General features: G+C 40.6%; 1 protein-coding gene and 1 pseudogene across 2 annotated transcripts; one reads left to right on the forward strand and one right to left on the reverse strand.

The window, feature by feature from the left end:
* Positions 1-8,018: 8,018 nt before the first annotated feature.
* TMEM192 (transmembrane protein 192) lies at positions 8,019-38,818 on the forward strand. 2 transcript variants are annotated; one of them, XM_060012193.1, is made up of 7 exons: positions 8,291-9,920; positions 11,111-11,180; positions 14,870-15,016; positions 19,790-20,054; positions 23,135-23,269; positions 35,956-36,058; positions 36,379-38,818. In XM_060012193.1, exons 1-7 carry the CDS (start codon positions 9,682-9,684, stop codon positions 36,515-36,517), a joined length of 1,098 nt encoding a protein of 365 aa, XP_059868176.1. In that variant the 5' UTR covers positions 8,291-9,681; the 3' UTR covers positions 36,518-38,818. The 2 variants fall into 2 exon arrangements, with proteins under 2 accessions (XP_059868175.1, XP_059868176.1); XM_060012192.1 differs by lacking the exons at positions 8,291-9,920; positions 11,111-11,180 and adding an exon at positions 8,019-8,146.
* An 11,111-nt stretch (positions 38,819-49,929) lies between these two features.
* Positions 49,930-50,796, reverse strand: LOC132426240 (serine/threonine-protein kinase pim-1 pseudogene; annotated as a pseudogene).
* Positions 50,797-72,089: the final 21,293 nt, after the last annotated feature.

The raw sequence follows: 72,089 nt of genomic DNA on the forward strand, positions 1-72,089 counted from the left end.
ATGATGTTTATATTTCCTATCTGTAATTCTAAAATAAACATGGAGAACTGCAAAACAACAACAACAAAACAGAAAAAATAGAAAAAGGAGTGTTCCACCTTTTGACTATTGTTAATAATGCTGCAGTGGACACTGTCAGACAAGTACCTGTCTGAGTGCCTGCTTTCAATCCTCTTGGGTATACACCTAGGAGTGGAATTGCTGGGTCTTATGGTAATTCTGTTTAGCTTTTTTGAGGAACTGTCAAACTGTTTTCAGCTACATCATTTTACATTTCTACCAGCAATGTTTGGGGATTTCAGTTTCCCCACATTGTTGCCAACATTTGCTGTTTTCCATTTTTCTGAGTATAGTAGGTATGATGTGCTATTTCATTGGGGTTTTGATTTGCATTTCTCTGATGACTAATGATGTTGAATACTTTTTCATGTGCATATTGGTTATTTGTATGTCTTCTCTGGAGAAGTGTCTGTTGAAGTCCTTTGCCCAATTTTTAATTGGGATGTTGTTGAGTTGTAGGAGTTCTTTATATATTTTGGATATTAAACCTGTATCAGATATATGAGTGTCAAATATTTCTCATTCTGTGGGTTGTTTTCTCACTTTCTTGATAGCATCTTTGGATGCACAAAAGTTTTTCATTTTAATGAAGTCCAATTTATCTTTTTATTCTTCTGTTGCCTGTGATTTTCATATCATATTTTTTAAAAATTGCCAAATTCAAGGTCATGCAGATTTGACTCTATATTTTCTTCTAATAGTTTTACAGTTTTAGCTCTTAAATTTAGTTTTTAATCCATTTTGAGTAGTTTTTGAATATGGTGTGGATATCCAGTTTTCCCAGCACAACATGTTGAAGAGATCATTCTTTCTTTCATTGAATGATCTTGGCACCTTTGTTGAAAATCAATTGATTATAGATGTGTGGGTTTATTTCTGGGGTATCAGTTCTATTCTACTTGTGTAAATGTCTAACCTTATGTTAGTATCACACTGCTTTGATTACTACAGATTTGTAACAAGTTTTGAAATCAGGAAAAGGATGAGTCTTCCAAATTTGTTCTTCCTTTTCAAGATTATTTTGGCTATTCTGGGTCACCTGAAATTCTGTATGATTTTTAGCATGAGTTTTTCCATTTCTGAAAAAATACTGTTAGGATTTTCCCAGTGATTTCATTGAAACTGTTTATCACTTTGGATAGTATTGTCATCTTGACAATGTTAAGTCTTGCAATCAAGGAATGTGGATGTCTTTCCATTTATTTAGGTCTTTAATTTTTTTCAGCAATGTTCTTCAGTTTTCAGTGTACAAATCTTGCACCTCCTTGGTTAAATTTATTCCTAAGTATTTTATTCTTTTTGATGCTATTTTAAGTGGAGTTCTTTTATTCTGGAATGTTTGCTGCTAATGTTTAGAAATGCAAATCATTTCATGAGTTGATTGTTCATCCTGAAACTTTGCTGAATTTGCTTCTTAGCTCTAATGGTGTTTTTGCGGATTCCCTAAGGTTTTCCAGATGTAATATCATGTCTTCTGTGAATAGAGATAGTTTTACTTCTTTCTTTTTTATTTGAATGCTTTTTATTTTCTTTCTCTTGCCTAATTTCTTCAGCTCTGTATGCTTTTATAGCATATATTTGAATATCAAAATATTTGATTTTTGCATTATGCGTGTACTCTCTTTTTCATGAAAAAATTTTGCAACCTGCTTTTATGACACACGAAATTATACAGCTGAATTTTCTTTGGCAACATATATAGATCTATCTCATTTAAAAATTGTTGGATAGTATTCTAATTATACCATACCACAGTTTATTTAACCATTCCACAAATAATGGATATTTAGGTTATTTTCAATTATTTGGAATTTATATTTTAACTTTATGCTGTCTTTTTTTCTTATGCAAAAGTTTCAAATCTTTTACGTAGTCAAATCCACTACACTTTTTTCCTTTGGTGCCTCTGGGTTTGGGGTTATGCATGGAAAGTCTTTCTTTACTATAAGACTATGTTAAAAATGTTCTTTTTTCTAGCACACTTGTTGATTTATCTTTTATGTTTAAATCTTTATACTTTTAGGAACTTATTTTGGCTTAAGGAATGTGGGAGGGATCCAGTTTCATTTTCTTCTAAATGGCTGTCTGGTTTTCCCAACATCATTCATCAAATAATCCATCAACTACGAGGTACTTATAAAAGAAATATAAAGTTCAAGTTGAAAAAGGACTAGGACATTTTTATTCCTAGGAGGGTTATGCAGACAAAGACTCATGCTCTGGAGCATGAGTCTCCTGAAAGAAGATGAAACCTACTTATCATTCAGAACTGAATTGGAGCCAGATTAAGAACAATTTCTCAGCCCAGTGTGTGAGACTATGGCTTCTAATTTGGGTTCTTTGCTCATTCCCTTTAATCCAAATATCCCTCCCTTTCTACTTTTCTCTGTGAAATCCAACTCAGTTACCACCTCAACCACAATGAAATATTTATTTGCTCTCCAAAAGTTTCTGGTTTTTCTCCTGCTTTACTTCAAACACACATATCAGGACATCCAGGAATCCTTTTTAACTGTCAGCTGAGAATAGAAACCTGAAAATGGGAGAGGGTTGACAGGAGATACCAGAGAATTGGGCTAATGCTGGAGACCAGTACATCGTATGGTATGAGGGTATAATTGGGAGAATTACGGGCATTTGTGAGTATAGGGTACTCAGTCCATGTAGAAATTAAGCCTAAAGACAAGAGTCTAAGGGCAAATCTGAGAGCAGCATTTACAAAGACTAGCCAGGAGGCAAAGAATAAAAACAAGGAAACATAGGACTTACTAATTTTTTAGTTTCCCACAATGCCTATCAGTTTCCCATGTTGGAGGACTTTAGCAAATATTTATTAATGAATGAATAAATGAATGAGTGAGGCAGTGCTGAACATAAAGTCAAACTCCAGTGTCCCTGTGATTAACAGATGATCTTGGGAAAGTCATTTAAACACTCTTACCAATTTTCTGAACTATAAAATGAAAGTAATAATATTGTGCAACTCCACCTCTGAGGATTGTCATCAGGACCAAAATAGAAATGTTGTTTAAAAATGTGTAAAGGCTTTGTCAATTGTCATCCCTCCATAAATGCTGTACCTAGGATCCTTCTTAGAGAGAGGCAGGATATACACATGTCCGTGTACAAATTTACATATTATTTCTTTTTGTTTTCTGTTTTTTCTCCTTTTAACACTCTAGTAACTTAATTTTCACTTATTTTAAAGAACAAATTCATCACTAGCTTATATAACAAAGATGCTGTAAACAGCAAATCATCACACATCCTGCTTTATGTCACCTCTGCCCACACAACTTCAGAGACTGAAGCTACAATTGTTTCTAAATACTGGAAAATCAAAATAATTACTTTATAAGTTATTGGAGGACATTTCAAATGTCACAATTCAGCACACAGAATTGTGAATTGTATTTTAAAAGAAAAATTTTACTTCTTAATCTTACTTGATTAAATGAGACATCACTGCAGAAAGCTGAAAGCCTCATCTTCTGGTTCTTTCTGGTATAAGGAAATCCTCCATGAAAATGTTAAGAACTAACCTGGCTGGATTGCAGAGTCTGGGACTTAGCATTAGAGTAGAATAAGGCAAGAGCAGAGATCAGATGAGACCAGCTCTAGAAGTACTAAGTAGTAGCCTTGATTTCCATGAAAGTTACAAAATTCATTCCTTCCTGAGTTATGATAAAAGTTTTTTTCTAAACTTTCAGGGAAATTTTGGTTCTGGTCTAAAACATCACATATTTGGTGTCTATCCAAGGACAAACTATTTTTGGAAGTTTTAGCAAATTTGTTCTCCCACTCCCGAATTAGTCAGTGAAACCAAAATAAAATTTTTCTGTCTTCAAAAACAAGTGTGTTTTTAAAAGTCAGGCACAAGAACTCCTGGAGAACATAAACCAATAACGTGGGAGGAAGTACTGGATAATGTCTGAAATTTCATTGGTTCTGAGGACCTCTAATAGACCATTTTCACCCAAATTTGAAATGTGTGGTTGCAGTTTGTTTCTATTTGTGGTACACAGTGCTCTGAAAGACATGAACACTTATGGAACAAATAAATAGAAACTGTGGAATATTTCCAATTACTCACAATATCCTTACATTTCTTTCGGTAAAATGTTTTCTAGAAAAAGTACATAAGCCAAAAATAATTTGACACACTAAAATAACTGTTGACTTACTTTTTCTGATTGTTCATTGAAAGGGAAAATTTCAGTGACACATCTCTGGGGAGCTAAGAGAAACTTAACTACAAAGCATTATCCAAAGCCAGAATTTAGAATATGTGCATTCGTGAGGTACAGGGAAACTTACGAGAATCGTGAAAATGTCACAATTGTGAAAGAGAGTAAAGAGATCTCACTTTAAAATCAATGATAAATATTAATTACGTACCTATCATTTGCATAATACATGATACTAGATATATTAAGCTGAAAAATGTATGAAATAAAATTTGTATTTTATGGCAAGACAAGAAGAATTTAAGCATAAAAAATTTTCTCTGCCTTTTGGCCTCCTATCTCCCCTCACTGTGCATTGTGTGTCTGCATTGTTCATCAAACAAACCTCTCCATTGGCAGAAATACCTGCTCAACCATAAAGAGCAACATTCTCCTAGCACCAACAAGACAACTCCTTAAAAGATAACGTTCCTTCTTAATGTTGTAAGGGGCCACAGTGACCCATGACCCACTACTTGCTTTGTATGTATACACCTGGATTGTGTAAACTGTCAGTAATATGTATGTCATTTGATGGACAACTCTCTGTCTCAAAACATTATGTAACTATGCTTTGACTTTTAATGGGTAGAATAGTTTTTGGAGCTTTCTGAGAGGCTGTTCCTGGCTTATAATCCTCACTTTGTTTCGAGTAAAATTTTCCATTTCTTTGTTAGATCAACATTAATTTTTTGTTGACAAATGGAAGTTACAGTGAATTAAGGACACATTGTGTTTTGACGTTGGAAAAAATGAGATATTATTAACACTGTAGTATCTGTGATAGGGGCTAAGCACTGTGCTTGGAACTGTATAAATGGTGACAACACTCATAGGAAAGATGGCACTTCAGACCTGAATCTTTACCAGGTGAACTGTTTAGCCGAAAGACAGGTTCTCTGCTCTCCTCTTACTCCTCATAGGTAAACAAGTACAAGAATCTTCTCCAAAAATATTTTAATCATGCAAATACGAAGTGTCAGACACTTTTATAAATATAATTTCTTCATAGGGCTATGTTTATTTAACTTGTTTTGTCTATCACTAGAGCATTATGTAGACATTAAGATTTTAATCATCTTTCCTGATGATGACTAAGTTTTAATTCCCCATACTTATCATATATGCGTTTGGTTCTATAAAAACACAATTTGGAGGCTGCCTTTTGGACAGAATTCCACAGAACCATATTCCTGTACCTAACCCATTGTTTCTGCTTATATTCCCTTACTATGGGTATTGATGACTTTTAGTGGCAATTATATATTTCTCTTTATTTCTAACTTTTGACCCAGACACAGTAAACATGACATAGCACCTACTCCTGCATGTCTAGGCCTACACAAATTGGTGAGGCAAAGATAAGCTTGTTCTACTTCTTCCTTCTAAATATTCACTCTTACCTTTCCATAGAGCACCCTTTTCCCCCACTCACTGTTATTCCTGGAAGTCAAGGTCTCCTACGGAAGCACACCTCTTAACCTGACAACCTCACTCCCCACCAACCCACTCCAATATAACCTCATGAAGTTCAGAATTCTATTTCTTAAGACCATTGCTCCCCCTGGTTTATACTGGGTAATCATAGATTATTTCTACCCTAAAGTGTAAGCAAGTCCTTTAACCTATCAAGTACACCATCATCTTTGTCCCCTTGTAATAGGCAAGAACCTTTGTATTCTAAGTTAATCACTAAAGGGATGTTGCCTATAAGTTTAAATTATACATAATGGCCCATCTCTGGGAACCCTGCCTCCCAGGTAATGAGCATTAAGCTAAAATACCTTTGTTTAGCTCACAGGAAACATCCTGACCAGGCCCACCTGTGAATGACTGCAGGGAGGAAGAAATTAACACATTCCCCTCCAGAGGCTGATGGGAACCAGGAAGTGTTTGATTTTACTGCCTCCTCTTTTAATATAAAAGAAGCCTGAATTCTAACTCAGGCAAGATGGTTCTTTGGGACACTAGTCCACCATCTTCTTGTCTGGCTGGCTTTCCGAATAAAGTTGGTGTTCCTTGCCCCAACAACTCGTCTCTCGATTTATTGGCCTGCTGTGCAGCAAGCGGTACAATCTTGGACTTGGTAACACCTCCAATTATTTTGAAAAATGTTAACCTTTGGAAAAAAGACTTGCTGAACGATTTGAATAACAGTATTTTAATGTGTTATTAAAACAGTGACTATGTATGTTAATAATACTTCAACAAACTTGAATTAGACAAAAATGTGACTAATATTTGCTGGGTGCTTTGTAGAGACCACCCTGTACAAGAGCATTACATGCATATTTCGTTTAGTCAAATAGCTCCCTGAAATTAGAAATAGTAACAGTTCCATTTTTACAAATGAGGAAACTGAGCCCTAGAGAACTTAAAGATCACTCCCTTAGTAAGATGCAGAATTCAAACCTCCATGACTAATTCCAGAACCCTGGCTTACAGTTTACTATACCTGTTAAAATACATGTCAACATAATAACTAAATGTAGTGTGTGAACCTTGATTGGATCCTAGATGATGGAAATAAAAGCGGCAAAAAAGACATTTGGGGGACAATTTGGAAATTTTTTGCAAATATGGAATTACTATTAGTTTTCTTAAGTGTAATGAAGTATTTAGGAATGAAGTTTCATTATGTCCTCAACCTACTTTCAAATGCTTCAGTTAAAAAATGTGTGACACACACACAAGCATGCACCCTCACACAGAGCAACTAACTGTTGGCATAATGTTAACCGCTGTTGAATCAATGTGAAGGGTACCTGGATGTTCACTGTACTAGTCTTTCAACATTTCCCTAGGTTTGAAATTTTTTTAAATAATATGTTGGGGGAAATGCACATTTAGACAAGCCTCTTAAGAAATAATTCATAGAATCTCAGGAAATTTTAAAGATTTAAAATTTTCATGAGATTTTAAAGATCAAGTGGAGTCTTACACCATCTTTTTCTTTGCTGCTACTTAAATGATTTTATTTCACCAACGGTATAAACAAGATTACACCATACACAATGTACAAATAAGCATTAAAAACTATGAAAGTGTATGTATTGTAGTATCAGCATAGGGACTGGTATTAACAGAAAATTTTACTTTCCTTACAGTTTTACAACGATCGTGTATTTTCAGAAAAATGTCATAAAATTTTCTTTTTCAATTCCACTTAAAAAAAAGAAAGAGAGAGAGAGAAAGCCCTAAAAATTCCTATTGCCTCCTGTCCCTCTGGTGAAAACTGTATGTCCTGGAAATCAGTCTTTATTCTGTTCGTGTCCCTCCGCAGGTGGAATTTTGAGCTATAAATAGGAACCTGGGATTCCACCGCTGGTTCTGTGCACGGAGTTGTGCTGCAAACAATAATTAAGCACGACCGAGAAAAGTTAATGTTTCACAAAGAAGCAAGTGGCGGCCGAAAACAGTTCGATTCTTGGATTTGGAATGCATCCTTTGGTGCCCGAATCTCCGGCCAACCTAGAACGCGAACGCAGGTTACGGGATCCCGAGGCACAGCAGCGTTCCCAGAGGCAGCGGCGGCCGGAGGCTGGTTTTCAGGGAGTATAACGTCCCCCTCCTCCTCGGCCATTCCGGATCTAGGTGTCGGGGCATCTGCCAATAGTAAGCGAGAGGCGAGGCCAGTCCATCCTGCCCCCTCTGCCAATCGGGAGCGAGGGGGCGGGACCGGGAAGGCCTGCCGCTGGCCGTGGAGCCCTGGAGCTAGGAAGAGGGGTCCGCCCTCTGCGCCTCGGCTAATTGAAAGCGAGGGGCGGGTCCCGGGGTGGGTCCCGGAAGGCGGTGCCAGGCGCAGGTGCGAAGGCTGGGCGGTAGGGCTGCGGCCTCCGCCGGCGGGCAGTATGGAGGACGTGAGTTCGCGGATGCTGGTGGCGAGCGACAGGCTCGGAGCCCACTCTTCCGGTGCTGGGCGCGCTGGGCGGAGACGGGGGTGGGGGCAGCCCTGGCCGGAGGGGCGCCTCCTGCGCGGGGCTGCCCGGGCGCGGGGTTATGGGAGGAGGCACCGGGGTGGCGTCGGGGTCCGGGGCAGCGTCGGGGTCCACGCCGGCCCCGGGCTTATTTTCCTGGCGGAAGGCCGGGCGGGCGCCAGCCCGGTGCGGGCGCGTGTCGAGTCCCGGAACTGGGGCGGCCCGAGGTGCGCGCGGGGCCCCGGGCGCGGGGTCGCTCGGACGCGCTGGCGCAGGGGCGAGTCCCCGTCCTCTTGGGTCCCGGCCTTGGCCCTGAGGGCTGTGACTTGGAGCGGCTGCGGCAGACCTGTTGTTATCACCACCCGAAAACCCACATTGGAGAAAAACAATGTCGTGATGTTTTGAATCGAGGCATGGTAGGAGTGAAGGGATTTTTAAATCTCTTTACTTAGATGGATCCAAACCAGATTATTTAAAAACCAGTGCACTAGTTACAGTGTATATAGTGTACAGAGTGAAGAGTAATTGCAAAAATCTTTGCTTAAATGTATTAAAACATTTTTAGGAAAAGAATGTATTTGTGCCCAGAATTAACTGGGTTACCCATTGGCACAAAATTCTTGCTCTTGAAAAATGCAAAGTTGATAGTTATATTAAAGCACTGATTTGAGTTAATAGATTAATAGGAATATTACTGTGATCCTACCACTGAATGAGGTGCATCAGGCAAGACACATGAAACAAAGTTCCAGCCCTACACAAGACCTTAGATTCTTGTGCAAATAGTGACTATAGTTCAATTATCTTGACTAAATAAAGACCGAACAATTTCTAATGATAAGACTAAAAAATTCTATTTTTTTTTTCAGTTGAGAACATGGAAAGCTAACTGTAATACCTGGAAGTAGATTTGAGACTCATATATATTTAAAGAAAAACTGATTGTTTCTAAATCTTTTAAGAGTGAGATTCATGAACTGACAATGTGTGGAGAAAATGAGTAAGAGGAAAATTAGAGACACATCAAAATGTGTGCAGTAAATGCTTCTTGGTTGGTGCTAAGCTGCCCCAGGGTTCTTGGGTCTGTAGCTTTTAGCGTTAGGATTAGTACAACCCTAGAAATTTGTTTCACCAAACAGTTGGAGAGTAATGTTTCACCAATAGCTACATAGCTTTAGATCTGAGCAAGTCGCCTGCTTTTGGTATTTTGTGGGTATGGTTTCTACCACTCAGTAGTAAGCTAAAAACTGTGTGCCATGTCTTAGGCCCAGACACCTAAATGAGTTAAAAGAGGCAAAGGCTTTTTAGTTAATGATTCTTTGTTTGCCAGTGGGTGAACCAATTGTGGCTACTTTAAGGAAGAAAGGGATTTATTTGAAAGGATATAGGGTAGATGAACACCTAGGCCTCTGAAAGGATCCAAACAAGGGCAGCTCAAAGGATCCAGAGACAGGGGTCCTTTCAGAATCTGTCCTGGGATGGATCGCCTCAACCATGGACTCCGTTTGCTTTGCTGCTCTGAGAGAGAGTTGGATTGGCCCAGCCCTTTTTGGTTCCATGACCACCCCAGGACAGAGGGTGAAGAGCATCAAAGGATGTTCCCCTTGAGACTTAATGCAGAGGTAGACATTGGGTCCCCAAAGGAAGTAGCTATTGTCACAAAAGAAGAGGGAGGAGATGGTGTGGAAAAAACAACAGCTATCTTCACTTGCAGATGGTGAGTTCCAGAGGGTGCTGTTTGTATGGTTTTCCCACATTTCTTATAGGCTCCAAAGGGCAGTGTATTTGATGTAGTCACCAAATACACTGTATTTCATGAACATTGAATAAGTGACATAGAAACCATATTGTCCCCAGCCCCTTCAGTGTAGTCAGGGAAAACAAAAGGCATACACATAAAGGAAACAATACAAGGCAGCATAAGAAAGATTCCAAATTAATATTATGGGCAGTAATTTATTAGGAGTTTTAAAGTAGAAAGAAAACACTTGGCAGGACAAGTTTTATAGAGAATGTAAGTTTTGGTTGGACTTCGAAAGATGAGTTGGATTCTGAAAAAGATAAGAAAGGGTATTTGTGGGGTATTCCAGAAAGCTCATGCAGGCTAGAGGAGAAGGTGCATGAAAGGGAACGAGTGGGAGATAAAGTAGACTATTGTCTTACAGTCAGGGTTTCAATGCTACCTTTTAAAAAGTTCCCAGATCCCAACTATTCAAGAAGTTGGGCCGTCTTTCATTCACTCAACACACATATTGAGTACCTGCTGTGTATCAGGTACTAAAGGTACAAAGAACGTAGTATAATGTAGAGTCCTGCCCTTGTGAAGCACACCTTATTCGAACCACTTTGATACCTTGTCCTTCCTTCTGCCTGAAAGAACCAAAAACCTGTATATAATATATGAAAAAACAGGCGCAGCCGCCACCGGAAGTGGACTTCGCCTGCCAAGATCGGTTTCACGGGGAAGGTTATCAGGAAGGCTATGAAGAAGGAAGTAGTTTGGGTATGATTGAAGGGAGACAGTATGGCACGTTGCATGGAGCTAGAATCGGATCTGAGATCGGGTGCTACCAGGGTTTTGCTTTTGCTTGGAGATGTCTCCTGCACGGCTACGCCACTGAGAAAGACAGCAAAAAGATGAAGGTCTTAGAATCGTTGATTGGAATGATTCAGAAATTCTCTTATGATGACCCTACTTATGATGAAGACTTAGAGGGAAATTTAAGCAGCTTTGTTCATGACTAAACGTCCAGCCTGACTTTAAAACTAGTGCAGAAGGTTCCGGACTTTCATTTTGAGGATGACAGACGCACAAAGACAAAACATCAGGGAACAGATGTTTGCTTGTCAAGTGTTTAAAAATGTGATTAAAGGCAAAACAATGATGGGGGATTCATTGTTTTGCAGGGAGGGTTCCAGCTTGGCCGGTGAAAGGGCTTCCTTCTCCCGAGGGCTTCCTTCCCCCGAGATCTGCCAGGTAGCCTCGGTGCCCCCCACGGTGCCCCTCCACACAGGCCCGCCCTTTGTTGGGCCCTGTCTGCTCTGCAGCGTGAACGCGGCCCTGGCAGAGCCCTCACCAGTCTGATTTTCTCTGGTCCAGGGTCCAGGCCCCTGGCTCATAGGTTCTTGTCACCTGGCAGGCCTGGCTGGATCTAGACTCAGGTTGGCCCTGGATAGGATAAACCTCCCCTTTACCCCCCTGGGCTTTGGTCAGCTCTCAGAGGGACAGTTTTTTTTTAAATGAGAGCCACAGGGTTGACACGAAGCAGGTTAATGGGAAGGAGTGATGCGTACTGTGACATTTATTGACCCTTGAGATGTGCCAGTGCTGTGACCTGCTTCTCATGTTTTATTTAGTCCCTTCAAAAGCCCATGAGGTAGGCGTTATTCCCATTTTATAGACAAGGAAACTGAGACCAGCCCAAGAAACTGCCTGGTCCAAGGGCAGTGGACGGCAGAGCTGGGACTCCAGCCCTGTCTCCTGCTGCCTGCTCTGGAATGCGTAGTCGCACCCACAGTCTCGGGGTCCCTGCTTGCAAGTCCCCGCTATGCCCCGTGGAGCCCTGGGGCATCTCATGTGGCCATGGACGTGGGCGTCTGGCTGAGAGGAGGAGAGGCCAGCCCTGTCCCCGGGGAGCCAGGACTTGCTCTTCCTCTGTCCCCGGGTGGGTGGGGCTCTGCAGCATCAGAAATGGTCAAGGGGTGGAGACTTTAAGGTCACTGTTGTATGTGCAGAAACTTTGGAGCCTTACTGCAGCCTTCCTTTTAGTGTGAGTTGTTCTGTCTTCTGCCCGGACTTAAAAGGCATCATCTAGATGTACATGGTTCGTGGCCTCAGGTGCGCCTTTGTCACAGACACCAGCAGTCTCTGGCTGGTGCGATGGAGGGGCTTTTGTTGTCGTTTTCCTGGGTGATTTTTTGTGCTTCCTAAGCTATCTGTTTGGATGATGTATTATTTTTATAATTGGAGAAAAAAATAAAGAGTATATTTTAAAGCAAAAAAAAAACCCCAAAATGAAACAAAACAAAAAAATATATGAAAAAATACTTGTTGAGATCACAGACATCAGGTGATGAAGGACAGTGATCTTGGAGAGATGGGAAGCAAATGACGTGAGCCATATGATTGCCCCAGCTCACTGCCTTGAGAGAGTTTTCGGGGTGGGCAGAGGAAGGGGGACCAAGTGGGGCTTCAGTAGACCCCGAGTTGAGGAGATGGAGCTGAATCTGGGGATACCGAAGCAGCTGGAGTTCACAAGACAGAGAACCCAGAAAGGAGAGCGCTGTGCAGAGGGAGAGCTCGGAAGAGGTGCAGAGTCCCCTCAGGTATTCAGCTGAGTCCTGTTCTTCGTGCCTCTGAGGAAACTCCCTGAGGACTGGGGAAAAAAACACTCAGAAAGACCAGAGGGAGCAGTACTGTCATGCAGGGCCAGGAGTAGTGCCTGTTCTTCCAGCCAGACTGGAAACCTCATAATCATAGGGTATTAGGTTTTCAGAAAGGTCTTGCATCACTTGTGGGGAATAATTAGCACTAGACCAAACATGGTATGGTCCCACCTAAGAAAGCACCTTAAAAGAAAGACCAAAAAGATCAAACTGTTTCAAGTGACTTAACTGAATCCCAGAACAAAGCTCAGTAATATAGGAATACAAAAATGTCCAGCACCCAAAGAGGTAAATTTTGCAATGTCTGGCATCCAGTCCAGAATTACCAGGCACTGCTAATTATGTGATTTAGCGGAGGTGTTAGGTAATGCTATGGTGGTAATCATTTTGCAATATATAAGTGTATCAAATCAACTCATGGTATGCAAACTTACACAATGTGACATGTTAATTATATTTCAATAAAGTGGAAAAAATGGTCAAGCATGCAAAGAGGCAGGGAAATATGACATAATGAGTCAATTAAAACTGATTCAAAAATGACATGCTAGAAATAGCAAACAAGGACATTTAAAAAAATTATTATAACTGTTTTCTATATGTTCCAAAGGTTAAAAAGACACATGGGAGATATAAAACAAACCCACTCAAAGTTGCAGAAATAAAAACTACAATGTCAGATGAAAAAGGAACAGCATTGAGGCATCAGAGAAGGCAGCATTTTTGCTAAGACAGACACTTGACAGGTGGGGAGGGATGAAGAGGCACAGAGACTGGAAGGATGGCCTGGAGAGGTTCATGGACATTAGTTAAGGGAAGAGCCGTAGAGGTGGGACAGCCTATAACTGAGAAAGCTAGAAACAGAGGAGTCTTGAAGAGATTAGAAATCATCAGAATTGCTCCATGAGTTATGGCAAACTAAACAGGAAGCTATCTAGGCATTGAATAAAAAAAATTGCAGCAGCATTGAATGCCTGGGAGTGGAAATTGAGAAGCCCATTCCAGATCTGATCATTTCCCAGATTGCTGTATTATCTTTTTAATCCTGGTGCACAGCAGCCTGCCCTTACACCATTGGTCCCCCTCTCTACCCCTTCCAAAGTGAAGAGCCCATATCCTCTGTCTCCAAATCCAATTCTCAGGCTTCCCCTTTTCCCACTAAATTTTCATTTCCCTCTTGTTCTAGTGCAATTATCTAACCTAAATTTTTTGCATCATTTGTGCTATTCATTTGCTAATTTATTATGTACTGCCCCATAATATGCCACACACTATATTCTATTTTGCATTCTTATATTGTTCAATCCTGCATGCCTTTATCCTAACCTCCCCGATGAAAATGTCATCTCCTTTTGAATAGGGACTGTGTCTTACATTCTTTTATCTCAGGAACAGTTTTCAGTAAGGCTCTGAGACTGAGAGATTATTTTATGCACCAGATACCTAAGATGCTGTTCCTGTCAAGACCCTAACTTTAAACATGACTAACAAGATTTTGAGGTTGCAGCTCATCCTTTGCTGGCTACTTCAGTGACATGGCAACTAGTTGTTTTCATTGAGAATCTGGTATCTACAAACTGAAATCTCGAGGGTCTATCAGGGTGATCTGTTTCTATTAACACTCTAACATATTTCTCTCATGATTGAAAGTTTGTTTAAGACCTCTTAGTAATGCCTCAACCAGCTTTCCAAAATTTTGTGGAACACCGAGATATAGTTTAAGAATTGCAATCATGTGTAATTTTTATCAATAATATAAATAATGTTGGGGACTACCCTGGTGGTCCAGTTGTTAAAACTGCGCTTCCCACTGCAGAGGTCACGGGTTTGATCCCTGGTAAGGGAACTAAGATCCCACATGCTGCACGGCACAGCCAGAAATGTAAATATATGTGTGTGTGTGTGTGTGTGTGTGTGTGTGTGTATAATGTTAAATAAATCAATATCTAAGTTTTGAGGGCTTGAAGAAAATTATTTGAAATTAATGAGATTAATAATTGATAATTAATGAGATTATTTATACATAATCTCATTTTGACTTACCTCATTTTGAGATAAAGAATTAAGATTTCTTCTACTTGTTTTAATAATTGTTTTTACCAGTTTACAGTAGTCATCAAGAAGTTTATGGTATTTTTTCAAAATTACCTTTAGGTAGGGAGTGTGTTTTCTTGCCTATAATTTGTGTAATGAATTTTAAATCTTTATAGTTTAGTAGATTTGTCTTGGAAACATAATCCAGAGAGTGGTGATTATAGCTTGCTTTTTTCTGCACCTCAGGGTTCCTTGGATCTCATCCAAAGTATTGAAGATGACCCCCTTCTGGACACCCAGCATCTCCCACATCACTCATTACACGCTCATTTTAGGCCCAGATTCCAGGCTCTTCCTACAGTCATCATTGCACATCTTCTCTTGTTGATACATGTAAGTTGACTGGGAGAAAGTGATCCATCCAAAGGCAATGTTTTTCAAAAATTTATAACCTCTTCAGAGGGCAGTTTGGCTATATCTATTAACATTTAAAGTGTGCATACATTTTTACTCATATCTCTACTTCAAATAATTTATTGTAGACATATTTGCACACATGTAAGGATATCGTTTATGATACCAATGTTGTCTGTAATATGAGGAAACTACAATCTGCCACCATCCAGAAGATGCTTTGTATGTCCTGTCCATATGAAGGAATGCTTATACAATATTAAAAGAGAAACTTAGAAGAGAAACTTGGGGTGGATGTGTACCCTTCACGGTTCATTGTTGAATGGAAAAAAATGAGGTTTACAGTGGTGTGTACAGAATGTTCCTGTTTGTACATTTTAAAAGGGTGTTGAGAGAAGTGTGTATATGGGTGATGTTGTGACTTATAAGAAATATATTTGGTCGTTCAGATGATCAAAATATAGTTCTCATATGTCTTTGGTCTTCATCCATGGTTTCTGGCTCATAGCTCCCAAAACCCTTGGAATTTCCTGAGTGATAAGAGCAATGGGAGCATCTTTTGTTATAATTTTTGGTCTTTTGTCCTCAGTCCCTAAAATCGCTTCAAAGTCATAAAGGTGAAATGGGTGTCTTGATATTCATAACAACCCCTTTCCACCACTGCTGTATTTATGTTGGTGAGGTGACTCTGGAAAGCACCTAAGGATGGGGGCTTTTGCCAGGGGAACCAAGCAGGAACAAAGGGTTGGAACTTTCAGTCCCACGCCCTGGCCTCTGGGGATGGGAAAGGGGCTGGAAGTTAAATCATCCACCAATGGCCAATGATTTAATCAACCAGGCCTATGTAATGAAGCCTCCATAAAGACCCAAAAGGAGGGGGTTCAGAGAGCTTCCAGGTTGGTGAGCTAGAACACTTGTTATGAACCGCTGCCAGGCCCCCAGACTCCACCAGGATAGAAGCTCCTTTGTTTGGGAACTGGCAGGAAGTATGTCTTCATCGGGCTATTGATTTGTATCTTTCAATATCCTTTGTAATAAATTGGTAATGTGGTGAGTAAACAGGTTTCCTGAGTTCTGTGAGCCAGTCTGGCAAACTAATTGAACCCAAGAAGGAGTTGATGGGAACCTCTGATTTATAGCCTGTCAGTCAGAAGTGCAGGTAACAACCTGGATTTGCAAGTGGTATCTAAAGTCCAAGGAGGGGGTTGTGGGAACCTCTGATTTGTAGCCAGTGGGTAAGAAGCACTGGTGACAACTTGGACTTGAAGTTAGCATCTGAAGTGAGGGCAGTCTTGTGGGACTGAGCCTTCAACCCCTGGGATCTGATGCTCTCTCCAGGTAGTGTCAGAATTGAGTTGAGCTGTCTTCTTCAAGACACCCATTTCACCAGTTGAGCTCCCAGTTGGTGTCAGAGATTTGCCGCCCCCCTCCGCCGTCCCCTCCCCCCCACAAACACATTGGAATTGGTACTGGAAACTTTTAACATTTATTCCTGTATTCTGTAATAGAATATTTCCAGAAGCATTCGGAAGACCCTTTTTTAAATTTATTTTTTATTTTTATTTTTATTTACTTATTTATTTTTTGCGGTAAGCGGGCCTCTCACTGCTGCGGCCTCTCCCGTTGCGGAGCACAGGCTCCGGACACGCAGACTCAGAGGCCATGGCTCACGGGCGCAGCCGCTCCGCGGCATGTAGGATCCCCCCGGACCGGGGCACGAACCCGTGTCCCCTGCATCGGCAGGCGGACTCCCAACCACTGCGCCACCAGGGAAGCCCTACAAGACCCTTTTAATGCTAGTTGCACTGAGCGCCTCAATGGAAGGGACACCTAATATATTTTAATGTTTACTTTTTGTACTATTTGAATTTTTTTTATCATATGCATGTATTACTTTTTAAGTTATAAAAACAAAAAAGATACAAATAAATCTACATATGTTGACGTGGAAATTTATCTATTTATTTACACCTAGGAAATAGTGTTAAGCAGAGAAATCAGTGTACTGTTGCCCCATGTTTTATATGATGAAATTACAAATGTCTGGGGATTTTTAAAAATGTGTGTTGCAACCACTAGATAAATAAATCCTGGAGATCTAATGCATAGCATAGTGATTATAGTCAACACTAATATTATAAATTTCAAAGTTGCTAGGAGACTAGATATCTTAATTGCTCTCACCACAAAAAAGAAATGGTAATTATGTGACATGATACAAGTGTTGGCTAAAGCTATGGTGGCCATCATTTTGCAATATACGAATGTTTCAAATCAACACATTGCACACCTTAAACTTATACAGTGTTATGTCAATTATATCCCTCAATAAAAATAAATAAAGTTCAACGTCATAAAAACAAAACAAGACACATGTATGAATGGTCTTGTAGGCTTACTGGGGGCTCTGCTCCAAGTCTGTTAATTATTTCCTCATTTTGGTTACTGCAGTCTCAAACACTAGGGGCTGTAGTTGTTCTTTGCGGCAATGTGAAAGATCAAAAGAAGGCAGATTCCCGCCACTCCTTGGGTGTTCATTAGGGGGTGGATGTGGTTGAGGACTGGCCCAGGTGCTGCTCCAGTGAGGTGCACTGTGGAAGACTTGCGCTCAGAACTGAGTGCATTGAGGACAGAGGTGCACCTGTTTTCCTCATGTAGATCTAGTAAGTGGCCTGATTCTGCCATGGCTTCCTGATCCCCAAATAGCAGCTGAAGCGCTTCTTTCCTTGTGCCTCTTTGTATTGATACAATTTATAAATTATATAATTATAAATTATATAAAGAGTATAACATACTCTTTATGTATGTACAGTACACACACACACCACTTAAAAAAAACTTTTTATGTTAAATTGCCTGCCTTTGATACTGTGGGATTGATTGCCCTAATTTTAGGACTAAGAAAATCTTATGTTAAAGAACAAGAAAACCTAATGTCTTTATATACTACTTTGTATAAAATGGATCAGTTGGGTTCAATGTACAGTATGTTACAGTAGAGGGAATATGTTGACTTTTCCACTTTTACTTTATGAGGATGTGCATCTTGAGCTGCTATAGCAAATATTACTGCTCTTGACAAACCACATAAATTTTAAATAGATTTATTACATGCTAAGATTGGCTGCTATTGGATGCTTGGTGATGGATGTTAATGACAGCATTTAAAATTTTCTTTGATTTTTTTTAAAAATTATAGAATAATACTGCCTTATGGTTAACAAGTAAAACATTACCAGAGTATACAAAGATATAATCTTCCCTTTTCTCTGCTTCACCCCTTCTCCCTGAGTTAATAAATGGGGTCAGTTCACTGTATCTCTTTCAGTGTCTTTTGTTAAGTTCATACAAATGTATACAAAAAGATTACCACGTTATAAAAGGATGTCCCCCATTTCCAGAAAAGAAAAGATTGGATAATATGGTATTTATTACTCAACAGCAGTGTTCCTCAAACTTGAGCATGCACCAGATACCCTGGCAGGCTTATTACACTACAGGCTGCTCGCCACATGCCCAGAGATTTTGATTTGGGGCCTGAAAATTTACATTTCTAACTGGTCTGGAGATCACACTTTGAACTACTACTTTACACCTTACTTTCTTTAATCTTAACATATCATAGGTATCCACCCAAACTAATACATAGAGCTTTAGTTAATTCTTTTTTTTTTTTTTTTTTTTTTTTTTGTCTGTGTTGGGTCTTTGTTGCTGCACTTGGGCTTTCTCTAGTTGTGACGAGAGCGGGGGCTACTCTTCATTGTGGTGCACGGGCTTCTCATTGCAGTGGCTTCTTTTGTTGTTGAGCACGGCCTCTAGGCATGTGGGTTTCAGTAGTTGTGACACCAGGGCTCAGTAGTTGCGGCTCGTGGGCTCTAGAGCACAGGCTCAGTAGTTGTGGCACACAGGCTTAGTTGCTCCATAGCATGTGGGATCTTCCCAGACCAGGGATTGAACCCATGTCCCCTGCATTGGCAGGAGGATTCTTAACCACTGTGCCACCAGGGAAGTTGCCTAGTTAATTCTTTTATAGCTGAATAACATTCTATTATGTGAGTGGGTATACCTTAATTTATTCAAATATTCTGCTATGGATGCATACATATACTTGGGCAATTTACAGTCTTTTTCAAATACAGAGAACACTGCAGTAAATATATGTGTCCATATATCCTAGGTACTGTGCTTTTACTTCTGAGTGATAGGGTCCTAAGGTAGGATTTCTGGGTCAAGATATTTCCAAATTATTTTTCAGCAGCACTTCCCAGACCAGTCAGCATTTTATGAGACTGTCTGTTTGCCCATATGTTGACATCAATCTTTTAAATTTTTGTCAATCTAATTGGATAGTTATTCTTGTTCTCTTAAAACTGAAGCTAGAAATAACCTTTTTTAATTCATGATTTTTATTATTTAGTTTTGAGGTGCTAAATTAACTGTTTTTACTCTTTTTAATAAAAGAGAAGTGGGCAGGAAATTGAATTTAACATTAAGTACTCATCTTTGTTAGATGGGATTTGGGGTGATTTTTATTTTATTTGTGATTTTATCTGCTTCCCAAATTTTCTGCAAATTTTTCTCCAGATTATCTGTTTAAAAAGTTTGTAAAAATGGCAAAAAAGAAAGTATTTTTAAACTCATAAAAGTAGGATACTGAAAGTCATAGGTATAAGAATATGTGCTGGGGATGGTCATTATTGTTTCTTAAATCCAAATATTGAATATTAATTCTACTGTTTTCCTTTCCACCAGATTGTGTTTGTTATTTTAGCATTTTTAACAGGTGTGCTTTGTTCTTACCCCAATCCAATTGAGGACAAGTGCCCAGGAAACTATACCAACCCATTGAAAGTTCAGACAGTCATAATCCTCGGAAAAGTTATTTTGTGGATTCTGCATTTCCTCCTTGAACGATACATCCAGTATCACCACAGCAAAGTAAGAAACCGAGGCTATAACAAGATCTACCGGTCAACAAGGCATCTTAAAAGCCTTGCGCTGATGATACACTCCACTGGTAAGCCCAGTTGTCTCACTCAGCTATTCGGCGGCTTGCTTGAGTGTAATAAATGACAGCAGAAAGAAAATGTTAAGTTTGATTTTATAATCAAATACATGCTCTCATTTTTGTGAGAGTGACGCGGCCACTAAAATTAGGATCACCTTAATGTCTTGAAGTTTTTCTTATATTTCCCTTTGAAATCTGTATTTGTTATGTAAGGGAGGAAAAATATTCCCTCTGCCCTTCTAGGTTCTTGCCTGAGATTCCACCAAGAAAGGACAGATTAACAGGAGAAAAACGAATAGAAGTTTAATAACATTATACGTCCTGTATACATGGGAGAGACCCAGGAAAGCAGAGTAACTCCACAATGACCTAAGCCACCCTCTCAAATAATATCTCCAGCTAAAGACCAAAGAAGATGGGGAGGGTTGTGGGAGGGGCGATAGTTCTGGGAGGTGACCAGGAAAAGCACAGTAAACAAGGGTAAGTTTGTTATGCTTGCCTTCTGCATTGATTAGAGTTGCTAGAGATTTAGAGTCATCCTGGTACAGAGAGGGATATAACCTTACAAATGGAGATTTCCCTTATAATTGTAAATGTCTCTTATAAAAGGTAATTCCTACTTGGTTTTCAGAGCTTCATCTGTGTCTGCCGTTTCTTAAAAATAATCAGCTTAAAATAATCCTTAAGACAAAGGAGGCATATTTTGGGGTAGCATTTTCTGTCCCCTTCATTATGAGCAAGTTACCCCTGTGTGAAATGTGGACTTTTTCCGCCTTTTGATACTAGCAGACTTACTCATCGCAAGGAGATATACAGCTGACGCTAGTTGATACTTGTAGGATGAGGGGATTGTTTTATTTTAAATGAAGCTCAGTGCTTTTCCCACAGTAAGAGAAAGACTGTTATATAATAAGATGTATTACTAAAGCAGAAAACCTGGAAAACAATTTATGAAGGCAAGGTCAGAAAGTCCATCCAGGATGCAGACAATTTAAAGGCTTAATGGAATTAAATTGAACTTCTTTAGGTATTTTTGCCTAATTGTCAAGGTTTCTACCTTTTCTAAAAAGCCCTCTTTTTCAATTTGAGTCCAGAATAAATGTTTGAACATTTTGAAACCAAATTAGAAATTAATTTTTCCCCAGAAAAACAGCTCTACAGAATTTAATGTTTTTCCTGTGTTCTGGTAGTGCATTTTCTTAAAGGGCAGGCTCTGAGTTCATCTGCTCAGCGAGGCTGTCAATGGGAGCGGGAGGGCCCAGCGGTTGCAGAGAAAGAAGCGTTGTATTGGAGTGGCTGGTCTTGAAGCACCTCCAAGGGGCGGCCTTTACTGCCCCCTGAGGAAGAGTGCGATTTCTACTTCTACTGCTGATTGCAGTACTTGTTTTTGGCCAGGAGATGTCCCTATAATCTTTGCGCCTCTGACAAAGAGAAAAGCAGAAACCTGTTTGTATACTGACCAAAATAATGTTCAGTTTCTCCACTGATGGTCTGGAAATAGTATTTTTGAGGCCCACCAAGAGATTGTCTAATCTTTGCCTTTCCTCTGACTTTCAAATTATTGCTACACATGTGACCCTTAATCACAGTCTGTTTCTAAACAATTGGACCCTCAGTTTAATCACAGGCGGCATCACTTTTAAGTTACTCATATAAGGACCCAGAAAATCCAGGAGAATTGGGGCAGGTGTTTACTTTGTTTCTATTTTCTTTAAATTTTTTTTTTTCTTATTTGAAGAAAAAGAAGGTAATTCTATGAGGGTATAGAACTTCCAGCTAATCCGAAGGGTGTAACCATTCTTTTTTTTTTGCCTGTGATAGTATTGCTGGGTATTGTCTGGCTTCATCCTGATGCTTGTTGTTCTCTGCAGAGAGAAAAATAAATTGATTTTACTTTAGTTTGTGGAGATGGGAGAAGGGCTTTTCTTTCCTTCCAAATAAGTTGAAAATATTTATCTGATTTATCTGTTCTCCTTCCTTAGATCGAAATACATCCTGAACTCTATCAAATGTTATTAGCTGCATAGCAAGTTGCATATTTGTTCTTTTCATTGAAGCGAAAACTTGACCCTTGGAGACATGGTGCTGGGCAGGGTGTTCTCATGATGTCCACAGTACTTATCATTCAGGGGAATGTCTTACTTCTGCAGTCTCTGCTGCCAGCCTGCAAGTTCACCCTGTGACCTGCCACACTGCTGACACAGGCCTTGCTCAGGGCATCAGAAATCCTCTGGAAACTGTGTGTTCACTTTCCCTGCAGAGGTTTTTCCCTAGTTTTTTCCTCTCCCTAAAGCTGTAAAGTTATATTTGTCTTGTACACAAAACTAATTCATAAATTGAGCTATTGGTCAACATGCTAAGACACTATGACATTTGTGAGTGTAAGGGGAGGGCGTAGGGATTTGTGCTGGACCACTGCTTTGTGTAGAGGGACTTCTGATAGGTTATTTAAACAGGGTTCTTTGGCTCACAGTCATCCCTTTGTACCAAGAAGCAGAAGGTAAATCAAATGAGCATCTCCCCAGCCTTGATCAGACTTGGATAAATATGTTAGTTTTAGGAAATTCTAAGGTAAAACATTACAGGAATGACTTCTGCCCCTAAACTTTTCTTTGATAGTCTTCAGACTGTAAGTGCAGAATGAGGTTAAAATGGTCTTCAAAAATAAATAATGGATATGCTGAGCAGGGGGGAAACAGCTCATATTTATTGTCACCCCATTTTTCAGACGAGGAGTGGAGGTGTTAGGTCATCTGTCCAAGGGCAGCAGCGTGTCCCCGTTTTTCTTCTGGATACTCGCTGCGTCCTTTACTGTGCTGCATGACCAGAAGGGGCCACCGGGTCCTCGTAGAAACTCACTCCTTGAGTTTTAAAAAAAGTCCAGATTCTTACATATTTGTGTCATGGGGCATCATTTGCTCTTAGCCGTGTTACATTTGATTTCCATCCTCTACCTTCCTTCGTCGCCGCGTAGCTGGGTGGGTGCCCGCGCCCTCGCGGTACTCCTGCGTGGGCTGCGCCGGGGGCAGCGGTGCGGGCTCCGGGACTCCGTCCAGCCCACGCACGCACGCTGCGTCTCCTCCCCGCAGGCAACACGGCGCTACTCTTCCTGCTCTGCCTGCAGCACTCCTTCCCCGAGCCCAGCGCGCTGTACCTGGACCTCATTCTGGCCACCCTGGCCGTGGAGCTGGTCTGTTCCCTGACGTGCCTGCTCGTGTACACAGGTGAGAATGACAAGGAGCCTGTTCTTATAGAAAGGCCTTTCATTGCTGGTCGCATCCCCACCTGAAGCCCAGCCCATTACCTTCCTGGCGGGAAACCTTTTCTACGTGGCCGTTACCCTATTGAGCACCCATACCTCATTGCTGACCACATCCAGACTTCTGTAATTTCAAACCACCAGGAACATACCGGTGAGTCGCATTTCTAAAGTTGTGTCATCAGTAAATTCTTATCAACTAGAATGAAGGCTTTCCATTAAAAAAAAAAAGAAAATGAAAAAATAAGATCTACAAACTTTTGCATCCTCAAAAGCAACTGAGATGTAACTCTGGCTTTAAATTAAAATATAGCTAAATATAGGACTTCCCTGGCTGTCCAGTGGTTAAGACTCTGTGCTTCCACTAAAGGGGGCATGGGTTCAGTCCGTGGTAGGGGTAAGATCCCACATGCTGTGCGGCAAAATAAAAGTAAAATAAAATAAGTAAATAAGTTAATACATGCAAAACTGCATTTAGCCCAAACTTGATTTTGATAAACCATTTAAGAACCCACTTCTTTCTAAATGTAGAACTGTCTGAGGATTGTTCTGTCTGGCTGTCTCTCAAAACTCTCAGTGGTAAAATTAAATAAGCTTCAAACATGTTAACATGAAAAATAGATGGAAGGATACCTGAAGAGAAAAAAACTCCATGCCCGAAAGAAACAAGATTTCATTCCTGCTGCAGTACTGACATGCACTAAAATCTGTAATAGCAGCTAATTTGGTGGCATTGAGCAACAGTTGTTTTGTGACAATAAAATACCTTATCTGTCCATTTTGAAAGAGATAATTTCTTCAGTTATGAAGGAAAAGTCACATGGGCCAAAGCTTGTGTTTCATTTTACTGTTTTGTACCTCTTCTTAAGCCTTCTAGGGCAAATGTTGACTTTGTTCAGTGTATCGCAAAAAATTTAAGGTTGATTCCCTGATACATGCATTTTTCTCGCTTCTCTATATTAAAAAGATTTAAAAGATTCCTAGTTTTGGTAATGCTGATAGGAACTCTTCATGATACGATTCTTTGATATACTAATTCTAATCTAAATTTGACTGATTTGTCTGCAGTAAAGTAGTTAATCTCTAAAAGTCAAGATAGACTCTTCTCATTGGGCACCTGACTGCCCCTGTAGGAAAAAACTAGGGAAATAAAACTTAAAAGCTTTGTGGTGATTTGATTAGCTTTCCATTTGTTTAAAAATAAGCAACGGGGCTTCCCTGGTGACGCAGTGGTTGAGAGTCCATCTGCCGATGCAGGGGACATGGGTTCGTGCCCCAGTCCGGGAAGATCCCACATGCCGTGGAGCGCCTGGGCCCGTGAGCCATGGCCGCTGAGCCTGCGCATCCGGAGCCTGTGCTCCACAACAGGAGAGGCCACAACAAGTGAGAGGCCCGCGTACCGCAAAAAAATAAATAAATAAGCAAGGATTCAAAAAATGCCACTCAGTTACCAGCCTTCCAGTAGCCCTGATGTTTGGGCTTCAGCTCAGGAGGAAAGGACTGTAAGGGGCAGCAGGCCCATGTCCAATGTCCTGCGGTTTAGTGAGAGCTCTTCTTGGCTTATTGTGGTGGAAAGGAAGAGTGGAAGATTCTCATTTCATGTAGATTGCACTGGTGTTATTGCCTGGCCTGTGATCTGATATATGCTGACTGCATGGAATTTAATTTATTTTAAAATTAACCACAAACACCAGAAACTATCACAACATTGTAAATCAACTGTACTTCAATTAAAAAAGAAAAAAGGAACACCTTCAGGAAAAAAAAACCCACAAAGATGAGTCTGAAAGATGGACATTTTTCTGTTGTTGAGCTATTGTCTTTTATTTCTGCCTCTTAACTTTTACTTTAATATCCTGTAACTGTTATTTCTTTTTGCCCAGTTCAAGAAACTTAAACTTGTTCCAAGTTTCTTCATTTATCTTGGAGTTATTATATGGAAGACATCATTATAAGGAAATGCCATATGAACGTAACTCCAATTTATAGGCCAGCCTCATGAGACAGTCGAGTCTCAGCCTTCATCTCCTGAGTGGCACTGGACACAGTGGCTCGCTCCCTCCTTGAGATGCGTTCTTTACTTGTCCTGGGAAGCTGGTTTCCTGGCATCCCGCCTGGCCCCCTGATGGCCCCATCTTCTCTTTTGTTGAGCTCTCCCGGCCTGCGTGGTGGAGCCCAGCGCTCAGTCCTGTCTGCCCTTGGGTGGGCGCGCTGTTCTCATGCCATCGGAAGCCAAGGGGCTATTCATATCTTTTTTTTTTGAAGTATAGTTGATTTACAGTGTTGTACTAGTTTCAGGTGTACAGAAAAATGATTCAGATGTATATATTCTTTTTCAGATTCTTGTCCACTATAAGTTATTACAAGATATTGAATATAGTTCCCTGTGCTATACAGTAGGTCCTTGTTGTTTGTCTATTTTATATACGGTAGTGTATATCTGTTAATCCCAAACTCCTAATTTATCCCTCCCTGCACACCCCGTTTCCCCTTTGGAAACCATAGTTTGTTTTCTGTGTCTGTGAGTTTATTTCTGTTTTGTAAGTAAGGTCATTTGTATCATATTTTAGATTCCACATATAAGTGATAATCATATGCTATTTGTCTTGCTCTGTCTTATTTCATGTAGTATGATAATCTCTGGGTCCATCCATGTTGCTATAAATGGCATTATTTCATTCTTTTTCATGGCTGAGTAATATTCCATTGTATATATGTGTCACATCTTCTATATCCATTCATCTGTCAGTGGACATTTAGGTTGCTTCCATGTCTTGGCTATTGTAAAAAGTGCTGCAATGAACCTTGAGGTGCATGTATCCTTTTTTTCTTTAAACAGCTTTATTTATTTTTGGCTGCATTGGGTTTTCATTGCTGCGTGCGGGCTTTCTCTAGTTGTGGCGAGCGGGGGCTGTTTTTCATTGCATTGCGAGGACTTCTCATTGTGGTGACTTATTCTGTTGTTGTGGAGCACAGGCTCTACGTGCACAGGCTTCAGTAGTTGTGGCACGTGGGCTCAGTAGTTGTGGCTCGGGGGCTCTAGAGCACAGGCTCAGTAGTTGTGACGCATGGGCTTAGTTGCTCCGCTGCATGTCGGATCTTCCCAGACAAGGGCGGGAACCCGTGTCCCCTGCATTGGCAGGCAGATTCTTTTTTTTTTTTTTAATCATCTTTATTGGGGTATAATTGCTTTACAATGGTGTGTTAGTTTCTGCTTTATAACAAAGTGAATCAGTTATACATATACATATGTTCCCATATCTCTTCCCTTTGCATCTCCCTCCCTCCCACCCTCCCTATCCCACCCCTCCAGGTGGTCACAAAGCACCAAGCCGATATCCCTGAGCCATGCGGCTGCTTCCCACTAGCTAGCTACCTTACGTTTGGTAGTGTATATATGTCCATGCATCTCTCTCGCCCTGTCACAGCTCACCCTTCCCCATCCCCATATCCTCAAGTCCGTTCTCCAGTAGGTCTGTGTCTTTATTTCTGTCTTACCCCTAGGTTCTTCATGACATTTTTTTTCCTTAAATTCCATATATATGTGTTAGCATACGGTATTTGTCTTTCTCTTTCTGACTTACTTCACTCTGTATGACAGACTCTAGGTCCATCCCCCTCATTACAAATAGCTCAATTTCGTTTCTTTTTATGGCTGAGTAATATTCCGTTGTATATATGTGCCACATCTTCTTTATCCATTCATCCGATGATGGGCACTTAGGTTGTTTCCATTTCCTGGCTATTGTAAATAGAGCTGCAATGAACATTTTGGTACATGACTCTTTTTGAATTTTGGTTTTCTCAGGGTATATGCCCAGTAGTGGGATTGCTGGGTCATATGGTAGTTCTATTTGTAGTTTTTTAAGGAACCTCCATACTGTTCTCCATAGTGGCTGAACCAATTCACATTCCCACCAGCAGTGCAAGAGTGTTCCCTTTTCTCCACACCCTCTCCAGCATTTATTGTTTCTAGATTTTTTCATGATGGCCATACTGACTGGTGTGAGATGATATCTCATTGTAGTTTTGATTTGCATTTCTCTAATGATTAATGATGTTGAGCATTCTTTCATGTGTTTGTTGGCAGTCTGTATATCTTCTTTGGATAAATGTCTATTTAGGTCTTCTGCACATTTTTGGATTGGGTTGTTTGTTTTTTTGTTATTGAGCTGCATGAGCTGATTGTAAATTTTGGAAATTAATCCTTTGTCAGTTGCTTCATTTGCAAATATTTTCTCCCATTCTGAGGGTTGTCTTTTGGTTTTGTTTATGGTTTCCTTTGCTGTGCAAAAGTTTGAAGTTTCATTAGGTCCCATTTGTTTATTTTTGGTTTTATGTCCATTTCTGTAGGAGGTGGGTCAAAAAGGATCTTGCTGTGATTTATGTCATAGAGTGTTTTGCCTATGTTTTCCTCTAAGAGTTTGATAGTTTCTGGCCTTACATTTAGGTCTTTAATCCATTTTTAGCTTATTTTTCTGTATGGTGTTAGGGAGTGATCTAATCTCATACTTTTATATGTACCTGTCCAGTTTTCCCAGCACCACTTATTGAAGAGGCTGTCCTTTCTCCACTGTACATTCCTGCCACCTTTATCCAAGATAAGGTGTCCATATGTGCGTGGGTTTATCTCTGGGCTTTCTATCCTGTTCCATTGATCTATCTTTCTGTTTTTGTGCCAGTACCATACTGTCTTGATTACTGTGGCTTTGTAGTATAGTCTGAAGTCAGGGAGCCTGATTCCTCCAGCTCCGTTTTTCGTTCTCAAGATTGCTTTGGCTATTCGGGGTCTTTTGTGTTTCCATACAAATTGTGAAATTTTTTGTTCTAGTTCTGTGAAAAATGCCAGTGGTAGTTTGATAGGGATTGCATTGAATCTGTAGATTGCTTTGGGTAGTAGAGTCATTTTCACAATGTTGATTCTTCCAATCCAAGAACATGGTATATCTCTCCATCTATTTGTATCATCTTTAATTTCTTTCATCAGTGTCTTATAATTTTCTGCATACAGGTCGTTTGTCTCTTTAGGTAGGTTTATTCTTAGATATTTTATTCTTTTATTCTTTGCAATGGTAAATGGGAGTGTTTTCATGATTTCACTTTCAGATTTTTCATCATTAGTATATAGGAATGCCAGAGATTGCTGTGCATTAATTTTGTATCCTGCTACTTTACCAAATTCATTGATTAGCTCTAGTAGTTTTCTGGTAGCATCTTTAGGATTCTCCATGTATACTATCATGTCATCTGCAAACAGTGACAGCTTTACTTCTTCTTTTCCTTTTGGATTCCTTTTATTTCCTTTTCTTCTCTGATTGCTGTGGCTAAAACTTCCAGAACTATGCTGAACAAGAGTGGTGAGAGTGGGCAACCTTGTCTTGTTCCTGATCTTAGTGGAAATGCTTTCAGTTTTTCACCATTGAGGATGATGTTCGCTGTGGGCTTGTCATATATGGCCTTTATTATGTTGAGGAAAGTTCCCTCTATGCCTACTTTCTGCAGGGTTTTTATCATAAATGAGTGTTGAATTTTGTCAAAAGCTTTCTCTGCATCTATTGAGATGATCATACGGTTTTTCTCCTTCAATTTGTTAATATGGTTTATCACATTGATAGATTTGCATATGTTGAAGAATCCTTGCATTCCTGGAATAAACCCCACTGGATCATGGTGTATGATTCTTTTAATGTGCTGTTGGATTCTGTTTGCTAGTATTTTGTTGAGGATTTTTGCGTCTATGTTCATCAGTGATATTGACCTGTAGTTTTCTTTCTTTGTGACATCCTTGTCTGGTTTTGGTATCAAGGTGATGGTGGCCTCGTAGAAGGAATTTGGGAATGTTCCTCCCTCTGCTATATTTTGGAAGAGATTGAGAAGGATAGGTGTTAGCTCTTCTCTAAATGTTTGATAGAATTCGCCTGTGAAGCCATCTGGTCCTGGGCTTTTGTTTGTTTGGAAGATTTTTAATCACAGTTTCAATTTCAGTGCTTGTGATTGGTCTGTTCATATTTTCTATTTCTTCCTGATTCAGTCTTGGCAGGTTGTGCATTTCTAAGAATTTGTCCATTTCTTCCAGATTGTCCATTTTATTGGCATAGAGTTGCTTGTAGTAATCTCTCATGATCTTTTTTATTTCTGCAGTGTCAGTTGTTACTTCTCCTTTTTCATTTCTAATTCTATTGATTTGAGTCTTCTCCCTTTTTTTCTTGATGAGTCTGGCTAGTGGTTTATCTATTTTGTTTATCTTCTCAAAGAACCAGCTTTTAGTTTTATTGATCTTTGCTATTGTTTCCTTCTGCTAACTTTGGGGTTTTTTTGTTCTTCTTTCTCTAATTGCTTGAGGTGCAAGGTTAGGTTGTTTATTCTAGATGTTTTCTGCTTCTTAAGGTGGGCTTGTATTGCTGTAAACTTCCCCCTTAGAACTGGTTTTGCTGCATCCCACAAGTTTTGGGTCGTTGTGTCTCCATTGTCATTTGTTTCTAGGTATTTTTTGATTTCCTCTTTGATTTCTTCAGTGATCACTTCATTATTAAGTAGTGTATCGTTTAGCCTCCATGTGTTTGTATTTTTTACAGATCTTTTCCTGTAATTGATATCTAGTCTCATGGCATTGTGGTCAGAAAAGATACTTGATACAATTTCAATTTTCTTAAATTTACCAAGGCTTGATTTGTGACCTAAGATATGATCAATCCTGGAGAATGTTCCACGAGCACCTGAGAAAAATGTGTATTCTGTTGTTTTTGGATGGAGTGTCCTATAAATATCCATTAAGTCCATCTTGTTTAATGTATCATTTAAAGCTTGTGTTTCCTTATTTATTTTCATTTTGGATGATCTGTCCATTGGTGAAAGTGGGGTGTTAAAGTCCCCTACTATGAATGTGTTACTGTCGATTTCCCCTTTTATGGCTGTTAGTATTTGCCTTATGTATTGAGGTGCTCCTATGTTGGGTGCATAAATATTTACAATTGTTATATCTTCTTCTTGGATCGATACCTTGATCATTATGTAGTGTCCTTCTTTGTCTCTTCTAATAGTCTTTATTTTAAAGTCTATTTTGTCTGATACGAGAATTGCTACTCCAGCTTTCCTTTGCTTTCCATTTGCATGGAATACCTTTTTCCATCCCCTTACTTTCAGTCTGTATGTGTCTCTAGGTCTGAAGTGGGTCTCTTGTAGACAGCAAATATATGCATCTTGTTTTTGTATCCATTCAGTTTTTTGGTTGGAGCATTTAATCCATTTACATTTAAGGTAATTATCGATATGTATGTTCCTGTTCCCATTTTCTAAATTGTTTTGGGTTCGTTAATATAGGTCTTTTCCTTCTCTTGTGTTTCTTGTCTAGAGAAGTTCCTTTAGCATTTGTTGTAAAGCTGGTTTGGTGGTGCTGAACTCTCTCAGCTTTTGCTTGTCTGTAAAGGTTTTAATTTCTCCATCAAATCTGAATGAGATCCTTGCTGGGTAGAGTAGTCTTGGTTGCAGGTTTTTCTCCTTCATCACTTTCAGTATGTCCTGCCACTCCCTTCTGGCTTGCAGAGTTTCTGCTGAGAGATTAGCTGTTAACCTTATGGGGATTCCCTTGTGTGTTATTTGTTGTTTTTCCCTTGCTGCTTTTAATATGCTTTCTTTGTATTTAATTTTTGACAGTTTGATTAATATGTGTCTTGGCGTGGTTCTCCTTGGATTTATCCTGTATGGGACTCTCTGTGCTTCCTGGACTTGATTAACTATTTCCTTTCCCATATTAGGGAAGTTTTCAACTATAATCTCTGCAAATATTTTCTCTGTCCCTTTCTTTTTCTCTTCTTCTTCTGGAACCCCTATAATTCGAATGTTGGTGGGTTTAATGTTGTCCCAGAGGTCTCTGAGACTGTCCTCAGTTCTTTTCATTCTTTTTTCTTTATTCTGCTCTGCAGTAGTTATTTCCACTATTTTATCTTCCAGGTCACTTATCCGTTCTTCTGCCTCAGTTATTCTGCTATTGATCCCATCTAGAGTATTTTTAATTTCATTTATTGTGTTGTTCATCGTTGCTTGTTTCATCTTTATTTCTTCTAGGTCCTTGTTAAATGTTTCTTGCATTTTGTCCATTCTATTTCCAAGATTTTTGATCATCTTTACTATCATAATTCTGAATTCTTTTTCAGGTAGACTGCCTATTTCCTCTTCATTTGTGAGGTCTGGTGCATTTTTATCTTGCTCCTTTATCTGCTGTGTGTTTTCCTGTCTTCTCATTTTGCTTATCTTACTGTGTTTGGGGTCTCCTTTTTGCAGGCTGCAGGTTCGTAGTTCCCGTTGTTTTTGATGTCTGTCTCCAGTGGCTAAGGTTGGTTCAGTGGGTTGTGTAGGCTTCCTGGTGGAGGGGACTAGTGCCTGTGTTGTGGTGGATGAGGCTGGATCTTGTCTCTCTAGTGGGCAGGTCCACGTCTGGTGGTGTGTTTTGGGGTGTCTGTGGCCTTATTATGATTTTAGGCAGCCTCTCTGCTAATGGGTGGGGTTGTGTTCCTGTTTTGCTAGTTGTTTGGCATAGGTTGTCCAGCACTGTAGCTTGCTGGTCGTTGAGTGAAGCTGGGTGCTGGTGTTAAGATGGAGGTCTCTGGGAGATTTTCGCCATTTGATATTATGTGGAGCTGGGAGGTCTCTTGTTGACCAGTGTCCTGAAGTTGGCTCTCCCACCTCAGAGGCAGAGCCCTGACTCCTGGCTGGAGCACCAGGAGCCTTTCATCCACACGGCTCTGATAAAAGGGAGAAAAAGTAGAGAGAATTAGTAGAAGTAGGAAGAAAGAAAGAAAGAAAGGAGAGAAGGAAGGAAGGAAGAAAGAAAGAAAGAAGAAGGCAAGAAGGAAAGAAAGGAGGGAGGGAGGGAGGAGGGAAGGAAGGAAAAAAGAAAGAAGATACAGTAAAATAAAATAAAGTAAAATATAATAAAGTTATTGAATTAAAAAATAATTATTTGAAAAAAAGGATGGATAAAACCTTAGGACAAATGGTGGAAGCAAAGCTGTACAGACAAGATCTCACACAGAAGCATACACATACACATTCACAAAAAGAGGAAAAGGGGAAAAAATCATAGGTCTTGCTCTCAAAGTCCACCTCCTCAATTTGGGATGATTCGTTGTCTATTCATGTATTCCACAGACGCAGGGTACATCAAGTTGATTGTGGAGCTTTAATCCACTGCTTCTGAGGCTGCTGGGAGAGATTTCCCTTTCTCTTCTTTGTTCTCACAGCTTACAGGGGCTTAGCTTTGGATTTGGCCCTGCCTCTGCGTGTAGGTCGCTGGAGGGCGTCTGTTTTTTGCTCAGACAGGACGGGGTTAAAGGAGCCGCTGATTCGGGGGCTCTGGCACACTCAGGCCGGGGGGAAGGGAGGGGCACTGCGTGCGGGGCGGGCCTGCGGCCGGCAGAGGCCGGCGTGACGTTGCACCAGCCTGAGGCGCGCCGTGCGTTCTCCCGGGGAAGTTGTCCCTGGTTCCCGGGACCCTGGCAGTGGTGGGCTGCACAGGCTCCCTGGAAGAGAGGTGTGGATAGTGACCTGTGCTCGCACACAGGCCCCTTGGTGCTGGCAGCAGCAGCCTTAGCGTCTCCCGCCCGTCTCTGGGATCCGCGCTTTTAGCTGCGGCTCGCGCCCATCTTTGGGGTCCACGCTTTTACCCGCGGCTCGCGGGCAGGCAGATACTTAACCACTGTGCCACCAGGGAAGTCCCCTGCATGTAACCTTTTGAACCATGTTTTTCCTCTGGATATATGCCCAGGACTGGGATTGCTGGATCATATGGTAAATCTGCTTTTAGTTTTTTAACAAACCTCCATACTGTTCTCCATAGTGGCTGTACCAATTTACATTCCCATCAACAGTGCAGGAGGGTTCCCTTTTCTCCCCACCCCCTCCAGCATTTATTATTTGTAGACTTTTTATTTTATTTTATTTGTAGACTTTTTTTTTTGTAGACCTTTTTTTTTTTTTTTTTTTTTTGCGGTACGCAGGCCTCTCACTGTTGTGGCCTCTCCCGTCGCAGAGCACAGGCTCCAGACGTGCAGGCTCAGTGGCCATGGCTCATGGGCCTAGCCGCTCTGCGGCATGTGGGATCTTCCCAGACCGGGTCACAAACCCATGTCCCCTGCATTGGCAGGTGAACTCTCAACCACTGCACCACCAGGGAAGCCCTTTTTTGTAGACTTTTGATGATGGCCATTCTGACTGGTGTGAGGTGATACCTCATTGTAGTTTTGATTTGCATTTCTCTGATGAGCCGTGTTGCACATCTTTTCATGTGTCTGTTGATCACCTTGATGTCTTCTTGGAGAAATGTCTGTGTAGGAGTTTTGCCGAATTTTTGATTGTGTTGTTTGTTTGTTTTTTTGATATTGAGCTATATGAGCTTTTTGTATATTTTGGAAATTAATCCCTGTTGGTCTTGTGGTTTGGAAATATTTTCTCCCATTCTGTAGGTTTTGTTTTTGTGTTGTTTATGGTTTCCTTTGCTGTGCAAAAGCTTTTAAGTTTCATTAGGTCCCATTTGTTTATTTTTGCTTATATTTCCATTACTGTAGGATATGGATCCAAAAAAACATTGTTGCAATTTGTGTCAGAGTGTTCTGCCTATGTTTTCCTCTAGCAGTTTTATAGTCTCCAGCCTTACATTTAGGTGTTTAATCCATTTTGAGTTTATTTTTGTGTATGATGTTGGAGAATGTTCTAATTTCAGTTTTTACATGTAGCTGTCCAGTTTTCCCAGCAATGCTTATTGAAGAGATTCTTTTCTCCATTGTATATTCTTGCTTCCCTTGTCATGGATTAATTGACCGTAAGTGTGTGGGTTTATTTCTGTGTCCTCTGTTCTGTTTCTGTGTGTTGATCTGTGTGTGTCTGTTTTTGTGTGAGGGGCTTCTCTTTTCTAACTCTCTTGGCCACCACCTAAAAATCAAGGGCTTCTTGTTACATTCCCTCACTGGTTCTTTCAGCATCTCACTGCCCGCTTCCTTCTGGTCCTTTCTGATTGAACCCTCTGCATGTCTCCTAACCTTCTCACATTTCTCTTTAACCTCTTTGTTTAATCTTCTCCAGCCTCATTCTCATCTGAGAGTCACATCAGAATCATCTGTGGGTCCTGGGAGTTCCATGACAGGTTGAACATATGACTCAGCACATGCACTTCTGGGTCCATGTGTACTTTTACAAATGGCATTATTTATAGCAGCCAGAAGTGGAAACAACCTAAATGGTGTTAGGATAAAGTGAGGACTAGACCAACAGAAGGTGTTCTATCCATACAGAGGATAGTATTCAGCCACAAAAAGGAAGGAATAGTGGAATGAAGCACTGACACTTACAGTATGGATGAACCTTGAAAGCATTATGCTGAGAGAAAAAAAAGCCAGACGTAAATGTTGTATGATTCTGTGTACTTGGAATGCCCAGAGCAGGCACATCTATAGAGAAGGAGAACACATTAGTGGTTGCCTAGTCCTGGAGGTGGGGGTACCTAGAGAGAGACTGCTCATGGATCCCAGGCTTCTTTTTGGGGTGACAAGATGTTCTAAAATTGATTGTGGAGACGGTTGCACAACTGTTTGAATGTACCAAACCATTGAATTGTACACTTTGAAGGAATTGCATTGTATGTGAATTATATCTCAAGGATTGTCACAAGAAAGGAAAGAATCATATGTGGAGTCTTTAAAAATTGTGCTGGGACCTAACCCACCTCCCCTCCCCCTTCCCACGTGTTGAATACTTGACCCATTTGGAGCTGCACGAACAATTCTCAAGGCCAGTCTCATTGGACAGTCACTGCCATCACTGAGGCCTGGCTCAGCCCTTTCTCTTGGCCCCTTGTCACCATCTGTGGTGGGAGTGCTCATTCCAGCCGTGTCCCAGGGTTATTACGCAGGTGGGTCAGGGCCCCCGGACAGTGGCTCTTACTCAGACATGCAGATTGTTCAGCTCAGTCTGTAGCCACATCCGCGAGGTTGGGAACAACAGCCTTGTTGTGTCTGATTATTCAACTCTCTGCAGCAGACTTCTATCCACGTGCATTAGGCTGCTGGGGCTGCCAGAGCACATACCCAGCCTGGGTGACTAAGACACACAAACTTATTTTCTCTCAGTTGTGGAGGCTGGACCTCTGAGATCAGGGTGTCGCAGACCTGGCTTCTCCAGAGGCTTCTTCCTTGGTGTGTAGGTGGCCGCCTCTCGCTGTGTCCTCACGTGGCCTTTGCTCTGTGCAGGTGCATTCCTGGTGTCCCTTCATCTCTCAGATCAGCACCGCCCCCATTACTTTGTTCTTACTTTGATTACCTCACCAGAGGTCACGTCTCCAGGGACACTCATGTTGGGGTTAAGGCTTCAGGTTCGTCAGTGGCCTCCAGGTCGCCGAATTCCCTGGCTCTTCCACATGTCTTCACTTCCGGGCAATGAGCACTGATGGCTCTTTCCTGACTCTTCTCCTGCTTCTGCATCATCATTTCCATTCCCTTTTAGCACATTTTCCCTATTTGTTTATTCACTTCATGAACCTTTTTTTTTTTTTTTTGCATATTACTTGAAAAGAATAGCCAATTACTAATGAAATTTGAATAAATGGAATTAGAAAATTTTTCGTGATTGGATAACCTGACAATAATGACTTTATTATTTTAGTGAAAATTCGAAAATTTAATAAAGCCAAGCCACAGCCTGATGTACTTGAAGAAGAAAAAATCTATGCTTACCCCAGCAATATTACCTCGGAGACTGGATTCAGGTAAGTGTGGAGTAAGATTAGTGAAAGAGATTTAAAAGTTTATTCCATCTGGAAATCTAGAGACCATTCTGATGCTTGGAGTTTAAGGACTCTGCATATGTTAAAATATGTTTACAACTATGTTTGATTTGTTTACTTCCTCTCAGCTGTGGTGAAACCAAGTCTAAAGAAAGAATCTCATTTGGGGATATTGCCTTGGCTTATAAAATCTAAGAAAAAGTAACGGATATAATGTGCTGTACTGGCAACTAGTAGAGATCCATTTGCAAAGAGACTTTTGGTGAACATGTGTAACTCATGAATACCTTGGTTCTGTGCAGGACTCTCTCAAGCCTGGAAGAGATTGTGGAGAAGCAAGGAGACATCATAGTGTACCTGAAGCGGCACAATGCCCTGCTCAGCCAGCGTCTGCTGGCCTTCACGTCCTCTGACCTCAGCTCTCAGCCAAGTGGGATTTGACAGCAATTCCAGAGGAGCCAGAGTGATTTAGACTGACCGGCTACCTGACAAGCTGTCTTAGGGAAATGTAGCTTTGCCAAGTAACATTCTACAATTTCTGTTGGAAACCTGAATTTGGTTCTCACCTGTGTGGCTGTTTAATAAGTTGGACTCGCGGATCATTTGAAAGACACTTTGTAGCGCCTCGCGAACTCAAGGGGAATGTCTGTTTTGCACATTTTGAAATTATTTAACTGCCTGGTTTATCCTAGGATCAAAGGTATAGATTAAACATCTCCTTGACCAGCACTTCTTCCATACTTATTGGGACCTGGTAATAATTTGGCTTTTTATAGAGGAAGTCTAAAATGACAACCTATTTACAACTGGGCTTGAGTTTTTCCCACTTTTATACTGGTGAGAGAAGTCATCATTTCTCATGGTTAGTGTTTTTTCCCATGGAGCCTTATGTATTTTATATGCTTGTGTGGTATTGGATAGCCTTGGCCCTTATGGCTTTTATAAGAATTTCGTTACTGTAGGACCAAGGTCTCACTGGATGATTTACTTTGCAGCCCCTACAGGTTTCCATTCTCCAGAAATAAGATTTGAAGATTACTTGGACCAGCATTAGACCGACCAGTGCTGCCTGTGAAAGCAGGAGCGCCTGCCATTGGCAGCAGCTGAAATAATTAGAGAAGACTTCGGGCTTTCTCTTTATTTTGGCCCTTCTTTGAGAGGTAGCCATGTATTTCAGTATTGACTGTCTTTGGATTAATAAGTTCAGTGACAGGAAAGGGGTCTTCTGTAGCTTTAAGTTTGAAAGAAAAAAAGAATATGTTTTTTAGTCTTGGATTATACTTAAAAATTATGATAAAAAAATGTCATATCAACATATATAGATATTAAACATATCTAATTCTCTGGATAAAATGAAGCATATTTATGAATAAATGGCATTGTTTCTCCAGTTTTCCTAGCATGGCCTTTTCATGTATCAGTTTGCTTTTGGCACCTTTACATGCTGCCTCAGAAAGCCTTCTGTGTGAAAGCTTAACATGAGGGAAGGGGATATGTGTGATTATGTATGCTGCTGAATTTCTTTTTTATTTAGCTGAATAATCAATATTTGATTTAAAAATCCTTGAGCTATACATAACTATTTGGCAAGGGATGTGTTCATTGAGTCATACCATACATCTGAAGGGCAAACATCTGTTTCCTTTAGATACAGCCATTGCAGAGCATTCTCAAGGTTTTCTGCTGAGGTCAAGGTGATTGTGTGTCACCTGTAGTCAAAACCATTGAGTCCCAAATTGAAAACATTCACAAACTAAAGCCAAAATTGTATTTTTAAAGTTAAGATTGTATCCAAGTTTCCTGACTTTTCCTTCCTCTCTTTTTTTCTTTTTTCCTTCCTTTTTAATATGTCTCAAAGCCATTGCCTTCTGTGGAAACCTGTCTCTATGTTCTGGAAGAGCTTTTGCCTTTAGCTGTTTTCCTTAGGGAAAATACATGTGGTAGATGGTTAATTCTCATTTACTTTTAAATTCAGTTTGGATCTACAGTCAGTTTCTAAGGTTTATGTGATGAACATTGGTTTACAGAGAAAGGTCTAGTTAAAAAGTTAGAATACTCAAGTTCCGATGGGCTGTCTGTATAATCACCAACACTCTTTTCTAAACTCAGTACTGAACATTTCAAACAATAAAAGAAAATGAAAGAAAGGAATGAACAAAACAATTTAAATGTTAATCATTCTGCGCACCAAGTAGATACTGTGCTAGCACCGTGGATACAAAAATTAATAAGACAGTCCTAGCTTGTAGCTTACATTCTAAGGAGAGGACTGGGATTTCCGGGCTCTGTGCTAAGTGAAATGATGACACTAAGCCCAGAGTGCCATAGGGGCTCCGGCTCAGAGAGTTTCCTGGGGGGAAAGGCTTTAGGTATTCCAGGGAAATTTATGAGTAAACAAGAAGGTCGAACAGCTACAGATGATCATCTGCACTGTGTATAGCTTGAGCCCAAAGGGTGGTGCTGGACATGGGAGGAGGAACGACCAGTGGCAGATTCTGGGGACCCTAACGCTCTCTAGGCCAAGGGGCCTCCAGTGGAATGGGGCCCACTGAAGTGTTCTAGGCAAGGAAGTGGCAGTCGGTTTTAGTTTCAGAAGGATCAGACTGCCAGTGTGGTGTAGGAAAGTGGGTGGCAGAGTATGTGGAGCTGAACTAGGGCAGGTAAAGTAACATTTTATCATGGGTATATATGTATATGTCTGTATTGTATTTCTATATTGTTAATTTGGGGATTTTATTTCAAATGACAATAGCATCATGACTTACTGAATTTCTTTGAATACTAATGAATTAGAGCTTTTTTCCTCCGTATTCTTTGGCCTTTTACAAATCTTTTGTGATGTACATGTGTAAGTCTTTTGCTTATTATTCTCCTGGGATATTCTTTTTCTAACAAACATCTTCTTTTATATATAAGGATAGTCTTCAGTTTATATTTGTTGGAAATATTTGCTAGTTTGTTTTGGGTTCTTTTGCCACGTACTCTTCAAACACTACAGCCTGGATTCTTTCCCTGTAGCACCAGTGGAAAGTTCACACAAATGAATTCCTAAAGCCACATCGGGTGAGAGCCAGCAGTGTTTGAGGGAATTTTAATATACCTATGCTTGGGACTTCCCTGACTGTCCAGTGGTTAGGACTCCGTGCTTTCCCTGCTGAGGGCCCAGGTTCGATTCCTGGTCAGGGAACTAAGATCCCACAAGCTTCACAGTGCAGCCAAAGACAGACAGACAGACAGACACACACACACACACACACACACACACACACACACACACACACACACACACACACACACCCTGCATCTTCACATGAATTGAGTTAATTCTTTTTCCTTTTTTCTCTAAGGCAGGGTTCTCTAACCTTGGCACTATGGACATTTTGGGTGGTATAATCTTTGTTATGGTGACTGTCCTGTGTGTTGTAGGATATTTAGCAGTATTTCTGACTGCTGGGATGCCTGTAGCAACCTCCAGTTGTGACAACTAAAAATGTCTCCATACACAGGCATTTCATTTCATTTAATACTTAACGTTTAGTTGAGAGCCGGTGTGCACCAGAGAACAGGGGTCAGTCAGACAGAGGTGGTTTCTGTTCTCATGGAACCTACATTCTCGTGGCGGGGTTGGGGCATGACGGGGGGAGGAAGTGAACACAGCAGACAGACAAGCCAGTATCGGGATTGAAGAATGCAATTCTCCTTCTGTAAGTTAGGCCTCATGGAGATTCTGATGTTAATATGACTTGTGGAAAGAATTTAGCTTCCATGTTCTGCAACCATTCAGAAAACAGAATGGCAAACAAAATGAACTTTACGTTCTCTCCCCATCCTTTTTACAGAAGACACTGTTATTTGGTAATCTCGCAAACTGATCAGAGATGCTCTTGTGAGCCTTGAATACAAAACTCCCATTTGTTAGCCTCTTGAATTCTTCAGGAAACAAACCTTGAATATATGCCAATCACAAATCACAAAAATTTCAAAACGTTTCCTAGGTTTCCTAAGGAAGGTTGTTTATTTGTAAACCACGTAAGCCTGTCTCTAATTCTTCCCCTCGCAGCCTCTCTTGTCTGGCCCAGCTTTTCATCCTGCTGTTCCACTGGAACTTCTTATCCAGGCCAAGGGTAGGATACCTCTTACCAGGGCTGAGTGCCCTCCTCAGCCTGCCTGCACCTTTCCTCTCAGTTGCCCACTCCCTCCTTGATTGATTTTCTTTACTCCGGCTTCCAGGACACTGCAGCCTCCTGGCTTTCTTCCAGCCACACTGGCCTCCTGTCCTGTCTCCTTTGCAGGCTCCTTTTCTTGGTGTTAGTGTCTGCTGGGCCTCTTCTCTCTCCATAGGCACTCGCTCTTGCTGACCTCATGGCTATAGCGCAGTGTACAAGCTGGCCACTTCCAGGTGTGTCCTCCCTGACCTCCAGACGTGTATACGCTGCTTCTCTTCTAGATCTCTGCTGCAACGACTGAAAGGCATTTTGCAAAGGTGAGCCCTCCTCCACAGCCTTCTCTATCTCCACGGGGGTTGCTGGCTTTTCCTTTACAATAGAGTCAGACTCCATCACCTTCACATGGATTGTTGCAGTAGTCTCTTAAGTGGTCTTTCAGATTCTAACCACCACTCTCCCCCCGCCCCTACCCCCCACCACCACAAGCATCAGTGTTTAGTGTAGCTGCCAAAGACATCTTTCTGAAACACATTTGACATAGCGTGTTACTCTGAGGTTTCCCTAATCAGTAAAATCCCAAGTCCCTGGCAGTGACCTCCAGGACTCTAGAAGATCAGCTCCCACCCACCTCACCTCTTTCTGCTCCTTCACTTTCTCTGTTTCAGTCACATTGTTGTTTCTGGACTCTGAGACACGTCCCCACCTCAGGACCTTGCACCCCTGTTCCCTCAGCCTGGAATGATCAATTCCTAGGTAACTTTACCTCCTTCAAGTCTTTATTCATGTCTCTTTCTCAGTGAGGCCTCCTCCCCACTCAGCCCCTTCTATCTCCCTTACCTTAGGGGTTCAGAATATGTCATCTCAAAATATGTCACTTTGGCATATTGGTTATTTTGAACTACAGTTACTTGAGAAACATCCACTACAAGAAGTAAACTCTTGGAACTTCCCTGACAGTCTAGTGGTTAAGACTGCGCTTCCACTGCAGGGGGCACGGGTTCGAACCCTGGTCGGGGAACTAAGATCCCACATACCCTGCAGCATGGCCAAAGCAAAACAAAAACAAAAAATCCCAAACAACAACAACAACAAAACCCTACCACTCATAAAAGTCACTTAAGAAACAAAAAAACAGAAGTAAACTCTTACCCTCCTTTTTCCCTGAGAAAGCAAGAGATAAATCTGCCACGTGAAAGGCACCCTCCCCAGTGAAACTGAGCAGGACCCGGCAGGGCTCTCCTGGGTACAAAAGCCCCTCTATGTCTCTGTTTCTTGTTTGTTTGTAGAAAAGGGCTTTAATCTCCTAGGCCTTCTCTGAGTTCCAAAGAGCAGGCACAAGCAGTTACTAATTAGAGGAGTGAGGGAATGCAGACACAAAGGAAAAGCAGTCAAGAAACAATACTGCAGAGATAAAGAGTCCTGCTTCCTCCTCAAGTGCTATACATAGCAATCTGCTGCATATCTTTGAGTTGTTCAGCAGGAACTAAGACCCCACTCAGGTGGAGGATGTTGACTACAAGCTGACCACAAGCACAGACTGGTTGGAACCAGAAGGTTGATGATTAAGTTTCCTGGAGCCCCACCTGGTTATCTCACCACCAAACAATCAGAAGAAAGTCATGTACCCTGCAACCCTCACCCCAATTGTTGCCTTTAAAAGCCTTTCCCTGAAAACCATCTGGGAGTTTTGGGTCTTTTGAGCATGAGCTGCCCATTCCTCTTACTTGGGCCCTGAAATAAATGCTGTACTTTCTTCACCACAGCCTGGTGTCAGTAGACTGGCTTTGCAGCATGGTGGGTGAGTGGACCCAGGTTTGGTCTGGTAACACCAGGAGGGTAGAAGACATCCTTATCACCAGACAGGGAATTTAGGGCCAAGAAGGCTGTATAAACAAACCTTGTGTAGGGGAGGAAAAATAATATTCCTCTATCCTTTTAGGTTCTTGGTTGACACCCGTCTGTAATAAAAGATAGTAAACAGGAGACAAATAGAAGTTTAATAACATGTATACCTTGTGCATACATGGGAGATACCCAGGAATACTGAGTAACTCCCCCAAGTGGCCCAAGCCACCACCTTAAATACCATCCAGCTAAGGACAAAAGATGTTTGGGAGTGGGAGAGCTGGTTATGGGAGGCTACAGGCAAAGCACAGTTGACAAGAGTATGGTTGTTACACAGATTTAGGTCTTTGCCTTCTGCATTGGCAACACTTTATCAAGATGTAGAGTCATCCGCCTCTTTTTGGCACAGAGAGGGAGATACCCTTACAAATAGAGATTTCATTTATAAATGTAAATGTTTCTTACAAAAGGGTAGCTTTCTGCTTGATCACTTCTTCACAAGTCATCTTTTTATGGGGCTCCCATGCATACAAAATTAAATTTGTTTTTCTCCTGTTAATCTGTCTTATATCCATTTTATTATTAAACCAGCCAAAGAAACTAGGAGGGAAGAAGGGAAGATTTTTCTGCCTCTACACCCTGTTTGTGTTTTTCCCATTGCACTTCCCACCTTCCATATTATATAATTTACTTATTTACGTTGTTTTTCTCTTCCCTGACTGGAATGTAACATCCCAATTTCAGATGTAGCAAAGATTTAAAAGTAAAAAATTACAGCCATTATCCTGCATGATACACAAGTGCACAAAGACATGTAAAATTATGGCAGTAATGTTTATAATAGTGAAAAATGTGAGAGGGAAATATCTCAATATGATAAAGGGATTTCATAATACATACACTGAAATGGTTTCAGATGATTAAATATATATATACAAATACACATATACTGATATAGAAGTTGGCTGGTACCATATATAAAATTAAGAATAAACCTACCAGTATGGGAAACATATTTACCATGCAAGAGTCAAATATTCCTATTTAAGATTTTCATTTTGAAAAGAAATAATGCAACAGAAAACAGACAAAGTTAGTAGGAAACGTCAGATATGTTCCCATTTACTTCAGAATTAAGACAAAAATGTCCACACATTATTCTGGAGGTTCCAACAAAATATTCAGATAAGAAAAAGAATATGGGTCTTTATAGATTGAAAAGGTAATGAAAATTACCTTTACTTGCAGATAATATGATTGAATACCCAGAAAACTCCAAAGATCCTGCTAGAAAAGCTTTTATTAAAAAATACAGAAATAAAAGCATTCAGTAAGGTGTCTGGGTGAAAACTTAATATGTAAATATCTGTTGCTTCATACAAGCAACTACCAGTTAGAAGATACAGTTCAAGAAAAAGCCCCATCTATAATAACAACAAAAAAGATTAAATCTTTTTGAAGACAACTTAAGAACACTACTGAAAGTTACAATAGAAGACTTGAAAGGCGTGGCATGTCCTCAGGTAGAGACTTGACACCAGAAACATGGTGATTCCTCCTCAGTTCATCTATGAGAGGACTAATGCTATAGGATATTGGGCCCATTATTATAATAACAGTAACAAACAGTGAGATACTGTCCATGAATAGTCAGATCAAAGAAACGACATAGGAAATAAAGACATAGACCAAAGCATATATGGGAATTTAGTACTTAAAGGTGACACTTAAAATCACAGAGAAGTGAGCTCAACAAGTAGATGGTATTAAGACAACTGGGTAAAGCACCAAGGAAAAAACTTAGGTTATTAGCTCTACCTTACAGTTTGTAACTTCTGAATCAGCTGATTCAAAGATTTCATAGTTTAAAATGAAACTATTAAAGTATTAGAAATAAACAATGGGGTATGTTTTCAAAATCATCTCAGAGAGGGGAGCTCTAAGAGTTTTTAGGATTGGCATAGAAGCCATAAGTGGAAAGCCTGATATATTTAACTACATAAAAATTAAAGTTTCCCCTTGGGAAAAACTGTTGTAAGATGAACATGACAAAAGTTATAGGACAAATAAACTGGGTAAAAAATATTTACACTTCAAGTCACAGGCTGAGAGTGTGATTTATAATAAGAAATATATATTTGACACAGAGCTCCTAAAACCCTTGAAATTTCCTACGTTTAACAGCAATGGGAGCATCTTTTCTTATAATATTTGGTCTGTTGTCATCATTTCTTGAATAGCTCCAAAGCCAACCGCAGCTGAACTGAGTTTCATGAGGTGACTTTTGGAAAGGCCCTAAGGATTGGGGTTTGCTGCCTGGGAAACCAACCGAGTGATCAGAGGGCTGGAACTTACAGTCCCCTCTCTACCAGCCTCCAGAAAGGGGAGGGGAGAGAGGCTGGAGGTTGACTCAGTCACCAGTGGCCAATGATTTACTCATTTGTGCCTTTGTAAGGATGCCTCCCTAAAAACCCCAAAAGATGGGGCCCAGGTGTTCTTGATGAGCACTTGGAGATGGGAAGAGGGTGCTGTGCTCAGGGGGGCGGTGGGGGGCAGTGGGGGGCAGGTCCATGCCCCTTCCCACACACCTCGCCTTATGCATCCTTTCCATCTGGCTGTTCCTGAGTTATTAGAAGAAACCGGCAATGTAGTCAGTGGAATGTTTTCCTGAGTTCTGTGAGCTGCTCTAGGAAATTAAAGGAAACCAAGGAGGGGCTGTGGGAAGCACAGGCGACGACGCCGGCTCTTGACGGCTCCCCAGGCATGTGGGGTGGGGGGGACCGGCAGTTTTGTGGGACTGAACCCCTAAGCCTGTGGGAGCTGATGCTGTCTACAGGTGAGTGGTTGCAGAATCACAAATTGTGGGATCCCCAGCTGACCTGGCAGGACTGTTTGATGTGTGAGGGGAGAGCAGACACACAGGCTGGGGGGTGCTCCTTACACAGACTAAGGGCAGAATTCTCTAATATAAAAAGAGCAACTGCCACCGAAAGGGCCAAGCACAGGAACAGAGTTCACAGAAAAGAAAACACAAATGCTTCATAAGCCTTTGAAAAGATGATAAGTCTCAGTCATAAAAAAAATTAGAACTCACCTGCAATGAGATAGCAAACCAGACGTGAGAACGTGTTAACTGCTCCGTGAGCGAGGGTGTGGGAAGCAAGCGCACTGGTGTCCCACTGGGACCTGTAAACTGTGGAAGGCAAATTTAGAAATATCTGTCAAAATCACAACTTCATATGTCCTTTGACCCAGCAACACTGCTTCCAGGAACTTATCCTGGGGATATACTCCCACCAATTCGAAAGCATTAATTGCATGATTATTTGTTTTAACCAAAATCAGAATACAAATTAAATGTCCATCAGGAGAGGATTGGTTAAATAGCACCATCAAAAAGAATGAGGCAACCTTCTATTTACTGAGAAAAAATAATCTCCATATATGTTTTCGAGTAAAAACAGGGTACAGACTAGCTAGTATGCTACTGTTTGTGTAAAAAGAAGATAAGTGTACATTTTCCTTATACATGCAGTTCCTTATATATCCATTGACTCTCTCTAAAACTGTAAAAACTAGTATCCTTTGTTGCCTCTGAAAAGGGGAATTAGGTGGAAGTGAGACTTCATTGTATATCCCTTTCTACCTTTGAATTTTGAATCTTGATTTTTATACCTATCCAAATATTAAATTTCAGATTTAAAAAAACAAAGCAAAGAAAAATAAGCAAAAGATAAATACATGCAGCTTGTAGATGATACATAGTGGTCAAAACTATAGGCACACCTCAGAGATGTTGCAGGTTCCATTCCAGACACCACAGTCAAGTGAATATCACAATAAAGCGAGTCAGATGAATGTTTTGGTTTCCCAGTGCAAATAAAAGTTATGTTTACACTATAGTCTATCAAATGTGCAATAGCACTGTATCTAACAAAACAATGTACATACCTTAATTAAACAATACCTTATTACTAGAAAGTGCTAACCATCATCTGAGCCTTCAACAAGCTGTAACCTTTTTGAAATCGTAACATTGTGAGAACTACCCAAATGTGACACAGAGACAAGAAGTGAGAAAATACTGTTGGAAAAATGATGATGAGTTACTCAAGGCAGGGTTGCCACAAACCTTCAATTTGTACCAAACACAGTATATTTGAAGAATAATAAACCAGTAGCTCTCACTAGAAAGAGGTGACTCTGGAGTGGGAGACTGAAAGGTGGGGGCTGAACAAGGGATTTGGGGCTCTTTATTCTATTTCTGTATTAGTTAATATTTTTACAGTGACTAGGTATTATTTTCTAATTAATAAAGAAATGTTCAACATATATTAAATTTTAAAATGTAAGTTACAACCCAGCCCAGTTAATAAACCACCTTTTAAGTAATAACATGTGCCATATATACAAAGAAAATCTGGTGTTTGCAAGAAAAGAGGGTGGGTGGATTGAACATACAGACTTACTACTCTCCTCCTTAGACCCCTAGAATGATAATAAAGAAAAAGTTAAGGCATAAACTCACAATGACCAAATAAAAGGAGAGGAAATGCCTTTTAGAAACGTGGAGATTGTAAAACAGGTGGAAGAACACTTCCAGAGTGTGGCCAGCCTGCCCGGAGGACAGTCTCTGAGATTAAGGCCCTGAGCGAGCCATGATGTAAATCAACATCTGTCAGCAAGTGTGAAGATGAGCTGACGTTTTCACAGTAAGAATTCTCAGCAGAGGACGTGGTGTGTTGGTTTGCATTCCCCTGCAAGCTCCTTATCTCCTGGGGGGCCAATAACAGTTCAAGGATGGCCACTGGGGTAACTCAAGGCTGTGTTAACTGTCTCTTCTCTGATTCTCTCTTGACCTCACATTTCTAGCTCACTTGGCTTCCACTGCTCCACAGAGACTGCTGTTGTCAAGGAGGCCTCCGTGTCTCTGAGATGGTTCTTACCTTTATTTTCCTAGATGTCAGCAGCTTCGGAGTTTATCATGCCCTCCTTGATGTACTTTCTTTACTTGGCTTCCAGGTCAAAAATCTTTTTTTTCTTTTTCAATGTTTCAAATTTGATATATTTATTTCATTGATTACATCAAAAATTCCACAGAAGTCCATACTGTGGGCCGTTTCATAAAAATTTCTTGGAGAACCATCTTATTTGGACAGACTGTTTATTGACATTTGATAAATTATGGGTAATCTATCATTGAAGGGATTTCTTTTAAACATTCATTGATCTGCAGGTCACCACAGTCTTGGGGTTTCTTTCCACCTTACTGGTGGAATTCTCAGTCTCCTTTGCTCTTTCCTCTTTTCCTACCCCCACTTTTAACATTTAAATACAGTAAAATTAACTGTTGGTATGCAGCTTTATGACTTGAAAATGTACATGTAAAGTTGTATAACCAATACCACAATAGTAGTAGGTTGGGACTTTGGGGAGGTTGAGATGAGGTGAATGTCTTTTGGGTGGGGGCCAGATGTGACTCTTTGGGAGCCAGAGGATGGGTTGTGGTGGACAAGATAATGCCCCCCCGCCAAGATTTTCATGTCTTTATCCCAAGAACCCATGAACTTATTCCCTCACATGGCAAAAGGGACTTTGCAGGTGTGATTAAATTAAGCGTCATGAAAGATGGAGGTGCCCGTGGGCCCAACGTAATCACAAGTGTCCTTATAAGGAAAAGAGGAAAGCAGGAGAGTCAGTGAAGGTATGACAAGGGAAGTTGACAGATTAGAAGATGCTATACTGATGGCCTTGAATACTGAGGAAGGGGCCTTGAGCCAAGGAATGTGGGCTGCCTCTGGAAGCTGCTGAAGGCAAGAAGGAAGTAATCCATTTCTTTCCTGGAGCCCCCGGAAGGAATGCAGCCCTGCCAACACCTTGATTTTAGGACTGTTTACCATCTTTACTGTAAGATGGTAAATTTGTGTTGTCTTAAGCCACAAATGTTTTGTAATTTGTTATAGCAGCTTATAGGAAACTCTTACAACAATGAAGAGAAAGAACAGTGTCAGCAGCCCTTTTCCCCAAAATACCCTAGTTCTACATTCCCTTTATACTCAGACCTTACCCCCACTCTTAACTGTGGGCAAGGATACATCTGTTCCACATCTCCATAGTTTTATCTTTTCCAAAATGTCATATAAATGGAATCCTACAGTACGTAGCCTTTTGAGTCTGTCGTCTTTTGCTTAGCGTAATACATTTGATATCCATCCATGTCCTGAGTGCCAGTAGTTCATTGGCACTCATTACTGAATAGTATTCCAGGAATGTACCACAGTTTGCTTATCCATCTCCCAGTTGAGTGACTTTTGGGTTGCTTCCCAAAAGGAGGTGATTGGGGTGATTATGAATAAACCTGCTGTAAACATTTGTGTAAAGATTTTTGTGTGAACTTCCCTGAAATGAAACTTGCATTTCATTTGGGTAAATACCTAAGAGTGGGATTGCTGAGTCATATGGTCTAACTTTATTTATTTTAAGACAAAAGGTATTTATTCAAAAAACACCAAGTATATAAAAAAAAAAAAGATCTCTTTTATTCCCCTGTACAGTATTTCACGCCGATAAAACCAGAAGACCACATGCTGCTCAAAACACAGCCCCAGAGAGGTTGCGGAACGTACACCATCCAGAACTGCTTTTCATATATCCACCCTATGTACAGAAGTCAGCTACGCCCCTCCCCCAACACCCACGAAGCCCATACCCACTTGGGAAACCAGGCCAGGGGGCCCGCAGCAGTCAGGGAGCTGCAGCAGCTGTCCCACCTGAGTCCTGTCACCCTATGAAGGAGCAGAGCAAGCGCTGAAGCCCTCCCCGAAAGGTCCCCAAGTCAGAGGAGGAAAGAAGAAAAGAAAACTATGGTGGCAGCCATGAAAGCTTGAAGCAGGAAGGGAACCAATTAAATAAATACATAAATACATAACATTGACCTCCAGGTTAAAATGTGCATCTTTCAAAAAAAGCCAAAACAAAACAAAACAAACCAGGTAAAATAACTTAAAGGCAAAATTAAAAAAGAATTAGATCAACTACAATGCTTTTGTACACTACCATGCCAACTGTACACACATTTACAGTTTTGTTGTTGTTGTTTTTTTGGATGTGCGTTGCTTGTGCATTTTGTGTGTGTGTGTGTGAGGTCTTGTCTTAGAAACAGTTAAGTAAAAACCAAAAAGGGAAGACCAGTTCACTTGGGAGTTTTACTAAAGGAGGTGAAAAAAGAGCAGGTGGCTCAGCATTTGGCCCTGTAGCCTCTTCCATGGCACCTTTCATATGAAGGACGGGGGTGAAGGGGTGGGGGAGAAAGAGGGAACCAAACCCAGGCAGATTTTTGGAGAAGCAACAGGTAAAAGACGCAAGTTCAAGTATTTTTCCCAGCATAGCCATAGTCCCCATAGAAGGCACTCAGAAGAGTCGGAAGAGGTGACAGGGACTTAAAATGGTGCTAGTCCTATCCCACCCCACCCCGATTTCCCCCTACCTGACACATCGCGCATTCAGCAGAACTCTTGATGAAGGGAACAGTTCCATGGCAGGATTCTGACACACGCCCAGCCCCCCGCCCCCAGGGATTTTGCAGAGTCCAGCGATGCTGGACTCCATGAGAAGGAGAGCATCTGTGGGAGGAGTCGCGGCCTAAGGCGGCTGGAGTGGAGTCTCTTCCTGCCTTTGGGAGGCAGCCTCCAGGGCCTGGGGTCTGGAATGAGTTGTAAATGTTGTTCCTGTATCAAGCACTGTCCTGCTTGGAGAGAAGTGTCACTGGTACTTGGGATGCTGGGAACAGATACTTCCCCTCCCGTGAGCATCTGACAGAGAGGGGAAAACCTTCTGGAAAAGCTATTTGCTGGGCCCTGGTGACAGGCTGTGGAGATGGATCTCAGCAGTTTCCTGGGGCAGGAGGACATCTTGCATCCACGGATGGTTCTGGATTTCTTCGAAGGATGGCTGATCTAATGATCTCAGGGCCAAGCAGAATCTAATGAGATGCTGTCACCCTGAAGAGAGCCTCTGCCTGCAGAAAACTTGGTCCCAGTGATCTCTTCATTATGCTCAAAAGGAATATCTCCATAGACCATATCCTACAGCAGGATCCCCAGAGACCAGATGGCCGCCGACCTGCCATGGTAGCCATGGCGGCGGATCCACTCTGGAGGACTGTACACTCGGGTCCCATCGAAGTCCGTGTAGACGGCGTCCTTGACCCGAAGTCGATGAGCTTGAGCTCGCAGTGATTGAGGCGGATAATGATGTTCTGGTCCTTGATGTCACGGTGCCTCCAGGACCTGCCAGAAGAAGCTGCGGGCCAGCTCCTCCTGCAGGGCCCCACTTTCCGTGATCAAGTCGAAGAGGTCTTGCGCCATCTCGGGCCTCTCCAGGGTCAGGACGAAACTGTCGGGCCTCTTGAGCCAGTCCAGGAGCCTAATGATGCCGGAGAAGCCCGAGCTCACCTTCTTCAGCAGAACCACTTCCACAGACACTCGGGTGCCATTAGGCAGCTCTCCGCAGTCGGAGATCCGGTCCTTCTCCAAGTGCTTGTTGGTCACCGGCAAGTTGTCGGCGACACAGATGCCTGAGTGGTGGGCCCACCTGGTACGGCGACTCCAGGGGCTCCTTCTCCTTGCCGGGTGCCAGCTTGGTGCCGTGAAGGTCGTGGCAGGGCGCGACGCGCAGGTGGGCAAGCAAGTTGATTTTGGAGAAGAGCATCCCAACCTCCAGGGTGTCGGCGCAGGGACTGTGTCTGGAGGAGCTGCAGCAGGACCTGGGGCTGGGGTTGTGCCGGTGGCTGTGCCTACAGCTGGGGCTGAGGCTGCAGGTGGCGCAAAAGGCCGAAGGCAAGTCGGAGGACTCCTGGGGGCGCTGCCGGGCTGGGGGCTGACAGACAAGCTGGCGGGGTCAGGCAGCTCCAAGGGCAGCAGGGCGGGCGGCTCCTGGGGTGCGTGCAGCAACGCCCCGGCACAGGGAGCTTGTAGCTGCTGCTACCGCAGCCGGTGCCGCTTCCTCCGCCACAGAGGCCCTAGTCTAACTTTGAAAGAAGCTGACAAACTATTTTCCAAAGTAACTGTGCCATTTTGCACTCCTACCAGCAACTTGAGTTCCAGCCTCGGCCTACTGGCCAGAGCTTGACATTGTCACTCTTTAAAAGTTTTATCTGTTGTAATAGGTGTGTAGTAGTATCTTTGTTTTAAATTTGCATTTCACTGACGGCTAGGATTTTGAGCATCTTTCGTGCACTTATTTGCCATCTCTTTATCTTCTTTGATGAAATGTCCGTTCTAGTCATTTGTCCATTTTAAAAACTGGGTTGTTTGCTTTCTTGTTGATTTTTAAGAGGCTTTTAATATATTTGGATGTGCCCCAGGCATGAGCCACTCAGGAGCTGTCTGGGACTTCCTGTGTGTTTACATTGCAGCTCATTTCTCAAAGCAGCTAGAGGTGGGCCTGGAGCTATGCAGAGAGTTAGGGAATTCCCTTCTCCAGGTCCCACCTGCTTCCCCCACACTGGCTGACTTTCTTTTCCTATTACATGTGGACAAAATGATGGCGTTTTCCTGCAAACTTAGCCTCCCATGCTATTGCGCAGTTCTGAGCAATCGGGCCTTCCCTGAGGACAAAGTGGCAAAAGAGAAAAAATAACAGGAGAATCCATCCCCCCAACACACACACACTCTTTGTAAGAAGTGGTCTCTTTCCCCCGCTTCTGTAGCCCGGGAGTGCAGTTTCCCTGCTGGGTCGTGAACTGGTCTCAGGCAGAGCAAGGCGAGAACTCACACTCTCCATGTGCCCTTTCCCTGTCCTCTCACTAGAAGGGTCTTTCTCCAAGGGTTTGCCATCTTCGATTCACCATCCCACTCTTGGGTCAAAGCTGAGAGTAAAGGAGGGAAACCCCAGGAAACTCACTGCCACCTTACAGCTTGCTGTACAAGTTTTACCTTCCCTCCCCAGTCCGCCTGCCCTTAATTACTTTTCAGACTCCTCAGGTAACTGCTTTTTGTATTTTGTCCAGGTTTCAGTTGAAATTGATGCAGGAGATAGATGGGCTCCAGGCTAGGCATTTACAGCTGGCCTCCTGTTTACATTTCCTGAGACAGGAGATAGGTGGGCTCCAGGTTAGGTATTTACAACCTGCCTCCTGTTTGCTCTTGGAAAGAGAAGTAACTACAGAAACAGGGTAAATATCCAGGCTTTGTCTCTGGAGGACAGAGGGGCTAAACCCTGCTGGAGTAAAGATCAGGAGGCCACATATTTCCCATCCTTGGGGCAAGGGAGACACTGCACGTGGGCAGAAAGGCCCCTTGCGGGTCAAAAAGGAGGGGGCACCACCCTAGAAGAGGTGATGCCAAGGCTCCCCCTAGGCCTCTGGGCTAGACTCCATCTTGGAAAAAAGTTGGGCACTCGTGTTGGGGAGGGCCCTAGGGCAGGTCAGGTGTGGAAAAGGAAACCAGATAATTGGCTAAGGGTAAACAAAGACCGGGAAGAACTGCCCTATATAAATGATTTAACAGCCTCTTTACTGCACTCCTCCTCATTAGGGGGGAGGCCCACACCCTTTCTCTCTGGGTGTGTATCTCTACCTTGCCTCTATCTTAAATAAACAGACCGTTTCCCTGTGTGCTCTCCCACTTGTTGTGCTGTGTCTCTAATAATATACCTTGGACCTGTTTTTATAGTTTTTACCTCCTGAGAAATGCAGTTTTCACCGGGGGCAAGAGCCAGGGAAATCTGCTTCTAGCCTCTAGATGTTGCTGGTCAAGAATTCCTGGTTTTCATCCAGGCTCCCCAGGTCTGATTCCTGGGCAGAGAACTAAGACCTCGCTTCAAGCCACTGCCCACTGCTGCCTCTCCAAGATCAAAATCGGTGGGAGAGATAGACTATAGCAGGCTTATTACATTTTGTTTGGCATCCGAAGTTTCTCTCCCTGGATTTTCAAGGTTGGAATGACCAAGGGCTCAGTCCTGGGCCCTCTTGTCATCTCTGTCTACTCACACCCTGTGACTTCATCTACTTTCATTGCCCAGAAATGTTTAACCTAGGCACCCCATAGCCAGTCAAGTTGACAAGTAAAATTAACCCTCACATATATATAAGAAAATATTGGAGACCATGTTTACAATCTGGGTATAGGAAGTGACTTTCTAAACATGACTTGAAACCAGAACCCTTTAAACATTGTTTACAGTAACTTATACCAAGAAAGAAACTAAGTGAATAGATATGTAGATAAAATATATAGGCTATCAGATAGGAAACCCCTCATCTTCCTGTAATAAGTTTGTAAGACCTGAATCAGATGGGAATCCATGCTCTTTACCTTCTTTTTAAGACAAGGAGTCACCTCTCCAGGTTCAAGGGCAAACTTTTCTCTTGTGATCCATCTTCATCCTATTTTTCTTCCTTTTAGAACTTTAAAGCAGTGGTTCTCACTTTTTTATCTCAAGACCCATTTACACTGAAGGGTAGCAGAATAAGCCTCTTTGGCATAAAGAGTATTTTGAGCTGACTATTTTGTAAAACTTTAGACACAGAAGCTCTGAAAACAGAGTAGAAGTTACCCTTTGGTAAGGAGGGTTTCATTAGAAAGGGGGCCTGAATAGCTAGTAGAATAGCTACTAGCAGAAATAACCTCTCTTGCAAGGGTAACAACCTTTGTTTACCAGCTCCTCTTCTCACCTTCCCAGGAACTGCTCCCCCTTGGCAATCCCAGGCTCCCATCCCTTTCCGTAGCTCAGGATGGTATATAAATCTTAATCCTCTGCCCACCTTTTTATTTCCATGTCTTTGTGCTGCTGCCAGATGTAGATGGCATACGTAGTTAACTTTATTTTTTCTCCTGTTAATCTGTTTTTTTACTACAGGGGGTTTTTAGCCAAGAACCTAGAAGGTAGAGGCAAAGTTAGTTTTCCTCCCCTATACCCTTAAATATTAATCAGGACCCAAAAAGAAGTTTTGTTTATGTTGGTAACGTCAATTGATAGCTGCTATTATGAATAAAACAGAAAAATTGAAGTCACTTAAAAATAATAGTCATCACATATTAATATGAAAAATATATTTCTAAAACACAAATACAAATAGTGAGAAGAGTGACATTGTTTTACATTTTTGCCAACATCTTTAATTTCTGGTTTAATAGAAGACATCTGGCTTACCATATTTTCTTCTGCCTTCAATCTGCTGTGGTATTATATGTTATGTTGTTATCAGAAAAGTGGGTTTGCTTCTCGGTAGGTGTCAAAAGACAGAACCACACCAAAGTTCAGGAGAAGGAAGGATTTATTACTTGCAGCAAGTAAGGAGAACAGCAGGGTCTTCCCAAAGCAGTGTATCCCAGAACAGCAAAATCTGAGAGGTTTTAAGCTAAGAGTACATGCATATTCATGAAGGGGCTCAAGCAGAGGAGAATTTGGTATAGAATTGGGGTAAAGGTCAACAGACTCCAAACTTTAGTTGACTGAAGTCAAGAGTGTCAACATCCTCATTCCATCCTCCACCTGGGTGGGGGGCCTTAGTTCCTACAGAATGCAAAAGTGTATTATTACATATATCCTTTGAGGAGGAACTAGGACTCTGCTTTATCACTGCACTATCGTTTGACTACCTTTTCTCTGTTCCTGCATTCATTTGTTCCCTTACGATCATTGACTACTGAGACTTGTTCAAGCGCAAGCATTGAGGCCAGGCTTAGATCACAAAATGGCTTAGGTCAAAACAGTCTCTCTTATGTCAAGAAAGCCATGCCTGATCATCTTTTGCCAAGGACACCCTAACCTATCTGCTTATATTACTTTAAGTCACAAAAAAAAGATATCTCAAGTGAATGAAGTTAGTGCTTTTCTATGTGTAGGAAGATGCAAGAATCTGGGATCATTGAAAATTCTTTCTGAGGTATGCATCTAACTATCTAGGGGCTCATTTATCCAAAGCACAGAGTGCCTCATCCTGGTTTTCACCCTGAATTACTAACAGGGTCCACTGTTGGGGGAGGTGACTGCTGTGGGTGGCCTCTTAACCTTTGTAGAGCCAGGGGGTGAGCAATGTTCTTTTTTTCCTGTTTTTACTCAAGCTCTGGTTCATAGTTGCAGACTGACTTCATAAGGAAATTCTTGAGAAATAATCTAAGTCCATTCTATTTATATATATAGAACATAATTCTAAAGTGATTCTTAAGTTGTAGAAAGGGTAATCCCTCTGGGTGATGACTGCATGGAGGTTTATTATCCTATTCGCTCTACTTTGTATATAAGCTTTTAATTTTTCATAACAGGATTAAAAAAAGATTTAGCTGACTATACAAAATAAATATCTGAACCAAAAAAAAAAAAAAAAAGATTTAGCTGAAGAGAAAGTTAAAAAAGATGTTGTAGCTGATGTAGGGGAGAGAGACTTGCCACCTCAAAATATGTTTCTGGCATATCAATTATTTTAAGCTGTTTATTTTCCAAGAAACTGCAGACATTCAGGAAAACTGTGAACGCCAAGCAGGAGTTACCCTTAAGAAACATGTACATTTATAAGGGAAATGTCCCTTTGTAAGGGTGTCTCCCTTTCTGTACCAGAAAGAGGAGGATGACCAAATCTCTAGAAACTCTTATCAATGAAAGAAACAAGGACTTAAATCTGCATAAACAACCTGACCCTTGTTTACTGTGCTTTTCCTGGTCAACTCCCATTACTGGCCCTCCGGTCCTCAACATCCTCTTTTGTCTTTAGCTGAAGATGTATTTGAGGTGAAGCTTTGGCTATTTTGGTGAGTTACTCAGTTTTCCTGGGCCTCTCCCATGTACCCATGTTATTGAACTTCATTTGATTATCTTCTGTCAATCTGTTTCATGTCAATTTATTTTTAAATTAATTTTTATTGGCGTATAGTTGCTTTACAATGTTGTGTTAGTTTCTACTGTACAACAAAACGAATCAGCTATACATAGACAAATATCCCCTCTTTTTTGGATTTCCTTCCCATTTAGGTCACCACAGTGCACTAAGTAGAGTTCCCTGTGCTATACAGTATGTTCTCATTAGTTGTCTATTTTATACATAGTATCAATAGTGTATATGTGTCAATCCCAATCTCCCAATTCCTCCCACCCTCTGCTTTCCCCCTTGGTATCCATACATTTGTTCTCTACATCTGTGTCTCTACTTCTGCTTTGCAAATAAGATCATCTGTACTATTTTTCTAGATTCCACATATATGCGTTAATATACAATATGTCTCATGTCAATTTAGTTGTTACATTGAGTTGTTTCAATGACTGAAACAACGCTCCCTGGCCAGGCCCAGTAGTAACCACTTACATGAGTTCTCTTACAACAGGAGGTCCTGGTAAGGATTGCAGATCTAACAAGCTATCATCAACCCGAAGAGTTCGGGGAAGTTCAATAGGAGAGAAGAGGCTCCAGTTAATATGTCCTACCAAGCTTCCAGAATCCTTCTTGCTGGAATCCATCTTGGCTGAGTGACCAGCGTACCACCAGGAAGGACCCAGAATCACAGTGACTGGCCAGAGACAACCCGGAAACTAACCCAATTACCATAAACCCAAGACTGCGAGCCACGTGACAGAGCAGTCCTCCTGGGTTCCCTTACCCTCCTGCTCTCCACTCGGGAGCCTTCCCAATAAAGTCTTTTGCTTTGTCAGCACATGTGTTTCTTCGGACAATTCATTTCCAAGAGTTAGACAAGAGCCCACTCTCAGGCCCTGGAAGGGGTCCACATTCCTGTGACAGTTAGACCAGCCAGAACAACCTAGAAGGGTAGAGGAAAATTTCTTTTTCCCCAACACTAAAAACATAGTTTTGTGTTCATGTGAATTCAGTATAACGTGTAATGGAATCCTTTTGGAAACAATACTGGAGAAGTGTGGTATTCTTCCACTAACCTGATAAAATATAAATCATTAAAATGAAATATATTATTACTAGTGAATACTGGTAGAATGCAGGCAAAGAAAACACAATTTCTGAAAAATAAAGTATTACTGTCATTCACATGGTACTGTAAAAGCAAATACCAATACTGCTTTTAAGTAAATACCAGTAACTATAAAGCAAAGCCCAACATAATAAATTAATTCCTATACAGTATATACATAAAAATGAACATATCAGTAAATTAACACTTATACACACAAAGCAGTACTTCATATTTAGAAGAAAAATCCATTCTTAAAGACAAATGAGATTCAGGTGCCCAGTGGGGGAAGTGAATGGGAGTGGAGATCAAGAATAAGGGGGGCATATTTTAAGTAAGGGCTGCATGAAATTATGACATGGCCTCACTGAAGAGCAAGGTTAAATCAGGTCTCTCAGGAGACTTGTAGCAACACTACCTGCACCCAAAATTATATTCCCTCATAAGTCTTATTGATAAAATTGAAGCATGTTGTTTTAAAAAATCAAGTCTATTTTGTCCTACGATGCTGCAGTTTTTTTAAGTGTAAAAAGAAAATCTGTATCTATTAACATTTCCAATGATAGTATATGATTTCCTTCACAATCCTTGCAAATTTGTTGTGAAGGATCAATTTAACTTTTGTTAATCTTATGGGAAAAATGTTGCAGGAAAAGGGATCCCTTCCAGGGCCTAAGAGTGGGCTCTTGTCTAACACTCAGAAAATAAATTGTCTGAGGAGACACACATACCGACAAAGCAAAAGACTTTATTGGGAAGGGGCACCCGGGCAGAGAGCAGCAGGGTAAGGGAACTTAGGAGAACTGCTCTGTCACTTGGCTCGCAGTCTCAGGTTTTACGGTAATGGGGTTAGTTTCCAGGTTGTCTCTGGCCAATCATCTTCCTTGGCCCATGTTTGGTCTGACTCAGAATCCTTCCTGGTGGTGCACACATCTTTCAGCCAAGGTGGATTCCGCTGTGAGGGTTTATGGGAAGTTGGCAGGACATATTGTCTTCTCCCCCCTTCTTTTGGCCCTCCAAATTCTCCCAGTTGGGTTTTTGTTTGTTTTGTGTTTTTTTTTGTGTGGTACGAGGGCCTCTCACTGTTATGGCCTCTCCCGTTGCGGAGCACAGGCTCTGGACGCGCAGGCTCAGCGGCCATGGCTCACGGGCCCAGCCGCTCCGCGGCATGTGGGATCTTCCTGGACCGGGGCACAAACCCGCGTCCCCTGCATCGGCAGGCGGACTCTCAACCACTGCGCCACCAGGGAAGCCCTTCCAGTTGGTTTTTGATGGCAGCCCTGCATCCTTTATCCAGACTTTATGTTGTGAGACAACTCAGGCAAGTGGTTATCATTGTGTCTGGCCAAGGAAGGTGGTTTCAGTCAGCAGTTCCCTACCAACTGCCCACTGAGAGACTTCATACTTAAGATACTTCTTGGGAATTGGGGTGGAGGTCTCTTTCTTCTATAACTACTTCCTGCTGGGAGTGGGTGCCATCCTGTCCAGTAGAGTAGAAGTCTCTCTCTCTCTCTGATCTAAATCGAGGTATTCCATGTCTGAAACCAGCTTCTACCCTTGTGGTAACAAAAATTTAATCTGAAACTGTTGGGCCATGTTGGACCATGGAGATAAACCTTGTACACAGTTAAAACAGACAGGGGCCATACAGGAGGCTTAACAGGATGATCGACACTGGGCCCAGAAAAGGAAGGCAAAATTTCGGATGAAGCCTATATCCTACAGAAACAGAGGGCACAGAATGGATTTGTACCTGGGAGACCCACAGAGTGCTGCTTGTTTTCAATCTCCCTTTTTCTTTGATAGTCCTCAATATTTCAAAGGCAATGGTTGAGGGTGATGACAGCTCTGGCCACTTCTTGCAGAAATGGGGCATAGTCCTGCTTCAATTTGGGGAATAGGCACCAAATTGGAAATATTTCTGAGTTCCAAGTCCTGGATCTGAGTCTTGTATGATTAAGATCTCAATCCCTTTGTCCAACATTTTGGTGTAACAGACCCAATTAGAAGTATTTGGAGGAGTGACAACTTGAATTTTAGTGGACAAAATAAATCTCATTCCCTGAGGAATTCAGGAGAATAAGCCTGAAACCCAGTTTGGACCTCACACCTTAGGGAGATTTGTACCCAAGTAACTGTCTACTTTTATCTAAGTAGGTTTTAACTTCCGATATGGTATTAACATATACATAACAGGAACTATTGGCCACTACTCATGTCTTCTTTTTCTGTTAACATCTAATCTAAAGCAATTTTATTATCTAAAAATTTAATAGTTGCAAGGGGAGACCTCAAGGTCATAAGGTTGCAGCTACTGATGTCTGCCAGCAGACACTGCTTTGAGAATGGCTGGTGTCATCCCAAGTCTGACACAGCTCAGAAAACTCAAATTCTCAGAAATACAAGGACTTGTCTGAAATCACGTCCGTAATGCCCCCTAGTATTACATTGGATGTCTGAACCACAGCTACTCCATTTTGACTTGCAATTGCATTTCTCTCCATAACGGCCAAAACAGATGCCACTGTTAGTGATTTCAGTGCTTTACTAGATATGAGAAGATGCAAGAATTTGGGCTCATAAAATCTTCTCCTGAAAGTATCTAACTATCTGAAGGTCTGTTCTGCCAGTTTTTCCCAGAGCATGGAGTTCCTCATTCCTGATCTTCACCCTGAATTCCTTTCAGTGTCTGTTGAAGGTCAGTGGCTGCAGTGGTCATTGATTTAATCCTTGCAGATGTAGAAGGCAAGTGCCAATTTTCTGTTGGCAGGTCCCCTTCAGAGTCATGAATTGGACCATGGTTTGGGGGGCATTTCATGGTCATTTCACCCCACGGTGGTGGGAATACTTATTCCCAGGTCTGGCGAAGATTTCACTGATAGGCCACTCAGTGTGCTATTACTGGCCTAGGCACAGTAGCCAAAAGTCTCTGGACCACCTGTCTTAATAGTCTCTTATGGTCCAGGAAAATATTCCCTCTTCTTGCTTCTTCCCATATCTAGAGTTACATTATTACAATCTTTGGTCTCATATGGAGCTATATATCAACATTTTATCAGAGCTCAGTGACATATTTGGTAGTGCAAGGAACAATTTTGTAAAACAGGCAATATTAAAAAAGTAACATAGATAGTTGTATTAGTAAGGTCATAAGTAAGAATTTAAGTCAAGAACTTCCATCAGGTCCTGCCCAGTACATTTCCAAGTCGTCTGACTTAGTCTGTTCTGTACCAATCCTTATCTTTAAGAGAAATTATTTATTGGCATTGGCCATAAGACATCTAGTGAAATTTCCTAGTGTTACTAGGCCAGTTATCCCTAGTGTGGTTTAATTGTCCCCAATATAAGGGAGCCTTTAATTTTAAATGACCATAGCCTGATGCTAATCTCCTGGTTGCAGATCATGGAGCATCTGATCTTCATCCAGAGATAGATTACTGAGTTGAATTTCAGAAACAAATTTAGAGTGTCCTTTTAATAATTCTAAACTTTGCAACAGTATAACATAACAGCAAGGAGCTATCTGGGAAGTGAATCTTAGTGAAAACAGACCTCAATAACACAATAAGATTTTGATGTCCATTGAAACATCTCTTTTCCTCTAAAATAACCCTCATTTTTATCAAAGATAGTTAAATCAAAATTAATTGGTTCACAAATTAAGTCTCATGAAATCATAAAATTCCTCCCAGGGCCAGGAAAGCCATGCCAAGGGCTTGCCACAGATTTCACCTTACAAATTTAGGAGAATTCCTCCCTTTCTGATGTTCAAAAAATACCTTCAGATTTCTGCACCTGTTAGGGGGTGGCCTTCCTAATTTATCTGATAAAGCTGCTGGGAACCTAAGAGTGTCCAATCTCTGGAGGGATCAGGTAGAGAGAAAAGAGAAATGTTTGCATTCTGCTTACAAGGGTATAATTTACCAAATTGCTATAAGTCATAATTAGCTTGAAGGGAAGGGTTTCTTTATATCTGGAAAACACAGATTAAAATCTTATAATGTTTCAGACAGAAACCATAAAAATTATAACCACATTCATCAGTTTACTCAATCCTATGTAACTAATCCTTTTTGTTAACAGTTTCCATTAGATTTTTTAAATTCCTTACCTAGTTTAGTAGTGTGATTTAAAAGTTATCAGAAAAGTGTACTTGTCAAAAGTCAAGTGATTCTTCTGGAAGATGAAGCAATTTTGCAAAGCATCATTTTAACTATCTATGAATGACAAAGATACTTAATAAGGCAAGGCTAAGGATCTGATTACAATGTTTTTGGCAAAGAAGATTAACCAAGTTGCTGTAACATAAAACATTTAAGACAACAACTAAAACTATATATTTTAAAATATTTATTTATTTATTTATCTATCTTTGGCGCTGGTTCTTAGTTGTGGCATGTGGGATCTTTCATTGCGGTGTGTGGGCTCTTCATTGCGGCGTGCAGGCTCTCTATATAATTTTTAGAATATTTATATTAATAACATTTATCCATACAGTACTGTGTATTCTAAGTAGGTTTATCACTCATGTGACAATGTTCTTTGTGTAATTTAACATACCAAATAATACTAGTTAAATATTTCTCTGTGAGATGTCTCAGGGACCCTCTAAAGTGTCCTAAATTTAGCTGGAGGTAAAAAGAAAGTTAATTAAAAGTTGATATTTGGGAAGTTTGTCAAAAGGTTTCAAAACATTGGGTCAAATAAGATCCTAGCTTACTCTGAGATAATACTTATTCCTTAACCAAAGTGACAAGAGATCTCAAAAGCAAATACAGATCACTTAAAGGAACAGAAACTCACAAAATCTGTTATCAAAAGCAGCATTCCAAGGAAACTTTGTTCTCTGAACAGAGAGAGAAAACCAAATCCAGTCTTTTACCAGCTTGCCTGTTTTTTTTTTTTTTTCTGATAGGTTTTTAAATATTTTTTAATTTTTTTTTAATTTTATTTTATTTTACTATTTTTTATACAGCAGGTTCTTATTAGTTATCTATTTTATACATACTGGTGTATATATGTCAATCCCAATCACCCAATTCATCCCCCTCCCATTGTCCTCGCTTGGCATCCATACATTTATTCTCTACATCTGTGTCTCTATTTCTGCCTTGCAAACTGGTTCATGTGAACCATTTTTCTAGGTTCCACATATATGCATTACTGTATGATATTTGTTTTTCTCTTTCTGACTTACTTCACTCTGTATGACAGTCTCTAGATCCATCCACGTCTTAAAAAATGACCCAATTTCATTCCTTTTTATGGTTGAGTAATATTCCATTGTATATATGTACCACAACTTCTTTATCCATTCGTCTGTCGATGGGCATTTAGGTTGCTTCCATGACCTGGCTATTGTAAATAGTGCTGCAATGAACACTGGAGTGCATGGGTCTTTTTGGATTATGGTTTTCTCTGGGTATATGCCCAGTAAGTGGGATTGCTGGGTCATATGGTAATTCTATTATTAGTTATTTAAAGAACCTCCATACTGTTCTCCATAGTGGCTGTATCAATTTACATTCCCATCAACAGTGCAAGAGTGTTCCCTTTTCTCCACACCCTCTCCAGCATTTGTTTTTTGTAGATTTTCAGATGATGCCCATTCTAACTGGTGTGAGGTGATACCTCATTGTAGTTTTGATTTGCATTTCTCTAATAATTAGTGATGTTGAGCAGCTTTTCATGTGCTTCTTGGCCATCTGTATGTCTTCTTTGGAGAAATGTCTATTTCGGTCTTCTGCCCATTTTTGATTGGGTTGTTTGTTTTTTTAATATTGAGCTGCATGAGCTTTTATATATTTTGGAGATTAATCCTTAGTTCACTGATTCATTTGCAAATATTTTCTCCCATTCTAAGGGTGCTCTTTTCACCTTGTTTATAGTTTCCTTTGCTGTTCAAAAGCTTTCAACTTTCATTAGGTCCCATTTGTTTATTTTTGTTTTTATTTCCATTACTCTAGGAGGTGGGTCAAAAAGATCTTGCTGTGATTTATGTCAAAGAGTGTTCTTCTTATGTTTTGCTCTAAGAGTTTTATAGTGTTCAGTCTTACATTTAAGTCTTCAATCCATTTTGAGTTTATTTTTGTGTATGGCATTAGGGAGCATTCTAAGTTCATTCTTTTACGTGTAGCTGTCCAGTTTTACCAGCAGCACTTATTGAAGAGACTGTCTTTTCTCCATTGTATATCCTTGCCTCCTTTGTCATAGATTAGTTGACCACAGGTATGGAGGTATATCTCTGGGTTTTCTATCCTGTTCCATTGATCTATATTTCTGTTTTTGTGCCAGTACCATATTGTCTTGATTACTGTAGCTTTGTAGTATAGTCTGAAGTCAGGGAGTCTGATTCCTGTAGCTTTGTAGTATAGTCTGAAGTCAGGGAGTCTGATTCCTCCAGCTGTGTTTTTTTTCCCTCAAGATTGCTTTGGCTATTTGGGGTCTCTTGTGTCTCCATACAAATTTTGAGATTTTTTGTTCTAGTTCTATAAAAAATGCCATTGATAATTTGATAGGGATTTCATTGAATCTGTAGATTGCTTTGTGTAGTATACTCATTTTCACAATATTGATTCTTCCAATCCAAGAACATGGTATATCTCTCCATCTGTTTATGTCATCTTTGATTTCTTTCATCAGTGTCTTATAGTTTTCTGAGTACAGGTCTTTTACCTCCTTAGGTAGGTTTATTCCTAGGTATTTTTTTCTTTTTGTTGCAATGATGAATGGGATTGTTTCCTTAATTTCTCTTTCTGATTTTTCATAGTTAGTGTATAGGAATGCAAGATATTTCTGGGTATTAATATTGTATCCTGCCACTTTATCAAATTCACTGATTAGCTCTAGTAATATTCTGGTGACATCTTTAGGATTTTCTATGTATAGTATCATATCATCTGTAAACAGTGACAGTTTTATTTCTTCTTTTAAAATTTGGATTCCTTTTATTTCTTTTTATCTCTGATTGCTGTGGCTAGAATTCCAAAACTATGTTGAATAATAGTGGTAAGAGTGGACATCCTTATCTTGTTCCTGATCTTAGAGGAAATGCTTTCAGTTTTTCACCATTGAGAATGATGTTTGCTGTGGCTTGTCATATATGGCCTTTATCATGTTGAGGTAGCTTCCCTCTATGCCCACTTTCTGGAAAATTTTTATCATAAATGGGTGTTGAATTTTGTCAAAAGCTTTTTCTGCAACTATTGAGCTGATCCTATGTGTTTTATTCTTCAATTTGTTAATACGGTGTATCACACTGATTTATTTGCATATATTGAAGAATTCATGCACCCCTGGGATAAATCCCACTTTATCATGGTGTATGATCCTTTTAATGTGTTGTTGGATTCTGTTTGCTTGTATTTTGTTGAGGATTTTTGCATCTATATTCATCAGTGATATTGCTCTGTAATTTTCTTTTTTGTAGTACCTTTGTCTGGTTTTGGTATCAGTGTGATGGTGGTCTCATACAAGGAGTTTGGGAGTGTTCCTTCCTCTGTAATTTTTTGGAAGAGCTAGAGAAGGATGAGTTTTAGCTCTTCTCTAAATGTTTGATAGAATTCACCTGTGAAGTCATCTGGCCCTGGACTTTTTTTTGTTGGAAGATTTTTAATCGAAGTGTCAATTTCATTACTTGTGACTGTTCATATTTTCTATTTCTTCCTGGCTCAGCCTTGGAAGTTTATACCTGTCTAAGAATTTGTCCATTTCTTGCAGGTTGTCTAATTTATTGGCATAGAGTTGCTTGTGGTAGTCTCTTAGGATGCTTTGTATTTCTGCGGTGTTCGTTGTAACTTCTCCTTTTTCATTTCTAATTCTATTGATTTGAGTCTTCTCCCCCTTTTTCTTGATTAGTCTGGCTAATGGTTTATCAATTTTGTTTATCTTCTCAAAGAACCAGCTTTTAGTTTTATTGATCTTTGCTATTGTTTTCTTTGTTTCTATTTCATTTATTTCTGTTCTGATCTTTATGATTTCTTTCCTTCTGCTAACTTTGGATTTTGTTTGTTCTTCTTTCTCTAGTTCCTTTAGGTGTAAGGTTAGATTGTTTATTTGAGATTTTTTTCTTGTTTCTTGAGGTAGGCTTGTATTGCTATAAACTTCCCTCTTAGAACTGCTCTTGCTGCATCCCATAGGCTTTGGATCACCATGTTTTCACTGTCATTTGTCTCTAGGTATTTTTTGATTTCCTCTTCGATTTCTTCAGTGATCTCTTGGTTATTTAGTAATGAATTGTTTAACCTCCATGTTTTTGTGTTTTTTACGTTTTTATTCCTATAATTGATTTCTAATCTCCTAGCATTGTAGTCAGAAAAGATGCTTGATGTGATTTCAATTTTCTTAAATTTACTGAGGCTTGATTTGTGACCCAAGATGTGATCTATCCTGGAGAATGTTCCATGTGCACTTGAGAAGAAGGTGTAATCTGCTGTTTTCGGATGGGATGTATTATAAATATCAATGAAAACTATCTGGTCTATTGTGTCATGTAAAGCTTGTGTTTCCTTATTAATATTCTGTCTGGATGATCTGTCCATTGTTGTAAATGAGGTATTAAAGTCCCCCACTATTATTGTGTTAATGTCAATTTACTCTTTTATAGCTGTTAGCAGTTGCCTTATGTAGTGCTCCTATGTTGGGTGAATATATATGTATAATTGTTATATCTTCTTCTTGAATTGACCCCTTGATCCTTATGTACTGTCCTTCCTTGTCTCTTGTAACATTCTTTACTTAAGTGTATTTTATTTGATATGAGTATTGCTACTCCAGCTTTCTTTTGATTTCCATTTGCATGGAATATCTTTTTCCATCCCCTCACTTTCAGTCTGTCTGTGTCCCTAGGTCTGAAGTGGGTCTCCTGTAGACAAACATATATATGGGTCTTGTTTTTGTATCCATTCAGCAAGCCTGTGTCTTTTGGTTGGAGCATTTAATTCATTCACATTTAAGGTAATTATCTATATGTATGTTCCTATTACCATTTTCTTAATTGTTTTGGGTTTGTTTTTGTAGGTCCTTTTCTTCTCTTGTGTTTCCCACTTAGAGAAGTCCCTTTAGCATTTGTTGTAGAGCTGGTTTAGTGGTGCTGCATTCTCTTAGCTTTTGCTTGTCTGTAAAGCTTTCGATTTCTCCATCGAATCTGAATGAGATCCTTGCCGGGTAGAGTAATCTTGGTTGTAGTTTCTTCCCTTTCATCACTTTAAATATATTGTGCCACTCCCTTCTGGCTTGTAGGGTTTCTTCTGAGAAAGCAGCTGTTAACCTTATGGGAGTTCCCTTCTATGTTCTTTGTTGTTTTTCCCTTGTTGCTTTTAATAAATTTTCTTTGTCTTTAATTATTGTCAATTTGATTACTATGTGTCTCAGCATGTTTATCCTGCCTGGACTTGAATGGCTATTTGTTTTCCCATGTTAGGGAAGTTTTTGACTATAATCTCTTTAAATATTTTCTCAGGTCCTTTCTCTCTCTCTCTTCTCCTTCTGGACCCCTGTAATGTGAATGTTGTTGCGTTTAATGTTGTCCCAGAGGTCTCTTAGGCCTCTCCATTGGTGTAAGTGAGGTATTAAAGTCCCCCACTATTATTGTGTTACTGTCAATTTCCTCTTTCTTTTCATTCTTTTCTCTTTTCATTCTTTTTTCTTTATTCTGTTCTGCAGCAGTGAATTCCACCATTCCGTCTTCCAGGTCACTTATCGATTCTTCTGCCTCAGGTATTCTGCTATTGATTCCTTCTAGTGTAGTTTTCATTTCAGTTATTATATTGTTCATCTCTGTTTGTTTGTTTTTTAATTCTTCTAGGTCTTTGTTAAACATTTCTTGCATCTTCTCGATCTTTGCCTCCTTTGTTTTTCCGAGGTCCTTGATCATCTTCACTATCATTATTCTGAATTCTTTTTCTGGAAATTTGCCTATCTCCTCCTCATTTAGTTGTTTTTCTGCAGTTTTATCTTGTTCCTTCATCTGATACATAGTTCTCTGCCTTTTCACTTTGTCTTTCTTTCTGTGAATGTGGTTTTTGTTCCACAGGCTGCAGGATTGTAGCTCTTCTTGCTTGTGCTGTCTGCTCTCTGGCTGATGAGGCTATCTAAGAGGCTTGTGCAAGCTTCCAGATGGAAAGGACTGGTGATGGGTAGAACTGGGTGCTGCTCTGGTGGGCAGAGCTCAGTAAAACTTTAATCAGCCTCTCTGCTAATGAGTGAGGCTGAGTTCTCTCTCTTTTGGATATTTGGCCTGAGGTGACTGAGCACTGCAAGCTACAGGCTCTTTGATGTGGCTAATGATGGACTCCAGGAGGGCTCATGCCAAGGAGTACTTCCCAGAACTTCTGCTGTCAATGTCCTTGTCCCCCTGGTGAGCCACAGCCACCCCCTGCCTCTGCAGAAGACCCTCCAACACTAGCAGATAGGTCTGGTTCTGTCTCCTATGGGGTCACTGCTCCTTCTCCCTGGGTCCTGGTGCACACACTAATTTGTGTGTGTCCTCCAAGAGTGGAGTCTCTATTTCCCCCAGTCCTGTTGAAGTCTTGCAATCAAATCTCACTAGCTTTCAAAGTCTGATTCTCTGGGAATTCCTCCTCCTATTGCCAGACTCTCAGGTTGGGAAGCCTGACATGAGGCTCAGAACCTTCACTCCAGTGGGTGGACTTCTGTGGTATAATTGTTCTCCAGTTTATGAGTCACCCACCCAGTGTTGATGCAATTTAATTTTATCGTGATTGCGCCCTTCCTACCATCTCATTGCAGCTTCTCCTTTGTCTTTGTATGCGGGGTGTCTTTTTTGGTGAGTTCCAGTGTCCTCCTGTTAATGATTGTTCAACAGTTAGCTGTGAGTCTGGTGCTCTTGCAAGAGAGAGTCTGTACCAGCTTGCTTTTAACAACAAAATTCACTTATTTAATTAACTTCAGTCTACACCTAGCCAATCCTGACCATCCCCAAACCCTCTATCACTTTCTGTATTCATATTAGTTTTGTCCCTTATTTTTTTCATCCAGAAACAACCAGCTCTAAGACAGACTTACTTTCCCTTCCTGTAATAAAATGCAATTCCATTCCTCATACCCCCTTTACTGAAAACACACATCCTGCTTTTCTACTATATACTGAAATGTTTCCTTTATTTCTTTTATTAGCTTTAATTACATGTTTAAACTAGAGTCCTCAACTCTTAAAAACCTTAATTTCTAGTGACAACCAAGAAGTAGGCCATTATGAGTTGTCTTTTACATTAGCATTCTGTAGATTTGTGAAAATACCAATGATAATTCCTAAAAACATTTACTTTCTTATAGAGAACATCTCAAGGTGGCACCAAACACATTCACTGATAGCTCTAAATACCTTTAGTTTCTTTGTTTAGTAATTGATGTCTCAGTATCTTATTTTATTTGGGAATGATCCAGCTATTCAACAAACTTTCATCATATAAATTAATTTAGCACAACTCTAAATTTCAACTTGCTGGATCTCTGGAGGGATTATTCTTAAGTAGACATTCCTAAAATATAATTATTCCTATAGAGTTTACATAAAAGCACTTATTTCATTTACATTTACTGTCCTTCAAAAAAATTTTTTTATATTGAGTTATTTTCCTTGTTGATGATTTGTAACAGATATAATAAGTTTTTATTTGACTTCTATTAAACCTAGGTACAGTAAGTGTATTATATCAGTACTTAATGTTGATGACTGTTAAGACATGTCTACATTAATTAAACTAACAAGCTTAAACTAAGTTTAACACTACATATTAATTTAATACTGAATATTTCCCAGTCCATGGGAACCTGAAATTAATTCTGGCCAGTTACCTTCTGTATTTTTGAGAATTTATATAAACACTCAATTTCCTTTAAGCCAATTAAGTAGAGCTCATTGTCAAATTAATTTTGATCATACCATCCAAAGTTAAGGACATATATACATTGCACACAGACATATAGAGAAACACAGCCAGAGATCTCATAGCTTCATTTCCTAAACTTAGTCATGAATCAGGTATTACAATATAAAACTCACTAGTTTTTAAACAGTTGAAATAAGTTAAATTTAGAAAGGCTTCTTCCCCACCCCTTTTTTTCCTCAGTCACAAAAATTAGAGAAGATCTAGATAAGACAAGTGGTTTTGAGAGCCCTGGTCTCAAGGCACAGCGAGAGATAAGCAAGTTCTCCTAGTAGGACTTCTTCCCTAAGTGTCAGAATTCTGGAAAGATGTTTTATCAAGCTTTATTTCTCTAAGTGCATATGCAAATACGTATATCCTTGAATAAAAGCTCTCAAATATTTATCTTCTTTATTCCCAACTCCAGTCCAGTTGTTTACGGAGGAGCAGGCTGAGGCTTTGGGAGGGGAAGGAGCTTTCCTGGTCACCCACCAGGGGAGGAGGAGAGCCAGGAATCTATCCCAGGCTTTGTTCATTAGCAAATACTTTGTGAGGGCCTGTGGTGTGCCAAGAAATAACCCACAGCCTGGAAATGCAATAGTTTCTTTCCCAAACTTTTCATTTTGAAAATTTTAAAGCATGATGAAAACTTGAAAGAATGATATGATAAACACCCTTCCATCTAGATTTAACAATTCAACAATTAACTGCCTCATTTACTTTATTTCTCTGTGTTTCTGTACATATACATATCTTTCTTCTTGTTTTTTTTTTTTTCTTTTTAGTTAGACTTTATTTTTAGAGCAGGTTTAGGTTCACATGAAAATGGAGGAAGGTACAGAGATTCCCATGTACCCCTTCCCCCACACAATATAGCCTCCCTGTTATCAACATCCCCTTCCACAGTAGTACATTTGTTACAATCGATGACTTATAATCGCCCCAAGCCCTTGGTTTACATGAGGGTTTACTCTTGGTTTTGTACATACTGTGGGTTTGGACATATATATAATGATACATATCCATCATTATAATATCATACACAGTATTTTTACTGCCTTAAAAATCCTCTCTGAGTATTCTTCCCTCTCCCACCCCAGCCCCTGGTACTTTTTATTGTCTCCATAATTTTGCCTTTTTCAGAATGTCACGTAGTTGGAATCAGAATATGGAGTCATCTAGTGAGCTTGTGCCTCTGGACTGTGAACTTCACATGTGCTTCTCAGTCCTCCCTTCTTACTTAGGTGGGACAGGATGGCTAGAGTGAGGTAGAGTTGAGTATTTCCCTTTCCCCACATGGAAGGTTAGAGCTGACTAGTGTTGGGTATTTCCTTTTACCCAGTTCAGGTAAGCTCTGATAATTCCCCAGCAGGTTAGGCTCTGCTTAACTAGCTTCTCCTAAGGGCAATCCTCGTTAGGAGGAATAGAGTGCTCTGACATATTTCAGAATGATTCCTTTTCCTTCCCCCTAATAGAGGCACAAGTGGATTTTCCTCTGATATTTACTGTGAGAATTTGGTCAAGATCCTGGAGGTAAATTTCACAGTATTGCGGAGGTCTCCCTAATACTGGGTCCTCTGAGAATTCTAGCTCCCAGAGTTGTCCAATGAGCCTCCAGCAATTCATTAATTACAGTTCAGGTTTTCCCACACCAACACACATTCTCAAAGGGTTTCCAGTTGTAAGTTGTGACTCATTGTATTCATCAGTCTTGGAAAGTGTTGAGAGAGTGATTTCCAGTCTTGGGACAGTGATTTTCCTGTGAGTTCTCTCCTCTTTTATAAATTCAAGGAAAGGTGTTGATTATTCAAATCTGTTCAGCTTTTACTTGTTGTTAGGACAGAGTTAGGACTTCAAAGATTCTTATCTGTGAAACTGAATCGTACTTTTCTTGTTTGTTTGTTTTTCTGAAACATTTGAAGTTAAATCACATATATCATATTTCATTCCTGAATGCTTAAGCAGAAATCTCATAATAATGAGAACATGCTTTTACTTATAATGGCATACCATTATCATAGATAAGAAAATTAAAGCCCATTATTATTATATTATTATTATATCTTGTTTTTCAAGTTTCTCTAATAGTTTCCCAAATAGCTTTTATAGTCCAATAGTCACCCCAAACAGATATTTATTACACCACCACTCCCATCCTTGATCTAATTAAGGTTAAAGCATTGCATTGGGTTGTTATATCTCTGTAGTTTTTTGAATCTAGAGCAATTCTCTTGCCCCTTTTTTCTTTGCAAGAGACATTCAATTTTGGAAAATCCCAGCCCAATTGTGGTGTAGAATATTCTACATTCTACATTTGACTGATTCGTTCCTTATTCTGTCCTTTAACTTGTTTCTGTATCCCCTGTATTTCCTGTCATCTTAGTTCAGACTGCTTTCAGGTAATACCATAAACAGCAGACATTTATTTCTCACATTTCTGGAAATAAGCTGGGAAGTCTAATTTCAGGGTGCTAGCCAGCTTGGTTCCTGGGGAAAGCCCTGGCTTGCAAATGGCCACCTTCTTGCTTGTCCTCACATGGTGGAGAGAGATCATATCTTTCTTGTCTCTTCTTCTCAGGGCATGAATCCCTTTTCTGAGGGTTCTAATCTCAAGAACTAATGACCTCCCAAAGGCTCCACCTTCAAATATCACCACATTGAGGAGTATGGCCTCAATACAAGACTTCTGGGGGGGATACAAACATTCAGTCCATAGCAACTGTAAAATGAAAACCACTTCTAGAGGCTTGATTCAGGGTTAAGCATATTTGCAAAGAATACATAGCAAATGAAACTACGAACTTGTCGAAGGGTTATCTGTATACCTTTTGTACGTATCTATGAATTATGTTGCTGTCTTTGCACATTTTTATTGGGGTTTGATTTTTTTTAATCAATGTAGTCTGAGGCTAGTCTATATTCTGCTACCAAACAAGGGACTTAAATTGATCTCTGAAGTCATTGCTAATAAGACAAGAGATGGACAAAAACGCAACTCGTAATCCCCGTGGAGAGATGTTTTTTCTGGCCCAAATGTTTATCAGTGGGTGAATGAATAACCCGATAGTGTTACATCTAAGCAATGGAATACTACTCAGCAATAAAAAGAATGAACTATTGATTCATACAATATTATTCTGAACAAAAGAAGCCAGGCAAAAGACAGCATATACAGTATGATTTTATTTATATAAAA

This window comes from Delphinus delphis, chromosome 5 (assembly GCF_949987515.2).
Source record: "Delphinus delphis chromosome 5, mDelDel1.2, whole genome shotgun sequence".
In the NCBI taxonomy this organism is placed as follows: Eukaryota; Metazoa; Chordata; class Mammalia; order Artiodactyla; family Delphinidae; genus Delphinus; species Delphinus delphis.

Excerpts from the sequence above, each read along its gene's own strand:
- TMEM192 (XM_060012193.1), top strand. The coding sequence starts at position 9,682 with ATGGATCGCCTCAACCATGGACTCCGTTTGCTTTGCTGCTCTGAGAGA. Across the intron at positions 9,921-11,110 it reads GCTATCTTCACTTGCAGATG|GGAGGGTTCCAGCTTGGCCG; the intron begins GTGAGTTCCAGA and ends ATTGTTTTGCAG. Across the intron at positions 11,181-14,869 it reads CTTCCCCCGAGATCTGCCAG|GGTTCCTTGGATCTCATCCA; the intron begins GTAGCCTCGGTG and ends TCTGCACCTCAG.